Source organism: Mesocricetus auratus, unplaced genomic scaffold (assembly GCF_017639785.1).
Source record: "Mesocricetus auratus isolate SY011 unplaced genomic scaffold, BCM_Maur_2.0 Super-Scaffold_100015, whole genome shotgun sequence".
Classification (NCBI taxonomy): Eukaryota; Metazoa; Chordata; class Mammalia; order Rodentia; family Cricetidae; genus Mesocricetus; species Mesocricetus auratus.
This window is the reverse complement of record NW_024429198.1, coordinates 24,776,188-24,837,683: the sequence shown is the minus strand read 5'-3', so window position 1 is coordinate 24,837,683 and position 61,496 is coordinate 24,776,188. Positions and strand designations below refer to the sequence as shown.

Below are 61,496 nucleotides of genomic sequence, written 5' to 3'. Positions count from 1 at the left end.
ATATTGAGCTTTATCGAAATTTTTAAAACCCTTGCTCTGCAAAAGACATTGTTAAGTAATAAAAAGAAACACCACAGACTGGGAGAAATATTGGAAAAACACAAGCCTGATAAAGGATTTCTATTCTATGAGGACTGGAGAGATGGCTCAGAGGTTAAGAGCATTGAGGTCCCGAGTTCAATTCCCAGTAACCACAGGGTGGCTCACGTCAAGAATAATGAGATCTGATGGCCTCTTCTGAAGTGCAGACATGCATGCAGGCATGCACTGTATACATGATAAATAAAATAAACCTTTAAAAAAAGAATCTCAGGCTAGAAAGATGGCTCAGAGGTTAAGAACACTGACTGCTCTTCCAGAGGTCGTGAGTTCAATTCCCAGCAACCACATGGTGGCTCACAACCATCCATAATGAAATCTGGTGCCCTCTTCTGACATGCAGACATACATAGAGGCAGGATGCTGTATTCATAATGAATAAATAACTCTTTTAAAAAAATCTCGCCGGGCATTGGTGGCACACACCTTTAATCCCAGCAGTCGGGAGGCAGAGGCAGGCAGATCTCTGTGAGTTCCAGACCCAGCCTGGTCTACAGAGCAAGTTCCAGGACAGCCTCCAAAACAATAGAGAAACCCTGTCTTGAAAAACACAAAGCCCAGGCACAGAAAATGGACCGGTGATGGCCAGGCAGGAGTTGGGGAGAGCATTTAATCTGTGTCTTAATTGTGGTTTTAACCACAAGGCTCTGAATGTCATTGTGAACTGAAAGGTGAGGATTTTTCCACGCAAGTTATAGCTTAAATATTAAAGTGCACAGCATTTCTAATTTATCACATCATCAAGTTTGCCTTTGATGATGAAGTCACATTTCTGGAGTGTTTATATATGTTGCCATTATCAGCCTGTGCCCAGAAGACAATTCCAGTTCCTTAGGACAGACTATTAGTTTTCCTGAACAAAGCATTGAAGACTGACAGAAAGTGTCAAGCTTGCTTTGAATCCTGCTGTGGGAAAAAGAATGTTCTGAAATTGCAAATCGCTGTCCTTCGCTTCCCTTCACATACGAGCCGAACATAAAACCCTCCTTTTTGTTCGCAATAGTTCATTTGCTTTGGGGAGAGGCTTCTTCATAACTCATCTGAATTATTTCATGCTTGCTAGTAGTTTGCAGGATCGGACAGCACTCTTAGAATGATCTGAAATTTTTGTTTATTGATGTCAGTCTAAATATAGTTTACTGTGTTTGGTAGCAAAGAGATTCCTTCTACTTGAAATAAAAGAACGGTCTGATTTCCAGAAATTCTCCCTGTACAGGGTCAAATTTCAAGTCTTGAGTGGCACCAAATTTAAAAAAAGAACTGAAGAAATCATCACCAAACAATTGAAAATACAAAACCCGAGCATGTGAGTCTGTTGACCAAGCTGAGTGAACTATAAATCTTCTGCACACTTATCTCATCAGAGATGTGCTGAGCACCCGAGCGGCTCCTCTTCTTCTAAGCACTAATGGGTGGAAATGTTTGCCTTTCATTTACTGAGAACAACAGAGTTGCTGCGTCAGCAGATAGACCACAGCACAACACACACTGAAAACAAGATGCCACCTAGTAAACGGTGAGCAAAACACAGAGGTTTTGTTGGGGTCTGAATTTTACAATCTAAAGTTTCATTTTGAAAAATGAAATTGTGGAAGGAAAAAGCCTCCAATGAGGGCAGAAACGGCGCAGGGCACAAACCAGGGCACAGAGGACCCGAGGTCTAAGACATACACAGCAAAGCAACACCAGGCAGCAAGCCGAATGTCAGAGAGAGGAAGTTAACGGCGGCTTGACTCTCTACCGGATGCAAAACTGTTAAGCACTAAAGGGTTAGCTACAAGCAATGAAGGCAGGAACATGGCAAACTTCTCCTGGAATCTACTACCTCAAAGTACATGTTTTAATTAACATGGCAAAGGGAAAATGGTTAATAGAAAAAATATTCTCCTGGTTAATCATTTGTTAAGTGGAAAAATTTAATAAAAATTGCAAATTTGAGGCCAGCAGGATTAGGTGGTTGCTGCCAAACCTGCCAGCCTGAGCCTGACCTCAGGATCCATACAATGGAAGGAAAGAACCAACTCCCATAAGTCCTCTGACCTCCACATCTTGCAATGTGCATTAGACACACAATGAATAAATTAATGTAATCTAAAAATTATAAACTCCTAATTTGGATCCATTAACCCAGGAAGAAGCTAAAAACAAAAACATTTTAAAAAGCCTAACGGGGAGCAAAGTGTCTTCCAACTAGGGATTTTTAACCCATAGAGGGACAGTGCTGCCGTTACCTGCTATGAAGGAACCAAGCCCCAAGCATGTACGCATATGCAGTATTATCAGCCAAGCATCCAAGCATACCAGCATATCATTCAGACGTCCGGGCAATCCTGTAAAGGAAGCAGATTAACTCTTGCTGGGGATGCTGGAGAAAACTGTGTGAAACAAGAGGTGGCAGAGGTGTGATGTGTACTGTGAGAGTGAACAGTGGGTAAAGTCAGTTCTGAAACCCAGACCAAAGGGAGCCTGGTGTTGACTGTGCTGGCAGTGTGACTTGGAACTGTTCTGCAGACTGCAACAGGAAGCTGGGGTATATGATAAGGAATGCGTTACTAGGAGCCAATCATCATTAGCATGACGACTTTGTGTTTGAAACGGCAGAGACAAAACCATTAGGGTCTGGGATAAAAAGGAAATAGTGGATCTGGGAGATGTAACTCTCTCCATGGTAGTACCTTTACCTAACATGCACTAGCACAAAAGAAAAAAAAAACAGTCTAGTAAGAGTATGGGTGGAGTGCAGTAAGATTGGGGGTCAGCCCAAACAAGTGGGAGCTCATGGATCCCAGACTGACAGCTGGGAAACCAGCATAGAACCGACCCAGACCCCTGAATATGGGTGTCAGTTAGGAGGCCTGGGCAATCTATGGGGCCTCTGGTAGTGGATCCGTATTTATCCCTAGTATACGAATGAACTTTGGGAGCCCATTCCACCTAGAGGGATGCTCTCTCAGCCTAGACACATGGGGGAGAGCCTAGGCCCTGCTCCAAATGATATGACAGACTTTGAAGATCCCCATGGAAGGCCTCACCCTCCCTGGGGAGCTGAAAAGGGATGTGATAGGGGGTTTGGTAGGGGCAGGGGAAGAAGGGAGGGAGAGGGAACTGGGGTTAACATGTAAAACAATTTCAATTTTCTTTTAAAAATTGTATATACAAAAAAAGATTGGGGGTCAGCTCCCCCTGACAGCCTCCTCCCAGGTATTTATCCAAGGACATCTACAGACTAAGGAGGTGCAGGCAGGTGTGGTGCTCCAAGCTGACTGTATGGGGCTCCCATCCTGTGACACAGTCACCTGCATGGCCTTTAGAGTTGGACCCCTGCAAGGAGCACCCAGAGTAGATCATTCACTAGAAGAACAATCTCCTACAGTGCTGTCAGCAGAGTCAAGCAGACACGGTGCAGCAGAAGGTCCCAGAATCTGATGACAACTCTGTCTCATTCATTCTCAGACCGTTTCTCTCCCACACAGACCAGAACACCTGCACAGGTTAATAATGTCCCAGTGGCATGATGTACACAGGGACGACCAAATGACTGAGTGATTAAATTAGGCTCTGCAAAAAAGCTGTGAAAATCCACAGTAGTGGGCAGATCTAATATGATTTTTTTAATTAAGAAAATATATATTAAAAGTCCTTGACTTGCTTCAGAAACATAAAATATACTTGGGTCAGAAAATAGCTCCATTTATATGGTTTTATTTAAAAAACAAACAAATAGCATGTGGGAAATGTAGCCTATAGGAAGCATGGCTGGAAGTCGTGAGTGGACAGCATGGCCTTACTTGAAGACAAACTGAAGATAATGGGAGACTCTATTCTTTGCATTTGGGGCCACACCTGGGGACTAGAGACACCTTCAGAAGCCACTTGAGCAGATGGCATAAAACCAAAGGTCAAGGATAGCAGCCTAAAGAACTGGGGACGGGAGAAAGATTCACTAGGGAGGAGGGTGTCCTGTGACCTCAGTCTCATGAAGCAGGCATTCAGTATGTTCTGGGTTGCTCTGAAGATGAAATCAGGGCAGTGGGGGAGGGGAAGTGACAGAGAAGCAGGTTTCAACCAGGTATAAGACGTTAAACCTACGTTAACAAGGGCCGCCTTAAAAATTGGTAGGAGTCAGGTGTAGTGGCGCACTCAGGAGACAGAGGCAGGCAAATCTCTGTGAGTTCAAGACCAGACCGTTCTACACAGGGGTTTCAGTCCAACTCAGGCTTCACAGTGAGACTTGGTCTCAAAAAGAAAAGACTCAGAATGAACTGCCCAGACACTTTCACAGCCTCTGAAGTTACAAAAGATGCGCTTCAGACAGGTGCCGACGGTTGTTTACAGTCGATAGGCTAAGGTTTGTATATGACACTTTCTCTCCTGCCCAGTAGATCCTTTGTTACACAACACAAAGTGCAGAGAAGCGTCTTGGCTTTTATCTTGCTGTCAGAATTTGGTACTGGTCATAGTCAGCTCTAAAAACACTGAAGTTTCTGAGAAGGCAGCAAAGTCTCCAGGAGGGTGACATAAGCACTAGGGGGCTCGAACATGAGTCAGGGAAGGCAGGAAGGTGTCACCCTGGAAGAGGTAGGTGACCTACCAACAGTTGCTCCTGCTGAGAGTCTCTGGCTGATGTCTAACTCCGACATGTTTCTTTAAGCTGCTGATTAAATCTCAAAAATTGTGTCTCTTTTTATTATAATTTTCACTTATTTAAAAAAAAAGCAGGTCAAAGGGGAAGAAAGAAGTCTAACATGTAAAAATATATCAGGTACATGGCTCAGCAAGCAAAGGCACTTCACCGCACAGGGTGACTGACTGGGTTTCATTTCTGAAACCCAGATAAATGTGGAGAGAGCTAACTCCACAAAGGTATATTCTGACTTTCACATGCATGCCGTGGGATGCATGCATATACATGCATGTGCACAGACATGTGAGAATGCACACATACACACACACACATCACACATACACACACATAAAATTGTTTTATTTTGGCTTTTTCAAGACAGGGTTTCTCTGTGTAGCCCTGGTTGGCCTGGAATTTTCTCTGTAGACCAGCCTTGTCTGAAACTCAAGAGATCTGCCTGACTCTGCCTTCCAAGTACTGGGATTAAAGGTGAGTGCCACTAGAAGAAACCATCCTGAGTGAGGTAACCCAGTCACAAAAAGAGAAACATGGTATGTACTCACTCATATATGGATTTTAGACATGAATCAGGGAGTGGCAGTCTACAATCCCACTGCCAGAGAGGCAGGAAAATAGGAAGGACCCTAAGAGAGATATTCATGGTACCCCAGAGAAGGTGGAATGAGACAAGATCTCCTAAGAAGATTGGGAGCACAGGGTGGGGGAGGAGAAAGGGAGACAGGAAAAAGAAAGGGAGACAAGAGGAAGGGAGAGGAGGACATGGGGGAGCAGGAAAGTTGAGTTGAGGGAAGAATAGAGGAGAGCAGGATGAGAGATACCATAATAGAGGGAGTCATTTTAGGTTTGAGGGGAGATCTGGCACTAATGAGAACTCTAGAGATATACAAGGATGACACCAACTGGCAAACTAAGCAGTAGTGGAGAGACTACTTTAAATGTCCCTTCCTAATAATGATTTTGATGACTATCTTGCATACCATCATAGAACCTCCATCCAGTGACAGAGGGAAGCAGAGGCAGACACCCACAGCTAAACACTGAACTGAACTCCTGGAACCCAGTGACAGAGAGGGAGGAGTGATGAGCAAAGGTGTCAAGACTGGACTGGTGAATCCCAGAAAAACAGCTGACCTGAACAAGGGGGGAGATCTTGGACCCCAGCCTGATGGCTGAGAGGCCAGCAAGGGTCTGATCCAGACCCCCTGAGTGTGGGTGTCAGTGAGGAGACTCAGGCAATCTATGGGTTTTTTGGGTAATAGATCAGTATTTATCTCTGGCACACAAATGGACTTTGGGGACCCATCCCACAATGAGGGATGCTTTCTCAATTTCGACACTTTGGGGAGGGCCTGGGCCCTCCCCAGAACGAAAGGACAGACTCTAGAGATCCTCCATGGAGGGCCTTACCCTCCCTGGGGAATGGAGTGGGGATTGGGGGTCTGGGGGGGAGGGGCTGGGTGTGGAGGGGAGGGAGAGGGAGCTGGGACTGACATAGGAAGCAAGCTTGTTCCTAATTTAAATATATAATAAAAAAGTGTAAAAAAAAAAAAAGGTGTATGCCACCACCACCCAGCAAATTATTTTTAATGGTGAGTGGACACTATTTACCCTTTGTTCTTCATAGACACCCAGAGCTCCATCTTCTTGAAAGCCTGCATGCTGATGGATCTGCCATGCTGAACTCCAGCTGTCTAATTCCCAGAATACTACTGACCAATCCAGCAGTCAATCAGCTTAGATTGCAGCCCATGCCATCACTATTTGTAAATGAAGTTCTTAATTGGTCTAAGTAATAAATACCCCGAGTCAAATATAGAGGAAATGCTGAGAGATCAGAGAGAAGTAACAAACTACAGCCACACTTACCTTCTTAGAGTCTCCACAGATAAGACAGCAAGTTCCTGTTTCTCCCTGCTTATATCCTATTTCTGCCCAACTACCTCACTTCCTGTGAGGCTGTACAGACCTCCAGATCTCTATGGTTAGCTAGTGGCAAGCTCCATTCTCTGACCTTCAGACAGGCTTTGTTTGTACAAGCAAGATATCACCACAACTATTTTCCCTGGATTTTTTAAGGTTCCATTTTGTCTTAGATAAGGTTTCCATTGCTGTGAAGACACCATGGCCATGGCAACTCTTCTAAGGAAAACATTTAGATGAGGTGGCAGCTTAGAGTTTCAGAGGGTCAGCTCATTGTCATCGTGGCGGGGAGCATGGCTGTATGCAGGCAGTCATGGTGCTGGAGCTGAGTCCTACGTCTTGTAGACAACAGGAAGTCAACTGAGACACTGGGCAGTATCCTGAGCATAGGAAACATCAAAGCCCGCCCCCACAGTGGCACACTTCCTCCAACAAAGCCCTACCTCTTAATAGTGCTACTCCCTATGAGATTGTGAGGGCCAATTATATTCAGACTACCACACATATCTTTTGTAAATCAAAGCTAATCTTCCATTTGGGTGTGTAAACTTAAATTTTCATCCTTTAACAAAAAGTCAATTTGCTAGGCAGCTTTATATTGCTATAATGTCTGATTCATAAGGAGAAAGTATTTGTTTGGGATCATGGTTTTGCAGACTTCTAGTCTATGGTAGCTTAGACCCATAGTTCTCAGCCTGCAGTGAAGTGTGTAAATCAAATAGGGAAGAGGAGGGACACATGGCAGAAGAATCCACTCACCGCAGGGTGGCCAGGAAGCCAAAGAGAGAAAGGAAGAGCCTGACTCTCCCAAATTCCATTGAGGGAATGTCACCAATGATCTAACTTCCTTCAGCTAGACCACACGTCCCAGAGGTTACACCAGTGCCCAGCAGGCAAATACCTCCAACTCTACTTGTGTAGCATATGGGGCTCATAATAAAATTATCTGGGAGCCGAGCAGTGGTGGCACACGCCTTTAATCCCAGCACTCGGGAGGCAGAGGCAGGCGGATCTCTGTGAGTTCGAGGCCGGGCTGGACCAACAGCTTCCAAAACAATACAGAGAAACCCTGTCTCATAAAAAACCAAAAATAAAAATAAAAAATAAGGGGGGGATGGGGGGAGGGCACAGGAGGAGGGGAGGGAAAGGGAGAGGGACCTCGTACTGACTTGTGAAGCAACCTTGTTTCTTATCTAAATTTAAAATGGAAAATAAAAAAAATATTAATATAATAAAAAAAAAAAATAAAATAAAAAATAAAAAATAAAATAAAATTATCTGGGTTCCAATAGCCTTAGGCAGACTCACTCCTCCAGTTCTGCAAATCACAGCAAATGTTACGTCTCTTTGACCAACTCCACTCTATGCCTGCAGTTTTTCTTAGTAGATAGCCCATGATCCAGGCATCTCCAACATCCTGTAGTCTCCAATGTAACAGGCTTCACCTTCGCCAGTTTTTTAATGGCCTATCAGATAACTGTACCTTGTGACACATCACCTGGCCTCAGAAGTAAAACCTTAGTGCAAGTCTCCACGAACCCCTCAATCTTGCCTCTATCACACCTGACAGAAAAAGCTACTCAGACGTTGCTAATATCTGAGCTCTTGCAGCCAAAGGGATTGACTTGTGGTAGCAGTGCCTTCCCCATGCGCTGGCCAAGAAGGGCGAATAAGGGAAATACATGTGAGTCTTTACTGTCAGTCAGGAGTAGGAGATTTAAACACTGCATGAGCCTTATCAAATGTGTCACAATCTACATGGCATGTCTACACTGCGGAGTTCACATAATTTTATTTTTTCCCCCTTTTTCTGAAACGAGGTTCCATGTAATCTAGCTTGCCCTTGAATCTACTATGTAGCTGAGTCTGACCTTGAACTCCTGACCCTGCTTCCATCTCCCAAGTGTGGAATGACAGCCGTGTACCACACACCCATGACGTTCTCTGATGCATGTAAGGCCTATGGTAGACAAGTTAACACACGACAACACCATCACGGTTTCTCAGCTGGACTTTTCAGCAGTAACATGTTCAGGAAGAAAAAACTCACGGCGGGCCAGCTTTGTCTTTCTGAGCTGCCAAGGGTGTGCAGTGTGGTGAGCAGGAACAGCAGAAGACCCTGACATTAACTTTTTTCAGTCTTACCAAAATGAAACTTATGTTAAAGAGAATCTTTGACAAAATGCTAATACTTTTGGAGATAGCAGTAAGTAAGTAATCAAGGTTTAAGTTGAACACCAGTGGCTAGGTGAACAAAGGGCCACATGCTAAAATGATCTGCAATGCACCTGGGACCAACCAGCCACGGGGGAAGCACAGAGGGAAGATCACAATCGAGCTGGAAGCCTCGCCTGTCTTGTACGTTCGCCAACTGATACTTACACTTCTAGGGATTTAGTCCAATGGGTTCTGCCACACTGTCATTCTGTACACACACACACACACACACAGAGAGAGAGAGAGAGAGAGAGAGAGAGAGAGAGAGAGAGAGATGAATTTGCAGCAAGCCCTGTAAGACCCCACTACCTGAATGCACCCACCAAACTCTGGAGCTTGTGTTCTCATAAAGAGTTGGACTTGATGCTTATTTCCCATCGCAATGTGACAGCGAAGAAAACTAACTCAATGTCTCCCTTCCACCCTTGGATTAAGCCCCGAGATCAATGAGCCAGTGTTTGATCAATCCTTCCTGGATAATGTTCACACCATAATATTAAATTAGAAAAATAAGACATCGAATGTCCCCCACCTATAAAAGTTATATGGTCCTTTTGCTCATGTTCAATTTGCATCAGTTCATTGAGTCACAAGTGTGCCGCTTCCAAGAGAATCATGTGTCGTTATTACAGAGCACCTCAATCTAAAGGAAGGCACTCTGCCTAGGACTCTCAAACCACCAGCAGTTTCCAAGCTGAGAGACATTACTGTGTTATTTAGATGCAGCTACCCTTTTGCTTATACAAATATCCGCCTTCCTGTTGAAGAATATGGTCCACACTGTCTTTAGGGATAATAAGTTCCCTGTGCTTAATACCTGTTTTGGCAAGTGGTATTTTCATTGGTTCTAAAAATGACCTATTTTATAAATGAACTCCTTCACGGAACAGTTCGCTCCGTCTGAGCAAAATAAGGGCAGACTGGACTCTGTTCCCAAGGGTCTCTGGTCCCGTAGGCTGGCTCCTCCCACTTAGGACCACGACACGCATGCTCAGAAGTCTGTTAACTTGCGGATCCAATGAGCACTACAGTTCCTCTGGTCTCAGCCCTCTAGCCCTTAACTCTGATGTCTGGGCCCCATCTTCATGTTCACTAGTGTAACAAAGTCCAACTAGTTCCTCACTTCTCTCTGCCAGCACAGTCCACCCGCCAAGACTGTGTCCGGACTCAACCGAGATACTCAAACCTGTTTCAAATGATTGAGGAAGAATTGGAAGGCTGTTTGGGCCCCCAACTGGCTGCTCTCTTGACAAGATTGAGAGTGGACGGTCTCCCTTACGGGAAGATGAAGAACCATCAGTGACCTATGCAGACAATTGGCTTCAGGAACTGTGTCCATGGGCCAGGAAAAGGCTCAGTGAGCAAAGACCCATGCCACCATACCTGATGGCCTGAGTTTGACCCCTAGGATCTACATGGTAAGACAGAACTGATTCACACACGTTGTCCTCTGACCTGCACATGCAGTGGTACCCCACACACACACACACAAAAGTAATGTAAAAAGGTGTTTCTTAAATGAGCTACTACGTACATTCCAGCTAACCCCCAGTCCTGAAATTTTAGAGCCCAGCTTTACTAAGGCCTCACACATCATAGCTGTTTCGTTATAATTTGGATTCATCAGCATTCCAGTACCCTGACCACTTGTTCTGCAAACCTACAGGGAAAAAACAACTAGGAGCAACTTATACCTGTGTAGTGGGAAATCCTGCGAGAATCACACCCACATTATTATCCTGGCCTTAGAGGTCTGTACAAATGATTCAGGAAGCCTGGGAAGAGTGGAGAACCCCCATCACTTTGGATCATCCTGTGACCCGGGTACGCTGCAAACATTGCTTCTGCAACATCCCCACCAAGTGGCTGTCCAGCTTCTGCTTTCCATCCACAGGAAGGAACTTCATGATCCAAGGCAAGCCTAGCTTCAGGTGACTTCACAGAGTGCGTTTCTACTGGGCATGGTCTTCTTGTCTACATCTTCCCAAGGATCCTCAAGGCTTTCCAATGTTGATCAGCACAGTCTCACACCAGGGTATATGAGCAATAAGGAGCTCATGCTGATGAGCAAGGACCCCTTGGAACAAAACATGTGTGAGCAAGGAGTGATGCTGGGCTTGCACATACTTGTCAACAGCTCCCTCCAGGCTGCCACGCTGTCTTCTTTAGCTTTGAATATTATCAAGTTGGCACTGCACTCTGATTCATCTGTTCAGACATGAACCTACTTTTGACATTCAAATAACTGTTGTAAGCAAACTTGATCAGTGTCCTTAACCTAGTAACTGAAAAAAATTCAAACAGAGGAGCCCTATCTTCCACTAGAAAAGTCTTCATTGCACTGTTTATTTAACAAAGTGCCATGTCAAAGTCTAATTCATAACCTCACAGAAATTGGCCAAAACACTTCTAAGACACTCTGAGATGGCAGAACCTAGCATCAGCTAATGCTTACCACGTTAAAGGGGGAAATGGTAAGCTATACATGACTGTAGTTTGATACCTTTACAAACCCATCAGAAACATACAGAAAACTATGGAATACACCCAAGGTACAAAAGACCCCACATCTACTGGCAAGGAGCTGTGGTGGTCCCTCTCAGTATGTGTCCAGAATATCACAGCAGTAGATAGAGCAGGAGGTGAGAGCAAGAGATGGACAGCAATGCCTGTGCTCCCACCAAAACCACCCACCCATGCAGCAGAACTCACTCTTCACAGGAAAATCAGAGACCTGGAAAGTGAAAGACAGCAGCAAGCAACAAATGATGTAATGCCTACACCCTCCGTGGGCTCCCCATAAACACACAAAGCTTCCATTTCTTCAGAGAACCTCACACACACTCAAGTTTACTATCTGCTTCAGTCTTGTACACATGAAATCCTGGAGGTCATGAGTCAGGCGTGTATTCTCATGAATCAGCGCATCTTCGCCAGACATCAAGCATGTGATGAATGAGTGACAGAATGCATGTGTCTCCAGTTGGTCCTCACTTACAAGAGAAGAATCAAATGCTATTCTTATGTTTATCTAAATATTCAGTCATCTTTTCAATTCATAGGGTCCCAGTGTAGGAGCAGAGCTCATTCTTTTCTGTTACAGACAGATGAGTTGCTGCCATGCCATCATTCAACATTCAGTTTTCAGATCTATGAAGCCCGTCTACCCACAATCAAAGGTTTTCCCTAACTTGTCTTCTACCTAAATCAGTCAAGTCTATTCTTGTGAGAAATGTTAAATAAATGACTGTTCTCATAAAATAAGTGACTAGTAGAAATAATCTGTAACTTCCCTGTATAAACTTTACTTTTATCATTTACAGACCAAAGACTGCAGAGAATTTTAAAAACTGTCCCTCAGACCCATGCTCAATGTGTCACTGTCCTGGCAGCAGACACCAAGGCTCAGAGATACTAAGTCACTGCCCAAGGCCTCCTGCTAAGAACCGGAACTCAACTCATGTTCCAGAGCTCGATCACTAATGTTAAGCCCTTACTAACTTCTCCCTGGGCCTCATTAAAACTAAGATGCTACTCATGGTAACGCCAAATGTATAACAATGCTAAAGCCAAGCACAATTTGTCACAATTTTCCCAATTTTAAAGCATGTGATTGTTACATAGACTGTTGACACACAGTTGAACATGCACATATACATATTCAATCAATAAAGTACAGCAAGCTACCAGTATTAGGGCAATATATTCTTTATAAACATTACAAAATATAAATGCCACTATCTGAATCTTTTATAAAATTAATTTAGCTACAAACTACAGAAAGGAGATACATCTCACTCATGAACAAAACTGTAGGAAACTGCAGACGTTGCCCCCTCCCTCTTCATCTGTGGCATTAAACCATGCTGCTTCGAGATGATAACCTTCTGTCCCATAAACATGACTCAATTATTTATATCTTCAAGCATCCGAGTGTAGGAACAGGTAGTAAACCCATTCAAAATATTCCATGAAGAGCAATTTTACTGGGAAGCTAGAGGAGGAAGGATCACTCAGGTCATCCTAAGCTACACAGAAAATTCAAGGCCAAACCAGACTACGTGAAACTGTCTTCACACCTAGATGTTTTTCTGAGCTCCTGACCCTTTTCTCCAAAGGGTAAGAACAGCAACGGTGACTTCCCATTCCATGTCAAGGAATGTTTGCTCTGTGACCTACCTGAAGGTCTACTAGATGACCCACCCACTTGATGCTCACATTCAGGCCCTCTTTTCCCGCCCTCTAAACGTGCTCATGTCATACGCCCACACGGTGTCAATCCCCTCTCCAGTAGTGTGGTCTGGAGTCCAGTGTGGGAAAGGGAACCGGCAGGCAATAACTCTAGCGTCATCCTCAAGTTCCAGCTCAAGTTTCTTCTCCAGCTGCGGCATCTGTGGAGAACAGCAGCCATTAGGTTTCCCAAACAACAAAGGAGAGGACTTCAACATGCCTTTCCACACCTCAAAGTCCCGGAGATACCTATAATCACTCATCAAGCAATCCATTAACACAAGAAGACACATTCACAGCAGTGCAAGGACATCTTCTAGTACCAATTATAAAATAACCTATTTTAGAAGATACATATCATAAATTCTTGATTTTCTGACAAAAATCATGATATGGCAATAATTAAAATACTAATTATGTTGAATGATGTACCTACTTAAGCACTTCAATATAGCATGTATTTCATGTATTTAAGACCTATTTTTCTATACTTTTACCATCTCTGAATTGGAACACATCAAACAACTGACATTATCCTAGAATTACAATCTCTGGGTTTTTTTGGGTTTTTTTCTCAATTATAACAGTATACTGTAGCATTAACGTCTAGAGTCGGTGACATATTGTTTAATTGCATCCTGAAAAAGTATACATTCTACCACTTAGAAATAATTTTAATCCCAGGATCTCTGTGATGGGCCAGCCTGGTCTACAGAGTGAGTTCCAGGACAGTCAGGGCTACACAGAAAAACCCTGTCTTGAAAACCCAAAAGGGGAAAGAAGAAATAATTTTTCGCCATGTGTATAATATACTGGTGATGCACATCTTCCCTTAGCAGTGTTTAGTTCTACAAGGTGTGGCCAGGACCTGACACACTAGGCACCCCTCCCCCACCAAGCTGCATCTGCAGCATTGAATTTCTAAATAACATAGATTATATCAATCTCGTATAATTTTATTAGCCTCTCTACCAATAATGTTTTTAATATTACTGAAAGTATTGACATTTTAATTACATCAACAATATTCAAAATTATCTGCAGTTTGTAAAAATGTATTAACACCCTCATATTCTAAAAATGTTTCACTTTCTACTTTTAACTGATCTTGAGATGGTGTCAACTTGCAGCCAAGCTGCAAGAACTGAACAAAGGAGCCATCTGCAGTCCACCCCGGCAGAGTCCTAGCACTGCCTTGTTGCTCATTACAGTCCTCTGCCCCCATGAGCTGTCTCTAAACCTTTGAGAAGAGGCTACATCCAACACTGCTCTTTCTTACACACCTATCTGAGGCACACATCAGGAAAACTTATTCTGCCCCTAGTAACGCCAGAACAATTCAGTCTTTTTCTCCCAGTGGTGCCCTGTACCGCCCAGGAAGGAGCTCTGTGATCAGCCAGATGTGGTTTCTTTGGTCTCCTAGTTTGGGGTTAGTGTTCTTTGTTTTTGTTTGGTTTGTTTGTGGTACTAAGGGATGGTCTGCCTTGCGTATGTCAACCCAAGGCTCTACCCCAGCTATACACACTTCAGCCTCTTCTGACCTGGGACAGTTCCCATCTTTCTCGTCTTTCATGACAGTGGACCAAAGATCCTCAACTCAGGTTCCACTGCTACTTGCTCTTGATGGCTCAGTGGGTCTCTGGCAAAAGCCCTGCTATCAGCCTGTGAACTCACCAGGGCTCCAGAAGCCCAGAAGGCCCTCCTGCTCCCGATGGTGCCATAACCACTTGCTCAGGCGAATCTGGTATCTCTGTGATGTGTTGCCATCTTCCCTTTACCCTTAGTGGCCATCTCTGCCCTAGACACAGCATACACTGAGCGTTCTGAATCCAGTCAACTTTTACTAGGAAGGCCACAGAGTGACAACGGGCTACTCCATCCTTCCTCTAGATCAACAGATCTCAACCCAGGGGTTGAGATCCCTTTGGGGGTGGAACAACCCCCTTCACAGGAATCCCCAAAAACCATCAGAAAACACAGATATTTACACTATGATTCACAACAGTAGCAAAATGACAGTTTTATGAAGTGTGGAGGTCCTAGCAGGTGTCACTGCAGACAGTAATCAGCAAAAGGACAAGAATGAAAACCCAGTGAAGATTGATTTCATCAACCTGGATCAGACTTCGGGGAGCCTAATACCAGGTGGTTCATTGTCAGCATATTTAAAACACAGTTCACTTTGGGAAGAGGTTTGCAAGCAACAAATCAGTCCAATTCCAGGTGAACAATAAAGCTTAAAATGTGTCTACATAGAATCTTCTACACAGAACATGTAACCATGAGGATGGGTTCTATAGGTAAAAGGCCTAGAATCTAGTGTGGTCTCGGATTGATAGCAGAGGTCAGCAGGCCACAGAGTATTGGTGACATCTACTCTAAAGATATATATAGCATAGGGTAGGTGAGGTCTGCCCCTATAGCAGAAGGTGGGTGAGGTCTGCTTCCACAGTTGACAAAAAAGTCACCATGTCCTTAACAAAATCTACTCTGAACTTTATGGATGGAATGTAGGTATTGAATGAATTTTTATCTCCTCCAGTGAGGAGACACCACTGCACGACTAACATTCCTGGTTCTCTTAGTACTTCTCTGTAAGTACAAGGACCTCTTTGCTTGTGCCCCCAACAAGGAAGTAGCAACAAAAGTGATTTCATGGTTGGGGGTCACCACACATGAGGAACTGTATTAAAGAGTCACAGCATTAAGAAGGTTGCAAACCATTGCTCTAGAAGAACAGTTAGTATTATGTTGCAAGGGCAAGCTTTCCCTTCCTGTGTCACTCTGCCTCACTGCCTGTAGCATGTATCTATTGAATATATATATATGTATATATATATATATTATATACACACACACATATATATATATCCATATTCTAATTCCATTCAATGGCTCATAATTCATTGTTGACTTTGCTTATGCTAATGTTCAAGCTGTCCCAATCTTGACCATGGTGCACCTCCTGCATCTGGTTGCTCTGTCCTTTGGACATACACCCAGTAAATATCTTTGAATACTTCTTTGTGTTTTGGCTCAATAAAATTTTCCAAGCTTCCCTCCTGCAACCCTAGATCAGCTATTCTCAAGGATTCCTAGTTCCCTGTAGTGAAAAATGATACTTAGAAATGAAGAGCTAAGCAGAAACTACTCCCTCTAAAAGTAACTACAGCAAGACAAAGAAACCAGCAGGGCTCTTGTGAAGGTTTTATTCTTGCCCAGCGTCTTACAAAAAATGACTTGAAAAAAAAAAACCCAAGATATGGAGCGAATAAGCCAAAATTCTAATGCATCATTAGAATTGATAATGGAGAATAAATTCCATTAAAGAGAAAAGATTTCTAGTCTTCTAACGGCCAGCAAAGAACTAAAAAAAAAAAAAAAAAAAAAAAAAAGAAGAAGAAAAAGAAAAAAGAAATTATTCCTTAAGGGAAAAATTAAATAAGAAAAAATGAGACAACATGCATTTTTCAAAATATCAGGTTTCTTATGGTAATTTTGCTCATAAAAAGATAATTATAAATGTATTCACTTTTATGGTTTCTTTTATTTGAGAGTGACTGTCATATGCTAAATCAAGATAAACCTAAAAAATGAAAGAAGCTATTTCAATCATAAGAAATTAACTGACTAAATTACACATAAATATGCATCAAATCTGTCCTGATATCACACACGAGGAGAAGTAGTGCTGTGTCATGCCTGTCTAATAGAATTCAAAATTATTCACATAATTATGGGTTTCAAAGTACCACAAACTATCATATTCTAATCATAGCTTCAAAATTTGAAGCACGAGTTGAATCAGTTACAGGCATAAGACATACCTATGGCTGACGGTACTGACCCATGACCTGGCAGCCTCCTTCGTCCTCCATTTGGCTCCAGAGATAGGGACATCCTCACCCAGAATCTCCTGAAGCTGTGGCTACTTATGCCTCACTTCCCAGACAAAGCTCAGGCCTTGGGCAGGTCCTCCCTGAGATCTGCCTGCCTCCTGGACTTGCCCCATGGTCATGTAGTCAGGTGTGTGCACAGTCAGACCCTTCTATACCCAAGACATCATGTGACTCCAGACCCTTCCTTACCCAAGACTGCGAGTGACTTCACTCTTCCTTACCCAACACTGTCACCCACACAGAGCCTCTACAGCTGGCTCTGCCTATACCTCTCCCGGCTCAGCTCCTAGCGAACCAAACATCCAGGATGCAGAAGACAAGAAGTGGCTGGCCTAGACTCCTGTGTCTTTGACCAGTGCTGGAGATGCTCACGACCTCTGCTGAGGTTCTCTTTGCAGTGCAGATGGAATTTGACATCTTCTCACCAGCTAACCCACCCCTGAGGGAGCCTCAGTCTATCACCTGGACACCACAAAGAGCACATAACTGTCTCCCAATCTCTAATGTCTTAGATCTGACCTCCATGCAGTGGTGGTGGTCTTTTCCTATCCTAACCAGTCTCTATGCCTTCTGCTCATCCTCACCAGTTCCTTACTTTAGAAGAACCAGCATCCTTCCTTGATTCACCTCAAATTCACATCACCTCATTACCTGCACTTGCTTATTGCTCTCCAGACAACAGGCGTACACACCATGCAGGTCCTCAACCTGAATGACTCTTCATGGACAGCATCCTTTCAGGAATGCTGACCTAGCCCTGCTCCTTCCCTGTTCTCAATAGCCCCCCAGAGTGTATTCTCTTCTAGTATATGGCATATTCTATGTAGATTTTTCATTTAACATATACTCTTTCCACTAGTATAGAGGTACTGTCAGAACACACTCCAAGAATGGAGTCATATGAGAGGAACTTAGAGTGCTTTTGCAAGAACACTCCAAGAAAACAAGACAAGGGTCTTGTGACCTTGGTTTCTTTAAAACATGGAATTATTTTCAGACTGTTTCCATGCTCTTCCCAGGTGTAGTGGTTGGGGGGGAGTTTACTTCAGATTGCTCATTATTGCTTGCTGTTAAGAGAAGCTTTTTCCTTTGCTAGCCGCTTTGGTTTATCCCCCCGCCAGTCGCCTGGGCTCTGCCGCGCCAGCCTGGTTCTAGATCCACATGAGTCCCAAATAAACACACAGGAGGCTATATTAATTATGAAGCTGTTGGCCTTGCTTGTCTCTTACTGGCTAGCTCTGCTTTAAGTAATTACCCCATAATTGTTAATCTAAGTATGTTTCTTACCGGAGAATAGTTCCCGGCTTCCTACCCCAATGGCGTCACATGTCGAACTCTCTTGTGTTTCTCCTACCCAGAATCCTCCTGGATTCCTAGTCCCTCCTATCTAGGTTTTCTATAGGCTCAACAGTACTTTATTGACAAATAACAGGCAAATAACAGGACTTCCCCAACAGCTTGCTGTTGTTATTGAATTAAATGTTTAAACTATCCTTTATGACTCTATGGAAAACACGGTTTTGACACGTGTAGCTTGTCCTTGTGATTGTGTACAGCTTGTACTCATGAGGACTTTACTGCTGTGATGCCTGTCTGAGGCTCTGAATGAATCTGGCTATTGCCTGAGACGTTAGTCTGCCTCGTTCGTCGGCTCCACTCTCCCAGGTCCTACCACCTCCTGAACGGTGACCAGGTACCTCGGTGTTCATGTTTTGTCCCTCACGCCCGTAGTCAAGTGATAAGGAGACCCTGTCTCTGTTGCAGCAGCCACACCTGCTCATGAAGAAAGCCTATAGGCACAGAAGTGCACAGCGCACAATATCCACTGAATGCAACATGGGACCACGGAGGACAGTTTCAGAGAGAGAAAGGTGGGTGTTCACTAAGTCCAGTGCAGAGTGGGCCTGAGGCAGGCTCTGGGGAGCAGCACAGTAAAGTCCAAACACTGACAAGATAAAGAACTGTGCAGAGAACTAATTTAAAAAATGACTAAGGCCGGGCGGTGGTGGCACACGCCTTTAATCCCAGCACGCAGGAGGCAGAGGCAGGCAGATCTCTGTGAGTTCGAGGCTGGGCTGGACCGACAGCCTCCAAAACAATACAGAGAAACCTTGTCTTGTAAAAAACCAAAAAAAAAAAAAAATGACTAAGACAAGGTCACAAGTGGGCAAGGGCCGCCCCATGCCAGTCTGAGTCCCATGGCATGTTTGGACCTTTCCCTAAGTTAGCAAGACATCACAGAGGGTTTATGGGTTAGTGTTTTGGTTTTGGGGGGAGGTGTTTGTTTGAGACAAGGTCTCATGTAATCCAGGCTGACTTCAAACAGGCTATGTAGCCAAGGATGGCCTTGAACTCCTGATACTGTGCCTCTACCTCCCAGTGCTGGGACTACAGGCAAGCACCAGCACATCTGGTTTATGCAGTGCTAGGGATTGAACCCAGGGCTTCATGCACAACAGACAAACACTCTTACCACTAAGCTATATCTCTAACCTCACAACGGACAAACACTCTTACCACTGAGCTATATCTCCAGCCTCACAACAGAAAAACACTCTTACCACTGAGCTATATCTCTAGCTTCACAGAGGGTTTTAAAACAAAGACTCAATTAACCTGTTCCACGTTTTGGAAAGAGCCTCTTGGTGCATAAATTCATGCTAAATATGAGTATCTGCAACCCTGTAGAATGTTCATCAGGCCCAAAGGGGACTCCTCATCATTTGATACATACTTTACATTGAAGCGTTAACTCTAATTTCTACCTGCAACTGCACTGTGTCATCAGGAATAATCCCGTTGGTATCAAAAGCGAGGGCTGAGGAATTAAAAGCTGGCTGTCCTCCTCCATACTTGTCTAAGGCTTCCCCTGGCTCTTCCAAGTGCCGGTCAGTGCACCAGCTACCCTGAGACACTTGCCATGACACGCTGGTTTTGGAGGACCATCAGCTCATGTGAGGGGTACTGGGAGAATGGGATGCAACAGCATCCTTACACAGACAGGTAAAGGACTTCCCCAGGCCACCCAGCTATAAGAGGACAAAGCTGGTCTCCAACTTCCCAGGCAGTATTCTCTGAGGCCCCTCGCTACTTCCACTTGACCAAAGTTTGACGTGGGCTGAAAGTGGTGATTCCACTCATGACACTCTAGCTCAAAAGATGCCAAATGAGCTCCTGGCCAACCCACTGTGTGCAGAACAAGACTGGATCTTTTTTAAGGAACACCAATGCGCTGTGGATTACCACCACTCCTCTTTCTCCCCAGAAACAGTGAAATGCTGAGATTTCTTGGTTAAGATTTGTCTGTGGCCGGACGGTGGTGGCCCATGCCTTTAATCCCAGCACTCGGGAGGCAGAGGCAGGCGGATCTTTGAGTTCCAGGCTGGGCTGGACCGACAGCCTCCAAAACAATACAGAGAAACCCTGTCTCGTAAAAACCAAAAAAAAAAAAAAAAAAAAAAGATTTGTCTGTGTACAGGAGAGTTAGCAATAATTGCAAATATATTTTTTAAAATAACAAGACTCACTGAGGAAACAGCACCCTACTGTGCAACCAACCCCTACTGTGCAACCAACCCTGCTGCACAGCAGAGTTGTCTCCACTTAGCATTACAAAGGTCACTGCTGCCCCCAGCTGGGACACTGCAGGAGGGCAACAGAACCCACATCTCAGCTTAACTTCCTCTCTCCAGACAGCACAGAATTGCCAGGAAATCACTTTTCTACTTTCTACATTGAAGTTACTTGTCTCCAATATGCTCGCTCATTCTTACATCTGAGAAGGAAAAGCCCAAACATCGTAAGTAGTTAGCCACCATCAAAACTCAGTATCTAGTCTATGATCCCAAATTACTTTTACTTGTGGGGTGGGGAGAGTTGAGATGGGGGTGGGGCTTACTCTGAAACCCAAGCTTGCCTCAAACTTACAGTAAGCCTCCTCCCTTGGCCTCCGGAGTGCTGTGAATGCAGGTGTGAGCCCAGGCCTGACCCAAGCAAGTTTAAAATGATCAGGGACCAAGACCTCACACCTGCCTTCACTTTTAGAAGAAAAGCAGAGTTACTCACGGCATAGCAGACACAGTATACAGTCAGTCACTTTTGTAACACCATCTTTTTGGTTTGTAAAAAGCAAGAATGCTCCAATGTGGGGATCAATTTCTCAAGCAGTTAGACACTGCCTATGAAAGTCCCAAGCGTTGCTGGGCATGGTGGCACATGCCCATAACTTCTACCATAGGAAATTGGAGGCTGCATGTTGAAAGCCAGCCTGAGTTACATAGCCATTTCCAGAACAGCCAGTGATACTCTAGCTCAAAAAGCAACAACAAAAATCTAAGGAATAAATAAGAAAACAAAACAAAAGAAATGTAATTTCCTTTTTATTTTAGATTAAAAACCCTATCAGTTATATAGTGTCATTTCAGCAAACATCCAATTCTGCCACGATCATTATGGTTACAATTACAGACTGAGAAGTAAAAAGGGATTGATTTCTCTGGTCTCTAAACCAGCAATGGCAGTGAAGCATTCTACCCTGACCACCTCTGCATAGGCTAGAAAAACCCATTTTCAGTAAAATAGTGTGGCATTTTCACTTTGAAAGTACAAAATCAAAGTTCAATACTCAGCTCTTTGGCAAATCTGTGAATTGGAGGAAATTGAAACCAGTCGATGCTCATCCACCCTTAAAATTATCTTCCGGCAAAACTGAAGAATGATCAATTCAAAGGGAACGTCCCATTAACTTCCCCAAGTGACTGCAGCACGTGTGAGTGAGCAGCCGTGGAAACCACCAACTGCACTCAACACTGGGACTCCATAAAGAGGTTTTCAAACTGGGATTGTTAAGACTTCCCTGGGTCACTGAGATTTTTTTCTCTCTGAAGCCAAAATTTTAAAATGTGGCTGAATCTTTGTTTGTTTTGTTTTGTTTTTCGAGACAGGGTTTCTCTGTATTGTTTTGGAGGCTGTTCTGAAACTCACTCTGTAGACCACGCTGGCCACGAACTCACAGAGATCCGCCTGCCTCTGTGTCCCGAGTGCTGGGAATAAAGGCGTGCACCACCAACGCCCCACATGGCTGAATCCTTAATGATTAAATTTTTAAAGTTCATAGTATTTTATTAAACCAACAGACTAAAATCCAATCTTCCCTCAAAGTCACTGGGAAGCCATCACTACATGTGGTGACACATACTCACCATCTGAGGCACACCAAAAATGACAACATTGGAGTACTGTGCAAAGGTGACCTAAACGAGATGGAGAGCAAATGGTGGATTAATCCTAAGAAGTCAAGAATCACAGTAACCCTGTCACACCGGAGCCCACGTGGCCGGGCAGCAGGTCCTCACACACACACCCCAAGCAGAGCCTCCTTAAGAGGCACAGCAGAAAGAACTCCTTGCCCACACTGTGATGCACACCAGTCAAACACATCAGCTTCTCAGATGTATCCTGGGCCTCATCTCCCCGTCCTCACAATGACTCCATCAAGGCTGCCAGTCAAATCACCTAAAGCTACCTGTTTCACACTGCGGCATCTTCAGACTCCTACTCTTCCTCTTCCTAGAACAGTGCATTGAAAGTTCAATAAAATGGCTTTTGGAGCAGTTGAAAAATGGGGTAAAAGTGCTTTGCCAGTCAAAATTCTTATTGCCCAATAAAAGTTGTATTTACTCTGTGGAGACCATTTAGTTACATACAGTTTGAAAACAATGCAAGCAAAATCCAAGTGCATTTTTATAAGCTACTGAGGACAGTGTTACAGTGGGAAATTCTTATTTAAGAAAAAGCACTTTGTGAAGCTTTCTAACACAAAACACAGGCACTTTTTTTTTAAACAATAGCACAGGCACTAAGATCAACAATTAATATTGGAACCTCATGAAACTGAGAAGCTTCTGTAAGGCAAAGGACAGTTGTAATTTAAGAAAAGCAGCTCTCATGAGAATGACACCATGCGACAGGGTCCAAGCAGAGGGGTTTTTCATTAGGGGTAAGGAAGCATAAAAAGGAGAAAGGGTTCCGGCACGAAGATCATGGGCAAGATGGCACCCCCAGTTGGGTCTCTCCGCTCATCAAGCTCAGCCGATACTCAGCACTGGTCCTCCGCATGGCCTACAGCGTCAAACACTATAGTTACCTAAAACCCCGGGCAAAGGAGGAGAGGAGGAAAAGAAGAAACAGACTGAGAGGGAACTGGCAGAAGGTGACACCATACTCAAGTGAAGAGCCTGTGAGTTTGCCTTTCTTTAGCCACTAAGGATGAATAAAGCTTTGTCATGTGATAGAGAAAAAGGGGGGGGGGGAGAAGGGTGGGGGAGATCAGCCTCTGGAGACAGGAGCAGCAGGAGAGAGGAAAGAGGGGCACAGAGAGAGAGGGAGAGGGAGAAAGAGAGAAGGATGGGAGGTAGGCACGAAGAGAACGTAGTGCATATTGCACAGGTGGTGCTCTCAGTGGCTGCAGCTGAGGGTGTATCCTGTCAGAACCCCAAGGACAGGCTGCTACAGATGCCTCAATACTTACAGACATCATCAACAGCACAAAAAGGCAGCCCACAGAATGGGAAAAGATCTTCACCAACCCCACATCTGGCAGAGAGCTAATATTCAAAATATACAAAGAGCTCAAGAAGCTAGACATCAACAAACTAAATAATCCAGTTTTTAAAACGGGGTATAAATCTAAACAGAGAATTCTCAAAAGAGGAAACTCAAATGGCCAAGAAACAGAGGTTAAACATCCTTAGCCATCAGGGAAATGCAAATCAAATCAATTTCGAGACTCCATCTTACACCTATCAGAATGGCTAAGATCAAAAACACAATTGACAGCTCCTGCTGACCAGGATGTGGAGCAAGGGGAACAGTCCTCCACTGCTGGTTTGGATGATGTCCCTGGGAGGCCAGCTCTTTTCTGAGGGGAGGAGAAAGGGAGGATCCGGGAAAGAGAAGGTAGGGGGTGAAAGGTCAGGGGAAGGGGAAGGAGGGGAAACTGTAGTGGGATATAATATATAAGAGAATAAACATAAATAAAAAGTACAAAAATAAAGAGTACAAATATACTTAGAAAATCCTTACTTGTATGATTACAAGGAGCCACCATAGCATGGTTCATAACCTCTTCCTTCTATCATCCATTTTTATCTCTCTTAACATGCAAGCACACACAGAGAAAAGCCAAATATTTATCAAGAATAACCTATGATTTCCAAGTGAAATGAAATGCATCATTATTTCACAAAAAAAAAGAAAATGCTTTAATTTAGTCAATAAATTCTTAGCATTCACATGACTTTTATCCGAACTTGAAGCCTCTGCACGAAAGCACAGCATACTACAAATCTACCAGGTCACAACGCACTTACACTTTGTTACACCAAAACGCTCAACTGGACTTTATTTTTCTTGTCAGTCACACTAACTATGACTAAAGAAGGTCCTTTCGCTTAGCTAGTGCCATCCTCTGCGTCACATACCTTCCACAGGTCTGAAACATAAAACTTGGTGGAACCATGCACACCTTCTCTCCAGGCACGGTATCTCGAATACCAAACCAGCCAGGGATTCAGTTCATAGCCCACAGCCGGGAATCCTTCCTTTGCAGCTGCAATCACCTTGGGAGCAGGGGGTAAACAAAAGAAAAATGTCATCTTGCATGAGAGTTCCCTTTCTAGGATTTATAACCCCAAAAGAGTCCATTAAAAGGCACTTCTTGAGAGCTACTGGGAAAGAGGAAGGGATCAGGGAGAGGGGATATGGTAGTTTTGATGAGAATGGCCCCCATAAGAGCATATAATTGAATACTTGGCTCCCAGTTGGTGAAACTGTTTGGGAAGGATTAGTAAGAGTAGCCTTGCTGGTGGTTCATACCAGTACTCAGGAGGCAGATCTCTTGAGTTCAAGGCCACCCTGATCTACAGAGAGGGTCCCAAGCCAGCCAAGGCTATAAAGAGAAAGCCTGTCTCAAAAAAAAAAAAAACCCAACAACAACAACAAAAAACAAAAGAAGTGGCTTTATTCAAGGAGACATGTCGCTGGCTTTGAGGCTTCAAAAGCCCATGCCATTCCCAGCTAGCTGTCTGCCTTTTGCATGTAGATCAGACGTGAGCTCTCAGCTATTGTGCAGAACCCTGCCTGCTGCCAAGATCCCCACCCACCATGATGGTGATGAACCCTAACCCTCTGTAAGTCCCAAACACTCTTCTATGAGTTGTCTTGGTCATGGTGTCTCATCACAACAATAGAAAAGTAACTAAAACAGGAGCTAAGAGATGGTAGGTGGAGTGAGCAGGATCGAAGTGCACTATCTACATGGCCAAAATTTCACAACGGAGCCCACTGTTTCATATAATTGATATCAGCTTTAAAAAAAACTACTACTCCTTTTGATGAAGACCTCGTCTAAAAATGTTACATCTAGCCAGGTAGTGGCGAATGCCTTTAATCCCAGCACTCGGGAGGCAGAGGCAGGTGAATCTCTGTGAGTTTGAGGCCAGCCTCTAGCTCCAGGGCAGCCAGAGCTGTTACACAGAGAAACCCTGTCTCGAAAAGTTATATCTAAATTCTATAGTTCATGGACAAGACATGACTAACCCAAAATTTTCTGTATTTTGTCAAAGATTTTGTCTTGAGTTGGACAAATGCATCCTCGATGCTTGTTCAGCTAACCCTAGGTGGTAAAAAAAAAAAAAAAACACCACCATGGCTAGAAATCTGCACATCTCTCCATCAGTTGGGGGGGGGGATGAAAGTTAATAGTGAATAATGTGCAATAATAATAACCAGTTCAAGACCACAGTCCTCAGAAACTCACAACAGCTATGGTCACCTGCACACGATAAAGTCAGTCAACCTTCACAAGGCCCGGCCCCAGCCAGATGGAAGCATTCAGTGGTGGGTAGTGATGACAAGTGAATAATGGGAATTACTTAATATCCCAGAAATAAAAATAGTTAAGATGGCAAATATTACGTTTCACGATACTTTGTCGCAGTACGAGAAATGTTTAAAGCAGCTGAGTCACTTTCGGTGTCTCTTTCATGACTTTAGGTCTCAGACACAAAGCCAGTGTCCACAGGACTAGAAATATGGTGGAGTCCTGCTGGTCTGCACACCAACCACAGGCTGCCAGAACACAAGCCTTTCCCCATGCTGTCCCGACTCCTGCTCGTTGCCAGGATGCGGCCCAAGGATGAAGACACTGAGGCTCCATGCCAGTCAATGACCTCATCTTTACTCAGAGATTCAGGCTGGGAGCACAACATGTTAAAGTCACTAAAATTCTGATGATTTTTTTTAAAGACAAGGCCTCATGTAGCTGGCCTTGAAGTTATAATCCTCCTGCCTCCACCTCCCAAGCACTGGGATTTCAGTTATATGTAATTATCTATGCCCATCCTGAATTCCTATCTTTAGTCAAGTAGGACTTCACCAATAGCCTTTCTTATTTTAACTTTCTATCAGCTCCAAGGAATCATTATTACTCATGTATCAACACAGAGAAATATACAGCAAACATCTAAACTGCGAAAAAGTAAAGGTAATTTAACTCCACAAGTTCACGTTTCTTGTAATCATGCCATATTTACTGGACCAAAAATTCTAATAGACTATTTGGTAATTAGCAATTAACTGCTCCTTTCTATCTGGCATGTTTACAGAGTACTTTTCCTCCACGAGAAGAAAAAAATCAATCAGAGAAAAATGAATGTTAAACACATGCTGGTGGTCCAACGGTTTAGTCAAACACAAAATGAAACACACACTTTTCAAACTGTCACATTTGGCAAATCTTTGCAGAAGCCTCATCAGAAACATAAAGCAGAAATTTTAACAATTCTGGTTCCAAGCCTTAAAATGCTTTGACACAACTCACAATGCGTCCATCGCCACTGCCAATGTCCACCAGGGATCCTCTTCTGTGTCGCAACATCTTCACAACATTTTCAGTCTGCTTCGAAGTTGCAGGCACAAACGGCAAACACACTTTCCGGAGGGCTGGTGTGATAAATGGTGTAGCCACAGCATACAGTGTCACCAGTGCCCCACCAAGGATCCCAGGAAACAAGAGCCCCCAGTTGTTCTTCTTCAAACTGGCAGATTCCAAACTGGCAGGCAGAACATGGCCTGACTGCCTTTCTTCCTCAGGTATTTCTAGGTATGAACCATCGTTGAAAGAAAGCAGAAACACATAGAGCACACATTAGAAAGCCAAGGCCACATCTTCTTGACAACTCTTCTGACACGTTTTCATTTATTCAGGTTTATCTGTGTACATGTGTGTGTGTGCATGGGCGTGTGAGTGTGCGTGTACACACATGTGCAGATGCCCACAGAGGTCAGCAGAGATAACACATTCCCTGATATTGTAATTTAAGAAAAGCAGCACTTGAGAGAAAGACACCATGTGACAGGGTTCAAGCAGAGTTTTTAATTAGGGAAAGGGATCATAAAAAGGGGAAAGGAAAGGGGGAGACTGGCCTCTGAGGAGAGGAGCAGCAGGAGAGAAGAGGGAGGGGCAGAGAGCAGTGGGAGGTAAGATGAGGGAGGGAGAAGGGAACAGACAGAGAGAGGGAGAAACAGAGAGAGAGGAGGGGAGGTGGGCAGGGCCCTTTTAAAAGGGAATTTAGTGAATGTGCACAGGCGGTGCTCTTGGCTGCAGCTGAGGGCATATCCTGTCAGAACCCCAAGGACAGGTCAGTACAGATGCCAGAATACTATCAGATATTACAGGTGGTTGTGGCTGCCTGCCATAGGTGATGGGTACCAAATCTGAAAGAGCAGCAAGTGCTCTTAACCACTGAGCAAGCTCTCCAGCCCAACTCATCTTTTAAAGGATATGTTCACTGGATACAATCTAATTTACAAGTATAAAATTCTACAACAACTTCAAAACTCCACTGACAAAATTAAAGTGATTTGGAGGAAATTCTTCAATACTAATGAAAAAATCAAAATCTTTTTTTTTTCTCAATGTACTGGTTTAGAACGTGTCTAGGACTCCAGTAATTAATATGTTATCTCACTATCCACTATTACAAGTTTTAATCATAAACTTCACATTTTTATAGTATGAACACAGTTTTAAGAAAAAACAAACATGAAAATGTCCAGTTATTGCCCATTTAAAATGGGAGAGATGCAGTGCCCACCAAAACCACCCTAGCATCTATAATCTGGTTGTACAGCTACAATCTTGAGGCAACCAGAGATGAAAATCAGATTTTGCTGACGTTTTTAATACGTATGGTAATAAGAAATTGTTAAAGCTCGTGGAGGGGGGGGTCATCTCAATTCTCCCAGCACAGAAGAAAGCAAACAAACTCTAATCTGTGACCGCAAGGAAATCAATGGCACCTTAATACTCCTCCTCTTGAGTTGCCCTTTAAAATGCATCCTTAGAGGGATGCAAACTGAAGGGAAGCAGGTTGATGACAAGGGAAGCACAGTAAGAGCCAGACAAGGTGCCAGCTCTGTCTGTGTCAACAACCTGACCTCACAGCCCTCCTGATGAACTCCACCTCCCGCAGCTGTGGGCCCCAGAGCGGCTGGGAGAGTGGCTGAGTGGGTGCCGGCAGGGCACGCATAAGGCTGGGGCACACGGGAAGCAGAGGCACCCGCTGTCGACTATTTACACACTACTGGACAGTGTGAAACCCCACCGCAAACAGACCGGTGCTGCGGGAAGACTGAAAACACAGAGGCCCACAGGAAGCAGGAAGCGACACAGCAACAGGTCACAATCCAGGACATTTCTCAACACCCAGTTTCCTCAGCTCAGCATAGCTTTACTCTTCTTCTGACACCCACTACGGTGAGTTTTAAAGCTGTTTTTGTAGCAGAGAGACAGGGTGAGGAAAGGAAGTGAGTCTACTGAGGGTGCTGTGACCATGGGGGATGGGTTGTTCTGCTGAGGTTGCTATGATCATGAGGAAGGGAAGTTAAGTCTGCTTCTGGTGCTGTGGTGGGGTGTCTGCTGCTGCTATAACTGTGAGGAGGGAAAGTAAGACTCTACTGATGCTGTGATGGAGGGGTCTGGTGCTGATGCTGCTATGATCCTGAGGAAAGGAAGTTAAGTTGGCTGCTGATGCTGTGATGGGGGTTTGCTGCTGCTGCTGCCATCGAGCTGTATAAAGTTTCCTTTAGGTGTTTGATAACAGAAACCTTCAGTAATTTCAGCTATAAGTTTGACACTGTATGGAAGAAAATGCTACGGTCACTACACATTTGAGAGAAGTCAAGGCTCATTTTTACCCTGCCTTCATGCAGTGTCCTCCTAGGAGCATCCCATGGAACACGGCACAGACTATAAACACATTTAAGACTCAGTTCTGGTGTCTCAGAACCTAAGCTGTCTGTCCAGCATCTGATGAGCTGCTACTGTAGCATGGCTTGCTAACCAGGAGATTCTTCCTTTTTTGTACATAACTCAAAACCCAAGGAAAAGGGTTTAATGATACCACTGTCCTTGTCTAACTATCAAGTTTAAATTAACATGTACAAGGTATAAACTGAAAAGACTGTACAACAACTGTTACAAGCCATACTTGAAGACTACCAATGGGAGGAGTGGAGGCTCCAGTTTTTTTCTTTTTGAGACAGTCCTGCTATGAAGGCCATGCTGGTCTTGAACATAATTGATCCTCGTGCCTCAGCCTCCTAAATTCTAGGATTACAGGCATCCACCTCCATACTTAGCTTAGAAACACCATGTTTTAGGCTTTACTGGGACAGAATTAATACAATGTGTCCACTGGATGTGTACAATTCAATGGGTTTCAGTGTATACAACCCTCATCAGTTTTAGAACATTTTCATTGCCCACAAACCCCTGAATCCTTTAGCTGTCACCTCCCCACTCACCCTCTGCTAACCCCCTAAGTAACCATCACTGTTAGTCTCTATGTCCTCTACTCTGGACTTATATCAGATAGCTGCAAAGGGAGATGGCTCAGTGGTGCAGTGCTTGTTGTTCAAATGAAATGACCTAAGTTCAGATTTCCAGCACCCATGCAAAAGACAGACACAACCACAGAACTAGAAGGTGCAGACAGAAGGATCCCAGGGATTGGCTCACCAGCCAGCCTAGCCAAACAGGCAAGTTCCAGGTTCAGTGGGCAAGCAATAGAAATACCTTATGTCAAGCTTTCGCCTACACCAGTACACATATGGAACTTATGCATACACACATACGACCATACAGTATGTGGTCTTCTAACCAACTTCTGGCATTTAACACGGTGTACTCTAGAGTCACCCATGGGATTCCTTATCACTACTTGATTCCTTTTTACAACTGAACATAATTCCATCATATAGACCACACTGTTTATCAGTTTGGGTAATAGTTAAACACGTATCAGACAGCCCAAATTCTGCCTCACCTGCACCCTTCCATAAAACTAGAAGTGTATACAATAACAAGGTCCTGGTCTCCAGGGTCTCCCAGTTGGCCTGTGTTAAGTAGTGGGGACCAAATGAGGTAGACAAAGGATGCAAGAAATGTTATGCTGAATATGGGGAGAAATGGTAGGGAACTATAAGTAGAAAATCTGAACTGAGGGCAAAAGCAGCAAGCTTAGTACCAGGGCAGGATAGAGTGGGAATCTTTAAATACAATTGGTCACCTGCTCTCTCCTTCACCATGCAGGATGGAGATCCAGCACTTGGCAGCAAGTGTGTTTCCTTGCTGAGCCACCCTTGAAATCTTTCGTTAAACCAGCCTTGATGCCCACCAACAGATGAATGGCTACAGTTTGTTATATACACACAATGGCATTTTATTCAGTTGCAAAGTAAGAATGACTCAGAAAGGCAAATATGTTTTCTCTCAGATGTAAAATCTTGACTGATTGATCTGGTGGTGGCAGCCCACAATCCCAGCACTTGGGAAGCAGAAGCAGGTGGATCTCTGTGAGCTCAAGGCCAACCTGGTCTACAGAACTAGACTCAGGATAGCAAAGAAATCCTGTCTCAAAAAAAAAATCTTGATTAACTAATTGATAATCAAGTGCATGTCTGAGGAAGGAGGAAGAGGTCTAAAGGGAGAAGGGGGAAGGAAATAAGAGGCAACAAGAGAGACAAAATACTGCATGTTTTCTCCTATGTGGGACCTGGTTTAATGGTATATAGCACATGCATGTATGAAATAGCTATTTGGGGAGTGAAGACCAGCAAGTGGAAGAGTGGAAGACAGGAAATAGTGAGGGCGCTTAAAGCAAGGAGCAATGACGTAATTACATATATGAAAATGCTAAGAAACCTCATTTTGTATTGTTTTAAAACCCTTTCTTGTTGTACTGACCTAATGTCATCTGTGTCTTTTTGCTATATATCTCCTACTGATCCTACAAGTCATTCCTGACAGCGTTCTGACAAGAAATAGGGTGCAGACACCATTAAATATTTTGTATCCTCAAATCAACAGGAAAATGGGTTGCAGAATCTACCATTTGATTTTTTTATAAGCACCAGTTCATCAAAATTGAAGGGAAATAAGACTACTGTAAAACCCCAAGGACACCAGCAGCATCACTGAATTTAGGGCTAGGCATTAGGCAAGATTAACAAATCAGCAACTGTGTGACAGCAGGCTGGCTTTCAGGTCTATGCTGTTACATGCATTCCAATTTGGAGTACCTAATTAAAACTATGTAATACAGCAGGGACAGACAGTACTGGTAGAAGAGTGGAAATTCGTAAAAAAAAAAAATCCAAGCATATAAAATGGATGGCGATTTCGGGCCGACAGACAGCGCAATTAGCGTCACGGTATTCAAAAAAACGCTGGGGTTAAGAGCCAGAAACCAAGGCCGTGTTACATTGTCTCCACCTAGCAGTATACCCGTGGGCAAGCCGCTGCACCCGTGCATCGTGGGGAGTTAAGAACAAACACTGCAGGACCTGAGAGATGGCTCGGCGGGTTAAGAGAACTGGCTGCTCATTCAGAGAGCCAGAGTTTAATTCCCAGCAACCTCACGGTGGCTCCCAACCATCCACAAGGAGATCCGGTGCCCTCTTCTGGCCTGCAGGCATACGTGCAGACAGAGCATAATAAATGTCTAAGTCTTTACATAATTAAACATATAAGTCTTTAAAAAAAAGAACACTGCGTGCTGACGACCAGGCACTGAGCTCCCTCAACGACCACGGGTATACTGCTAGGTGGAGACAACGTAACACTAAGCAGCGGCTAGGCCACCACGGCGCCGAGTCCAGCAGCCCCGGGCTTAAGATCCGGCTGAGCACTAATCGGCATGCAACCGTCAGGGGCGTGCAGGACGGCGCAGGCGCAGAGCGCGACATCCACGCGCGCCCGCGACCACGCCGGCTGCCGGCCGTGCACCCGCGCCCCACGCTCGCCCGCTCCACAGCTAACAGAGGAGCCGGCCGCCATGCCGCCCAAGTCTCACCTCCTCTCTCCATCGCGAAACTTCCGGGGAGACCGGAAGTGGAATCTACCATGTTCCCGGAGCCGGGGTGGGAATCAAGGAAAAAATATCTTAGGGACATTAACTCCCTGCTACGACTCCGTTATTCAGAAACTCTCAGAAATCAAAACACTGAATAAATGGCTGAATTAGGGCTAGTAGTAGCTAGTAGTAGCGTTTGGGTTCTAGGCATCGCCTTCCGAGTTTTGGAATATCCCCTACTGGATGATAGAAGTTTCCAAGAGCGGCGGATTCCAGAAGGTACTCTGTGGCGTTAAAAGAGTCACAGTCGAAAAGAAAAAAAATCTCGGGCGGTCCGTAATGCGCACGCGCGCGAGACTTTGCGTCGTCTCGCGAGAGGAAGGTGCCTTCTCTATTCCGGAGTGGTCCCTGCCGGTTGTTGGAAAGCGTCTCTTGTAGCTCGCCCAGCATGGCGTCCGTGGGGACCCTCGCCTTCGATGAGTATGGGCGCCCCTTCCTCATCATCAAGGATCAAGACCGCAAGTCCCGTCTCATGGGGCTTGAGGCCCTCAAGGTAACGGCCCGGAACGCGAGGCAGCGGGATGAAGGGAGGCGGCCCGAGCGCTCTTCTGCGCCTGCGTGAGAGCGGTTCGGCCATGTGCTGGCCCAAAAGGTCGAGAATCTGCGGTTCCGAGGAGCCCGCGTGGGCTCCGTGTACACACCCGTCCCCTGTGCGCGCGCGAGAGAGGTCGTGGAGGCCTAAGCCCGGAGGTGATGGGGGAGAGCGGCCGGCTCTCCCGCCCTGGGTGGGGCTCACCCCTCCCGCTCGCCTGGGGATCGGGCCTGCGGCTCCCCCAAGCTGAAAGTGGACTCGCCGGCAGGCCGCTTGTAAGAGGGATGACAAGTGACAGCGGAGGGAGCTCTTCCAACTTTGATGGAAGGAACTGTGTGATGCACACACACTCACATGCACACACGTGTTTGCAAGGGCCAGAGCATTGTGTTCAGAGGAGACCGTACATCCTCTTGGGTCAGAAAACACGTATTTTTGGAATGGAAGGAGACAGTTTCAGGAGCGCACACCTGGCTGCAAATTGTGATGCCTCCCCAAAGTTGGAACTCTTGGAACCCCATCACAGGGAAACAAAGAACTTATCCTGGAGGAAGGCAGAGCCGAACTGATGAGTAGGAAGGAAAGTCCTATAGAAGGAAAGGGATAAAAAGGGCCCGGACCCCGAGCTAGAACTCAGATTAAGAAAGGAATATCAGCCGGAGAGTGGTGGCACTCACCTTTAGTCTCAGCACTTGGGAGGCAGAGGAAGAGATTCTCTCTGAGTTCGAGACCAGCCTGGTCTACTACAAGAGCTAGTTCCAGGACAGGCTCCAAAGCTACACAGGGAAACCAAAAAAGAAAAGTAATCTCGTTGACAGGTGTTGCCACAGAAAACGCTCAAGGAGGGAGCTGCATCTTGGGTGTTAGGTGTGCCTTTTATGCCTCTGCCTTGTTCTCCTAATGTTAGGGTCTTATTTAAAAACAGACTTAGAAGTAATACACCTGCTCACTGACTCCAGTTACTGGTTTCCCAATGGGAACTTTACTGGTTTCCCAATGGGAACTGTCTGTCATGCCGGCGGCTTGACAGGTGTATTGGAGTGACAAAAGAGGACAGAGCAATTGTAGATGCTTGGCTCTGTTTCCTTCCTAGGGGGAATTTTTTTTCTCAAGTCATATGCATTGTATTCGGTTCCAACCCCCCCCCCCCCCCACACACACCCCTAAGGTACTTCCAAATTAAGAAACATTCCAACAGGCAGAAATTTTACCAGTGTAATTAATGCTAACAGTTGTGCTGGGTCTGCCATTTGTGCTAACTACATGGACTATTGCATGTGACCCTCACTCAAGATAGGTCTGCTTCTAGAATTAGGCCCTTAGGGCAGGGCCATAGAGAAGTTGACAGATTTCACAGCAGCTGAGAGAGACGGGCCATGACGTCAGTCTGCCTCCAGCTGCATCACAGCTAGTGGTCTAGAGCCGTGAGCTCACCCTTGCTGTTCTGTGTACTACGGTGTTCAGCTGTTGGCCTCAGCTCAATACATACGTGTTTGAGCAACAAAGCTCAGGTGTCCGGTATCCTTGGGCACAGAGAGACGTTTCCCTGTGGTGCTTTTCAAAGAGCCCATTGTGAATACATACCTCAAAGTGCATTTTAAGAGTCACCAGGGTTTGCAAAGGAAAAATGGAACTTGGTGTTATGTAGTCAGCCATTAGGGATGACAAGAAAAGTTAATGAGCATGTGTCCTTGCACAGTTCTGAAAACTCAAGGTCTCTGTGGTTAGAGAAGTTTGCATTCCTCTGCACCTTGCGGGTGAGAACATTGAGTTGGAGCACCAGGGAGAGCCAGGGGTGCTCTCAAGTGCTTTGCTTTTGAGCTCCAGTATTAAGGCACTGCGAGTCCTTTTAAACCTTTGGAATTGTTAAAGGACTCTAGAAAATCAGTTAATTAGCAATTAGGAAGTGCATGGGATGTGGTTTTAGAATTCTGTAGGGTGGTTTTGACCTGAGTTAAGCTAGTGGTGACAAGAATAAAAGAACATGACATTGAAGGAAATGAGAGCCGGGTGTATCTGGGACCAGAGGAGGGGTCTTTCAGGCTTGCACTGTTAATACTTTAGTAACAGTAATGTTAATTTTGGTGTGGGAAGATGGTTGTTATTAACACCCGAGTTAGAAGAGAAGAGTTTCAATGAAAACTAATGGCCCAGACCAGATTCTGCAGTGAAGCTGTGGGTTGCATTCCTGGAGGGTAGAGGTCAAGGCCTGCCGGGGTGGTGGCATACAAATCAAACCTTTACTGAAAATAAATCATAAAGAACATTACTTTTAAACAAGGATGTTATACATGTAACATTGCTGTTTAGTGAAGACAGGGTAGCTTTGTGAAATAATGGGATGTGTGTGTTGGTTTGGGTTTTTACTTTAGATTTGTTTTATGTGTATGGATGAGTACTTTCACGTATGTATGTGCACTCTGGTGCCTGTGGAGGCCAGAAGAGGGCATCAGATCACCTGAAACTCAAGTACAGGCCATTGGGAGCTGCCATGTGGTGCTGGAAACTGAACATGGGTCTTCTGTAAGAGCAAGTGACCTTGACCACTGAGCCATCTCAGTCACTCTCCCAGTGACGTGCACTTCCAACCCTTGTTCGCTCTAGTGTCTCTCGAGGCTAAGTTTGGTCTGCCATTGTTACAGACCAAATTTCGGGGGAAAGATGAGTTCTAGAGCAGTTTAAAACAGCAGTCTGAGTTCTGAGCCCCATGGGGTCACTGGTACTAAATTCCTAGACACCATTCAGAGCTTTCCTTTTGAAAATAGTGCTTGCTAAGAATGTTAGCAAGGGTGGTGCTCCCTTGTGGGATTGACGTGGTATTTCTAACAGTGGGCTTTGGTGAAAACTGAAGGTGTTGTGTTTGTGTTCTCAAGTCAGTAATGGAGGCAGCCTGCCTCCTTCCCGTGCTGAGTATGCCAAACACAAAGCACTTGACGCTAAAGCTTCTAGTTGTGAGTGTTACTGCTCAAGTCAGACCTCTATTGGTATAGAAATTTCTAGATTTTAAAGATTACATCCCAAGGTCCGTCCCCGTCCCCCCCCCCCCCCCCGTAAACATCAACTATATGCCTTTAATTGTTGAAATGATATGTAACTGGGTATTTGCTTTTTTGTTTCATTTAGTCTCACATCATGGCTGCAAAAGCTGTAGCAAACACAATGAGAACATCACTGGGACCAAACGGTGAGAGCCATTGATATTTTAAATAAAGGATTAAGTTCATAGTACAGTCAATAACACCTTCAGAAATGCAGTGGAGCAGTCCTCCAGTTTAGGTCAGCCAAGACGCTGTGGGGGCTCCTTACAGTTAACAGTGTGCTCACAACTTTACATAGGCCTTTCTTCACTCATTAGCGTGTTCCAGAGCACACCTGTGTCGTGAGTTAGTGCTCTATTTAGTGGTGTTCTGTATATGGTGGGTGGTCTGCATTTCTTTGGTTTAAAGCCCTTAGACTGTTTGGATTGTCTGGTGGAAGGATATCTGGTGGATGTTTTATGAGTGTTGGATTATTTGTTTCTAATGAATTTCAGGTAAGAATTGCTTGAGATTTGAGATGTTACCTCTAGTTCCTGGTTACACGTTCTTTTGCCAACGTCCTTCTGAACTTTTGTCCTTTAGGGCTGGATAAGATGATGGTAGATAAGGATGGCGATGTCACTGTAACGAATGACGGTGCCACCATTCTCAGCATGATGGATGTGGATCATCAGATTGCCAAACTGATGGTTGAACTGTCCAAATCCCAGGATGATGAAATTGGAGATGGAACCACGGGAGTGGTTGGTAAGAAAAGAAGCAGCTTTACTAACATAAGGTGTTTGAAAAGCATCACAAGAGCTGATGTTTCTACATCTTACTCATATGTACAATAGGACAGACTGAAATTGGGGAGCACATTGTGGCACAAGTGGGCCAGACTTTGAAGAGTGGTGTTGGGAAGAACACAGAGGAGGCGGGGAGCATTGGCAGTGAGATAGGACAGCTTGTAGTGTATGCTTTTGATCCATTGTTTTTAAGCTGCAGAAGTTAGTGAGATGAATGTGGAGGAGGCACAATTTTGGGTTGTAGGTTGTATTGTATTGTGTCAGTGTTCATTGTCCTTGAGCTGACAGCTACATGATGGTTACACAAAGAATGCCTTGGTACTCCTGCCCTCCTGCAACTACTTAAAGAGTTAACTAGAAAAGGTGTACACATGTGAAGAGAAAACATGGGTTACTGTTCTTAGCATTTTTTCCTGAGATTTGAAATCTTCTAATGGATCCAGAGTTTGAGGACTGGCAAGGTGGCTCAGCTAGCCAGTGAAGGTGCTTACCAGCAAAGCCTAAATAATAAATAAACCCCTGCATTTAACCCTGGGGTTCCATGGGAGAGAGCTGACTCCAGCTCATCATCCCTCCCTCTACACCCATGCATGCCTCTGCATACATACAAAGCTAAATCTAATTTGTAATTGCTTTACAGATCAGAGGAGATGAAAACACATTAATATGTACAGGGTTGCCTTTGCTGCAGCTCATTTAAAATCATTTACTTAACACTCTTGGAATTGCCATAATTTCCCAAGCACTATTGTAGGTGTGTTTGGAGTGCAGCAGGTTTTAAATTAGCAGAACCAAATTCATTTCTGTCACCAACAGGGGAAGGAGACGGGTTGATGCATGTACTCAGTGGCCCTCCACAAGCTAAGATACCCTCACTGAGCATAAGTCCCTGACCACAGTTCACTGCCTTCCATTTAAAATGTTGTCCTTGCATTGTGGCCTACATCTTTCTGTTTGTTCATGTACTGTGGGGAGGGGCATATGAAGAACAGAAGATAACTTTTAGGAGTCAGTTCTACTGTGTGAATTCCAGTGCCATCTATATTGGCAGTATGTACTACAGGCCCATCTCACTGCCCGCCCTCTTGCCTAAGTTTTTATTACCAAATTCATCTTTAAGGGGCAGCCTATTATATCTTGACTATGATCAAAACTAAGAGAGATGGCCTTCTCCCTTCCGTTCATAGCCCTGGCTTCTAAAATTACATCCAGCCCAATTCTAGAACTTCGTTAGTTTCGGGTCGCATGTAAGGCTGTACTAAAAGTTGTAATGTAAACTGGTTGTCTACTGTCTTGCTTACAGTCTTGGCTGGTGCCTTGTTGGAAGAAGCTGAGCAGCTGCTGGACAGAGGCATCCACCCAATCAGAATTGCCGATGGCTATGAACAGGCTGCCCGAATTGCTATAGATCACCTGGACAAGATCAGTGATAGTGTGCTTGTTGACATAAACAACCCCGAACCCCTGATTCAGACTGCAAAGACCACGCTGGGCTCCAAAGTGTATGTGTCCTATCAGATCAATGTGGTTTGCAAGCCTGCCCTTTGGAGGAATGTTCACATGTTGTATGATTTGCTAAAGTTTCTGTTGGATTTGCTTGTTTTCCTGTATTTATATTGGAGACTAGATTTGTCACTTAAGTTAGTAAATCTCCCTGACTAGAAAATTCTATTTTTTCCTGTCACCTCAGTAGAAAGTCATTTTGAGGAAGCATTTGTGTTTTAATCAGTAAACAAATGTACTGCTCTAAAGTTTTAATGTAATTAGGAGGATGGTCTTAAAATTGGCCTTCCTGTCTTAAAATCTCTGTCAGTATTTCCTAACGTCTGCTCTTGCCCCTAAACACTAAGTGGTCTCGGCCTAGGGATGCTCCTGTCTGCAGTGGCAGACACTCTAGTCTGCTGCTGTACAGTGCCATGAAAACTTCATGTGAACCCTTTAATCACACGTGGAAGCTTTGTTGTGCATCTCATACGTGTTTCCTTGTACTTTGCTCTTGTTTGTCTTCCTGCTTGATACCGGTGTGGGGGTGGGTGGGTATGTAAGCCACGTGTTAGAGAAAATGGGGTCCTTATTGCCCTCTCACTCCCCCCCCATTACTCTTGTTAACATTTATTCTGTGTGTGCATGTACAACTTGTAGGAATCTGCTGTCTCCTACCAGGTGGGTCACCAGGCTTGGCAGCAGCTGCTTTGACCCATTGAGCCTTCTCACCAGCCTTTTATCTCTCTGTTATATCACTTAACAGTGTGAGCAGTATTTAAATGTGGAGCTGTTATAGATGTCTGGTGCTTTTAGCAGAAGGAATGGTCTCAATATGAAGGCGAGTGCAATAAATAACTGGGCTGAGAAGCACCTGAGGACTGCTCGTTCATGTCTGAGAAGACACAGGAAAGCTGAGTGTCTGCAGTAAAGGGCCAGATGTCCAGAACAGAACTGAGCTTAAGATGTAGTTGTATCAAAGTAGATAACTGCGATCCTGCTTTCAGGTGGACCTGGCATTTTTAGAGGAAAATGAATGTATGCGCAGTTTCAAGGCTCAAAGGTACAATTGGTTCAAATCATAAAGGGTTCATGCAGCTCAGGCGTACTGCTTTGCCTGGGCCGTTAATGCCCTTGGTCGGCTTTAACTTGGAAAGCAGGACTAGTTTTCCTAGAGTGTTGATGAGTTGCATGATGTGATGGTTTGGTTACTGCTGTCATATAAGGAATGTGAAAACTGTGTTTTCATCAGTGTTAACAGCTGTCATCGGCAAATGGCTGAGATCGCTGTGAATGCCGTCCTCACCGTGGCAGATATGGAGCGGAGAGATGTTGACTTTGAGCTCATCAAAGTGGAAGGCAAAGTAGGTGGGAGGCTGGAGGACACCAAACTTATAAAGGGTGTGATCGTCGATAAGGACTTCAGTCACCCACAGATGCCAAAAGTAAGTTGGTGCTCTTACACCTCTACACTGCTTCTAACCAGGCCCCGCCACTTCAGGTGTTCATTCTTTCCCCATAGAAAGTGGAAAATGCTAAGATTGCGATTCTCACGTGTCCATTTGAGCCACCTAAACCAAAGACGAAGCACAAGCTGGATGTGACCTCTGTGGAGGACTACAAAGCCCTGCAGAAATATGAAAAGGAGAAGTTTGAAGAGATGATTCAGCAGGTAAGTCCTTCGGTGCTCCCTGAACCAGCTCCACAGGCACTAACAGAATTACCACCTGCAAACTTTGTCACCTGGCTACAAATAACGTGCAGTGTCACTTGTGTTCAGTGTCAGGCACAAAAATAAGTACAGTAAGGAAAACCGGATGGCATATTAGGAAAGAGGTTGACTTGTCCTGGGCTGCCTTGCGAGTTTGGCATCTTAGGTGTGCCTTTCATTTCCAGCTCTCCTGGGCTTGAATGGAGCAAACGAGAGTTAAGAAGTAGCAGGAATTAAGCCCAGTTTAGAAAGCAAAGTGGTTTCCGCTGGCACATGTGTTAGTGTGGGGAGGAGCAATTTCCTTCTCTCGGTGCACTGACTCCACACACTGCTGTGTGTCTCCTTTTTTTCAGATCATGTGGCAAGGAACAAATACCAACTTGTTACTAATAAGAGTTGTGGCATTTCTTTTCCCAGATTAAAGAAACTGGTGCTAACCTGGCTATTTGCCAGTGGGGCTTTGATGATGAAGCCAATCATTTACTTCTTCAGAATGCTCTCCCTGCAGTTCGCTGGGTAGGAGGACCTGAGATTGAGGTAGGAGGCCAAAACTCAGAGCCCTTGCTGGGTGTGGGGTAAGCCTGCAATGTATGCTTGTATTTGGTGCCACTTTGACAGCATTTGCTTTAAACAACCACCACATGCCAAAAAGCAACAGCTTAGAGGAAGAGTAACTGGTAGAACATTCTGGAATCTTTATTTGAATGACAATGCTTTGTATTTCTGGTATTGTGTAGTCAACTCTCTGGGCTTCTCTATTGGCTTTTGGGGACAAGAAAGTCTGGTACTGTGACAGCAGAGTAGGAACAGCTCTCCCAAACCCTGATCTGGACAAGCCTTGCTTCCCTTTTTTTTCTGTGTTGTGGGGATATGTGAGCTGGGTTCACAGACAGGGCACCCAGACTGTGAGATAGGATAGGAATTGACTGCAGTAGAGCTGGGTAGCTCTAACTTCAAGTGAACAACATGGTCCTGGGTTAAGTGTTGTTCACTGTGGTCCAGTTTTGGAAGTTCACTAGCATTGACCACATCTGTCTGTCCTCTCAGCTGATCGCCATTGCAACAGGAGGACGGATAGTCCCGAGATTCTCAGAGCTTACCTCTGAGAAGCTGGGCTTTGCCGGTGTGGTGCGAGAGATCTCATTCGGCACTACAAAAGACAAAATGCTGGTCATTGAGCAGTGTAAGAACTCTAGAGCTGTGACCATTTTCATCAGAGGAGGAAACAAGATGGTAAGGATCTGTTCTTGAGCTGGAAGGTGACTCAGTGGGTTCAGGGTCTTCTTGCTCTGCCAGCTTGAGGTGCTGAGACATAACCTTCTCCCCAGATCATTGAAGAAGCAAAACGATCTCTCCATGATGCCTTGTGTGTCATTCGGAACCTCATCCGAGACAATAGAGTTGTGTATGGAGGAGGAGCTGCTGAAATCTCCTGCGCCCTGGCTGTCAGTAAAGAGGCAGATAAGGTAACGGGCAGAATCGAAGTGAAAACTGCTATGTCTGGTTCCAGGCACATTATGTCCCATCACTTTCATTCTATAGATGAAGTAACCATGGTTTATTAAGCTTGCCCTGAGGAAGTATGCCAGTGTATTCTTAGGAACTGCTGTTGGCTCAGGTTGACTCTTGCCAAGTGCACTCACTGCCCCTGTGCCCTTCCAGTGCCCAACTTTGGAGCAGTATGCCATGAGAGCTTTTGCAGATGCCTTGGAGGTCATCCCCATGGCACTTTCAGAAAACAGTGGCATGAATCCCATCCAGACCATGACTGAAGTTCGAGCCAAGCAAGTGAAGGAGTCCAACCCTGCCCTTGGGATTGACTGTTTGCACAAGGGCACAAATGGTGAGTTGCTTGTTGGCATTCTGTGAGTGAACCAGGTTTCCACTAGGAAGATGGTGCAATCTTGCCACAATGAACTGCTCCCTTCTGGGTTCTTGAATACAGTTCTTGGTTTTAGTTGTTTGAGTTGATTGCTGTAGGACCTAGTCTTAGTGGCACACTCATTTTACTACAGTACAGCACTGTCTTCCTTCACACAGATGTCTGTCTGGCTGTGTACAGAGTGGTTCCACTCTGCCACCTGGCTGACCTGTGGCCACTGTGAGGCATTTGGTAGACTTGTAACTCTGTAGCAGCTTGGCAGTTCAGCTGTTGAAAAAGTGGCAGACATTTAGCTTGTTGAAACTTTACTGCATTTATTTACTAAACAACCATGCCTGCGTTCCTGCAGTGAATTCAACCACAGAACAAATATTTTGACAATAGCGACTCCAGCATCCGGTGGGAGGTGAGGGGTCAGTCTACACCAGCATCCAAAACAAAAGTAACTGGTATTGGTGTTCTATGAAGTGTCTGCTGACTCAGCATTGCAGACATGATTTCCCTGCTGTCCATATGCGTGCTATAAGATGTCATGTCACTGATGAACAAAACTTCTGCTACCGTTTTCCAACATAGGCATGTCCTCAGTACTAAGGAAATCCATCTGAAAATGACATAGGAAAAACTGTAGCCGGTTGACTATTACAGCTTTAGAATTTTTTTGGTTTGAGATTTTATTTATCTGTTAAAATTTATTAGCCAGCCATCGTGGTGCATACCTTTAGTCCCAGCAGTTGGGAGGCAGATCTCTTGAATCTGAGGCCAGCCTGATCTACAGAGCAAGTTCCAAGACAGCCAGAGCTATTCAGGAAACCCCTGTTTTCAAAATTTTTTCTGTTATGTGCATGAGTGTTTTGCCTGCATGCATTTAAGTGTACTCCATGTGTGTGTGGTACTTATGGGGACCAGAAAGAGGACACTGAATCTTCTGGCCCTGGAGTTAACTGAATGGGTGTAGGCTGCCATGTGGTTGCTGGAAACTGAGGTCCTCTATAAGAGCACTTGATGTTCTTAATCACTGAGCCACCTCCAGCCCTTTTTACATTCATGGTTTTTATTTACTTCCTTGTTTGACACTCCGATATTGCTATAGATAGGTGGATATAGGTGTAGATATGATGTATTCTCTGTACTCTTGCCCCCACATCCTGTTTCCTGTTCCCACATTCCTGCCTTCTGTTCTATTTGAGTTTAACCAGGACTAGCTCTGTGACCAGAGGTTTGTAACTGTCCAGTGGAGCCTGTTGGGCTTACCTGTGGGTACAACTGAAGACAAAGATCACCCAGAGTCCACCAGGGGCCAGTAGTTTAGCAGGGAGAGGTAGGGCTCCATTAGCCTGTCTCTGTCTGTGACTGACAAACATGGCACCGTCTTAGACCATTTTTGGTTTTGAAATGGAATTTGGCTTTTGCCAGGCTGACCTTGAACCTCCGTCTCCCCGGTAACTAGGAACTCAGAGATGCATACTGCATCCTGCTACTTTTCCTAAGCTTTGTTGCCTGCATACATTGAAGCTGATTGTTGATCGTGAATTTGTATGATCTAAGGACCACTGATGGCTGTTTTTATTTTTCAGATATGCAGCATCAGCACGTCATAGAAACCTTGATTGGCAAAAAGCAGCAGATCTCTCTTGCGACACAGATGGTGAGAATGATTCTGAAGATTGATGACATCCGTAAGCCTGGAGAATCTGAAGAATAAAATGTACCATCCGTCACTGTGACTAAATAAAGGGTGTGTCGTGCTGCATCTGCAGTGACGATTGGTCCTCTCTCGGCCTGTAGATGCTGGAATAAAAGCAGCCGTTTGGTAACTGTTGCCCTCGTTCCATGCTCAGTGCAGGATACAGTCTCGAAGTCTCTCTGTTCCTTGGATGTCTCTAAGCATCCTTCATCTGCAGTGTTAACTGTGTGAAAGGAAGCAAAAATGCACTACAGATACTGTTTGAGCAGCTTAGCTGTCCTGTTGGTCAGGGTTTTGTTTCACAGTTGACAGGAACATATGAGGGTTGCACAAACACTGCAGGACTGGTGAAGTCAGTGCTGGAGACTGACTAACTGAACAGTGGCCACTGTTAGCTCAGGTGCAAGTCAGAACTGACATAGGCATCAGTCTAGCACATGCTTAGAGGGCAGCTGAGGGACAGACCCTTTTTGACTGGTATGGCATAATGTGTAAACCTGGGAGGTCAAGGTCAGCCCAGGCAGCCTGGCATTCCTGTTTTCAGTGGATCCCATGAAAAGCAGAACACTGTTGATGACATCTGGAGCCTCATTCTTGCAGATGTAGACTATTGGCTCTGCCCTCCGCCTCCACCAATTTAATCCAATTTAATGGGCACTTACAGCCCAGTCTTGAGCACACAATGCCAGTGCACATACAGACACAGTTGTTTCTTTAAAAGTGAAGCTACAAGTTCATTAACTTTTTTAAAAATCAGTTTATTAGATTGAATAATTGGATCTGTGTAACTGAATTCCAGAACTGCTCACAGTGGATATGGGTGGCATTGAGCCAATAGCATCTGGGCAGATTTAACGTACCTGGTTGACTACTATGATCTTCTGTCTTTACTCATGAATTGTCGTAACTGTTGAGTTGGCAATGTAAGGCCACACCTGAGAACCTAGCTGGTCCCTGAATGGCTCCAGATTCCCCTAATAATTACAGTTACACTATCATTTGAATTCTTTAGGTACCTAGCATTTATTAAAATTTTCTATTGCATTGAGTATTTTTTAGCTTAGTTTATGCTGTATTTGTTTCAGAACAATTTTAAGATTTCCTGTAATTTATGTAAATAAGAAATCAAGTGGTCAATTGTTTCCAAGCAGACTTGAATGGCAGCTGTCCTGTGCCTGAGTGCTGTTAAATGAATCTGTTCAGCCACTCAATGAGGTTCCTCCTGGCCTCCTCGATGTAGGGCTTGTCTGCCGGAGAACAGTCTTCTCTCTTACGATGCACAAAGCCATGAGTTTGCCCAGAAAATGTTTTAACTTGGTAATTAACTATGCAGTGTTTTTTCAGTTTCTGGGTCAGCACAGAGACCTAGCGCACAAAAAAAAAAAAGTGAGGTGGTGTGACTTAATCCTGAGCTGATACATTTTGCATAGTGAACAGGCTCCGAGCTGCTGGGTTGACTTCCAGTTCCTAGCCCCTGTCAGAGGAATTGCACAGCAGCATAAAGGTGATGCCACACCAATTATAGAAGCTATGTTTACCCTGGGGCTGAGATACAGCAAATCTACTGTGAGCTAAAGACTGTAGATCAGAATTATACTGGGCATGGTGGTGGAAGTTTTTACCCCTAGCAGAGAGGCAGTGACAGACAGGTCTCTGAGATCAGCCTGGTCTGTGTAATGAGACCTTAATCTACAAAGGATACTCGGTGGTGGGACACATACTTAGCAGGTGTGAGGCCTGCTGAGTTGTCCCGTACAGCACCAGACAGGGTGGCCACTGACAGTCCTAGCATAGCAAGCACAATGACACAGACCATTGCTGGTGTTCCCTAGTGACCTTGGGACTGATGGGGAGATGTGCTTTATCCCAGATACCAACATCATGAGACCATATAGAAGGCTGGCTAGGCCAGGAAAAGAGCCAAATTCGAAGTTGGTCTACTATGCGTTACTTTCCCAGTAGTAAAATTAAACCAAGTGATCTTAAGCTGAGAACTGTTGAAGACTAATTTGCAAATTACTGCTTATCAACTTCTGGGCTTAATAAATCTTATCTCCAACCTATGGTAACTAGTGAGCTACTGTGGAGACCATTCCTTCTCAAGAGAATAAATAGGCTGTGTTGGGAACATTTCCCTGGCTCTCATTCTAAAAAGATCGTACTGGGCTTAAGTTCCATTCTTAGGAAATTTTCATCATTGGAAACAGTTTCAGTGATAAATGAGTTCTTTGGAGTTCCAAAAATGTAAAGATAATGCTATCAAGGCTGCCCACTCACCTGCTCAAGAGGGATCACAGTATCATTTTCTGCAAAAATGAACAGTGTTGGGTTCTTCAGGTTGTAAATTTCTTCAGTGTCTCTGATGATGCCTGGGAAGAATTGAGGGAGATGATACCTGAATTTCATGTAGTTTTACAAAGTAAAGCATGTGTTGTTTCCGAGGGTGAGGGAGGTGGGTATATGCATATGTTCACATGTGTGTCCATATGTGTGGAGGCCCTACATCCCTGTCTATCTTTGCTACAGGGTCTCATTGAACCTAGAGCTCAAAGGTTTAAGTTCAACTTACTTAGCCAAATCTTTATACTCTGCACCTTGTTCAACAGGAATCAAGAGTGAACTTGATACTATAGGTTGCTTGGACAGCAATCTGAGGAGCTCCCTCTTGATCGTTGCACATCTGGTCATAATTTTCAAATCACTGCTCTAGAAGTTTATACAGGCCTAACTTGTTCTGGTTTCAATGAACTAGACAGTTATTAATCCAAGAAGATCCCAGTGCACTGCAGGTCATATGTCCACCCATGTCTCCAACTTCTAGAGGTTGGTTAGTGCAAAGATTGCTCTGCCAAGTCTAGACAACCCCCAGGTATGTTTACTTGTGGGGGAAGGCAAGTCCATGTACTGTTGGAAGACTGGGCAGGAAATGGCTAGTCAGAGGGCTCACTTGTCACACAAGCCTAAGAACCCAAGTTTGATCCCAAAACCCACATAAAGTTGATCTCTGGGTTCCACATAGGCATTGTTGCATATAGGTCCACACGAGCTCTATGCACACAAGCACATGATTTAAGAAGATGAGAGAAAAACTTTTTCCCCGTTTCCTGCCCGTGTGATAGCAAAGCTAAGAAGCCCACAGTGTCTGTTCCCCAACAACCTCCCCAGAAGACAGCAAGCCAGGAAGGATGGCAGTGCTCTCTGCAAAGCTCTGGCAAAGTCACATAATGGGTGTGGACATAAATGGATGTCTCGTAGCCGTCCACTCAGATGCTGCACAACAGTCAGCAGGTGGCGCCAGAGAGACAGGCACCCAGGACATTTAATGCCATAGACACCCTTGGCCTGACAATTGACTGGCCTCGTGTCTGAGGTCAGTGGTTAATTTATTGCATTTGTTTTGTCGTTTTGAGACTGGCTTTCACTGTGTAGCTAATGCTGGACAGAAATTCCCAATCCTGCTTCAGCCTCCCAGTACTGGGATTACAAGTGTGGTGCCATGCCTAACTATATTTCCTTTTGTGTAAGGAAATATTTTAGTGTTTTTTGTTAGTGCTAATAGTAGATGAAGTGCCATGTCGTGGAGCTTGTGCATATGTAACTTGAAATAGCAGTCAATTTTCTTATATTATTTTGACATTTAATCTGGATGCTTTTAAATTGTACATCCACTGTGCTCCATATGCTAACAGATAGTTTTTTTTTGTGTGTGTGTGTTTTTTTTTGTTTTTTTGTTGTTGTTGTTTGTTTTTTTTTTGTTTTGGTTTTTCGAGACAGGGTTTCTCTGTGGCTTTGGAGGCTGTCCTGGAACTCACTTGGTAGTCCAGGCTGGTCTCGAACTCACAGAGATCCGCCTGCCTCTGCCTCCCGAGTGCTGGGATTAAAGGCGTGCGCCACCAACGCCCGGCTTAACAGATAGTTTTTAACTCACGGTTAGAATAACTGTTTTCTTTTGGCTAAAATGTAAAAAGATAGGGCTGGAGAGATGGCTCAGTCATTACTGACTACTCTTCAGAAGACCCAGCATCCCCATAGTGGCTCACAACCATCTATAACTATAGAGGGTATCTGAAAACCTCTTCTGGTCTCCATGGGTACCAGGCACACACATGGTACACAGACATACATGTAGGTAACATGCCCATACAATTGTTTCAAATCTGCTAATTTTTTAAAGGGAAAGTTGCTGTTTGTACTTTAAAGTGAACTTTGCTTTTTCTTTGTGTGCAGAGACACACAATTGCATTCCCTAGTGTATAGGTGACCATGTGTGTAGAAGTCAGGATAGCCTTGGATGTGTTCCTGGGGTGCCTTCCCACCTAGATTTTTGAGACAGGACCTAGCCTAGGACTTACCAAGTAGGGTAGGCAAAGTGCCCAGTAAGCAAAATGCCTACCTGTCTCTGCCTCCCTTAACATAGGTTCTAGGGGCCAAATTCAGGAACTCATACTTAAATCCCTATACTGAGAAGACCTATCTGAACCATTTCCACGGTCTGTTCTCAGATTCAGAAGACCATGCAAAGCTGGTTTATCTCACATCGGGTTTTGTACTGCAGCATGTGAGAGGCCTGTCACTCAGCCACCCCTCTTTGACTCTGTGACAAGCACAGGGAGGGCACTTACCATAAAGAGACACCCCTGCCCTGACTTCTGGGTACGTCAGCATTACATGGTGTACAACAGCACCCCCCCAGCAGAAGCCTACAATGCCAATCTTCTGGGCGTGGCACTGTTGTTTCAGATACCTCAGGACAGCCTCGACCTCTCTAGAACAGAAAGAAGGGGTTGATTGGTTGACATTCAAGGTTAGGGTGACTGGCATGTCTCAGTTTTGTTTTGTTTGTTTGTTTGTTTGGCGATGAGAACCAGAATTCCTAGAAAGAAGCTGTGACTGCAAAGTTGACGCTTACAATGAAAACCTATCAGCATCTGGGTCCTTTGGCTGAGATTTCTCTGTTCTGCTGTAACCACACAATGTTTCCACCAATGTATTTGAAAAGTGTCTTGATTTAGAATTTGTGTTCTGTTACCACTATAAAACCTTCATGACACTGCTTCCATAGTGAAATGTGGAATCTGGGTAAACTAAATCTTTGTGGTTGCAGTAGTCTGAGGCTCATACCTGGCCAATCTGAGGAGGGCAATCTCCTGATCAGAATGATAGGTTTCCAGGATGGGCTGCAGAGCCCATCATAACTGGTGGAGCGGGGGAGGGGTGTTGTATATATGCGCTCTCCAAGTTGCTAGGAGAGAGACGATGGGAGAAGGCGCTGACTCTGAGCTGAGAGCTTTTTTATTATTTAAATAACAATTTTTCATTTATTTATTTTACATACCAGCTAGCTTCCCCTCCCTCCTCCTAGACTCCCAACTACCCCCCTCCCCATCTTCTCCTCCAACTCCATTCAGAAAGGGGCAGGCCTCCCATGGGCTTAAACAAAGCATGGCACGTCAAGTTGAAGGTAAGGCAAGACTGAACTCCTTCCCTTATGTTGAGGCGGGGCCAGGTAATCCAGCATGGGGAACAGGTTACCAAAAGCCAGAACTAAGTGCCAGGGAGAGGGCCTGCTCTCACTGTTAGAAGCCTTACTAAGAGACCAAGCTACCCTATTATCACAAACATGCAGAAGGCCTAAGTCCGTCTCATGCAAGCTCCCTAACTGTTGGTCCAGCATCCGTGAGCTCCCTCAAGCTTGGGGCAGCTGTCTTGACTGGTACAACTAGGAGTCTTAGTTGGGATCGTCCTTGTGGGTTCCTGGGGGTTTCCCTGGCTCCAGGTTTCTCCCTGACTCCAGAGATGAGAGCTTCTTGAGGATGAAGCCAGCACATAAGACATGAGCAGCAATGGAAGAATGAGGATTGAGGATACCTTTAAGCTATGGACCAATTTCTGCTTGATCCTGAGCTAATTTCCTTGGTTCTATAAACCAAAGCTCTTTGAATTCCTGATCTACTTCGGATAGGTGTCCTAACTCTTGCAAACAAGCACCTATGTGGACGCAGGACTCCGAATTCATCGCTGCTAAGGGAGGTTAGCAACTATGCTTGCTGGGGCAGTGGAGCAAGGATTGCATGTCAGTCTCCATCCACAGCTCATATAGTGTGCCTGGAGCAAAACTCATTTCCACCATGCTATTGGAAGGACTTTGTCAAGTGCCAAACAAAGCCCTACCCCCAAAGGAAGGGAGGGAGAGAGAGAAGAAACCTGTGGTGAAGCCCAGCTCCTCTTTGGGCTGTATCACATACAAAACCAAGCCTGTTGATAACTTACCGATTGACGTCTCTGGGATTTCTTGATTTTATCCACTCGGGGAAGGTGGACCTGTCTGCAGCTGGGTCCCACGGCTCTCGCCCCACAAAGAAATCTGGGACAATCGTTCTGTAAAATATGGACATGAATACACCTTTGACCACTTCCACTCAGTGTTTGTCCAGGCTCATTAACTGCCTTGTTAGATTGCCAATTCTAGGCAGAGGGAAGGAAAGGCCATTGCATCTAAGGTCATCTGGTGCCAGGCCAAATTGCCTCAGCTTCTACAACTGCAGGTACACAGTTTCCAGCAGCTTGGGTGTGGCCCTGCCACCAGTGCAGGAGAAAAGCCTGTACTGGTGGGCAAGGATATGTACCCTCAACTGTCCTCCCTTCCTCCATGGAGTTAGTTGTTCTCAGCCAGCCCAGGACTTTCCTGGCCTTGAACATTGGCTTTGGCCAAAGGTCACCCCTGAGGAACATGACTAGTCATTGTAATCAAGTAATGCCTTCCTCACCCCAGCCTCTGCACAGGTTACCAACAGTTTCCTGCCCCAAGATTAAGGTCCACAGCAGGTTCTAGAACAGGCCACAGAAAGAGTAAACAAGCAAAGTGAAGACTAACAGAGTTTGTCCTCTGCCCTCTATGTAGTCACTATGATAAGCATGAACCCTCACTCATATACACGTGTATCCATTGTGCACATGCACAAATCATATGGGGGATCAAATGATGGAGGTCCCAACACAGACCACTGGCACAGTTTGGAAATCATGGTCATAACCAATCCTAGTACATGGAAGGGCAGAGGCAGGGATTGCACATTGGGGTCCATGCCATTCTCCTAGAAGCCAATTAACTGACATAAGGAAATAGACAATGTAAATGAGAATACAGCTCAGGCTGTGTTAGGTTTTTGGTTCTGTCTTTTGAAGGGAACAAAATGGACCACAGAAGTTCACATGAATTTCAGCAAAGAACAGAACTTCATACGTACGTGTATCCGTTTCCAGCAATCATGTCAGCCATATACCTGGTGTTGGGCAGCTGCCAACCAAATATATCCTGGATGACAATCACAGCTTTGCCTTCATCCACAGGGGGCCGGGTGATATATGCCTTGATATGCTCAACCTGAACTTCCTGGCCCATGCCACCATACTCTAGCTTATGACCAATGTCACATGGGCAGGGGTTAGCTTCATTAGCCATTAGGGTCTTGACGTCAGGCTGTGGAGGAAATGAAATAGTCATTACAGATAGATCATGGCACTAGGACCTTTTCAACAGATTAGTCCCATGAGGCAAAGCATATCACTGTTCCTATGCACAGAGAAGTAAACTGAAGCTGTGCAGTAGTGGAACTGAGATTCAAATCTACATCTTTTAGCTCCAAATCCTAGGCTTTTGATTCAGACACACTGTTCAATTCCTAGCTTGCTCGTTTAATAGCTGTTTAACTTTGGGCAGGCTGCTTAACCTCTCTGTGTCTCAGTCACTTCATCTGAAAATAGAGATAATTATTGCAAGTACTTACAAAAGATTAAATGAAAGCTTGACAGGTAGTAACACTAGACAAACACTAGGAACTATTATTATTATTTCTCCATAGTAGAAAAAAACACAATGATATAGAAAAACGATAGCAATTGCTGCATCATTTATTAGCAATTTTTCACAAACTGAGGATGTGTGTGTGAATGTGTATATTTTAAAAAATAGATTAGTGCCTTGATGGTTTTGTATCGGGATATGCAGGTAATGCCTTCATTAATCATTGGCTAGGACAGTCTTTTCAAACAGATACAAACAAACTTCCCATATAGTAACCTTGGTGTAAATCTCAGCAAATATTTTACATAAATGTTATAAGTGTGATAATAAATCAAACTGGAAGTGTAGCTCAGTTGCTAGAGCACTGGCCTAGTGTGCATGAAGCCCACAGTTAGATCCCTAGCACTGTATAAGCCAGGTGTGGCGGAGCACACCTGTAAAACCCGTGAAGTCAGACCAGCACGGGAAGAGCAACTTAGGGCTCCACATAGTCATGTGCACGCCTCTCTTCCAATAACACACCTCACAGAGCCCAGAAACCTTACCTGCACAGACAGCGCACACATACCCACTCTGAACAATGCCCGTGGCAACCTAGGACTCCCACTGGCATCAAGCTGTGTGCACAGCTCTCAGAACAATGGAACTAGTTTCTCCTCGCCTCAACAACCTTCAAACTTGGTTTCTATTCAGTCATGCTTCAGTTGTGTTTCAGGGGCTGATCTGGTTTCAACTGGTTTGGTGGGAGGGTTGGCAAGTACGATAAGGCAAAATCTATCCTCTAACTGAACTTTTAGGAACAACTTGTCATCTTGTGCCTATTCATAATTGAGTATACATAGGACTAACCAGGTGCATTATGGGAAGGGATGTGCACAATAAACAAAAGATTATATAGCTTAAAAACTGAAGTAGAGAATCACACAAAAAAAAATCCAGCCGGGTGTTGGTGGCTTATGCCTTTAATCCCAGCACTCGGGAGGCAGAGGCAGGCAGATCTCCGTAAGTTAGAGCCAACCTGGTCTACAGAGTGAGTACCAGGACAGCCTCCAAAACAATACAGAGAAACCCTGTCTTGAAACACAAAAAATAAAATAAAAAAATTAAAATCCAGGCATGGTGGCACACACCTTTAATCCCAGCACTTGGGACATAGATGCAGGAGGATCTCATCCAGTTCCATGACAGCCTGAACAAGTAACATAGTAAGACCATCTCTTAAAACAAACACAAAATATAAAACCACCCAAATCATCCCCCTAGTGACTAAACTCTCCCTCCTCTCAAACTCTACAAAAAGAAGGCTGACTGGTGCCAGGATCAGGCCATTAGGTACTTTTCTATCCCTGGACTCTGACCTGTTCTATTGCTTTTTTTTTTTTCTGGGTTTTTGAAACAGGGTGTCTCTGTGTAACTTTGGAGCCTGTCCTGGAACTCGCTTTGTAGAACAGGCTGCTCTCGAACTCATAGAGATCCGTCTGCCTCTGCCTCCCAATCTCTGGAATTCAAGGCATGCGCCACCTCCGCCCGGCTTGCTTTGTTTTAAATAACACTGCCTGATAGTTGGAGATTTGTGCAAATCTTTACTTCAATTCCTTGAATAAGAGACACCAAGCCTGAAAATGCCTGACCCAGACCCTGAGCAATTACTCTGGTTGGAAACTCAACCAGCATTTTAGGAGGTAGAAGCAGGGGGATGAGAAGTTTACTGTTATCCTTAGCTACACAGCAGACAGTGTGAGAGAGACCATGTCTCAACACTAACTAAATATGACAAGATAGTAATAAAAACTCAAAAGGTTTAGAAATCAAATACATTTTAAGTCAGTAAGCCAGTCCAGTGCACTGCCGAGAACTCTCCAGTCTACACTGCAAGCATTCAGGGGGACAGAGGGAAAATGGGTTCAGCCTCAAGGATACACTAGAAGTGAGTCAACTTGGGCTGCAGTAACATCTCAAAAGCAATGGCATGGTCCTGAAGACTGAGGGGCCAAGAAGCCCACGATCCAAGCGACAGTCACTCTGCTGGCTGTAGCAGGCACTCTTTCTGACCCACAGACGTCACCTCCTCCCTGTGTCCTCACAGGATAGCAGCGGACAGACCATTCTCTGGCGTCTCTTATAAGGGTACTCATAAAATCCTAAGAGGAGCTGAAAGCTTGTGACCTTTTTGTCTCTCACTGGCCCCACCTCCTGACCCTGACAGCATCGTCTTCAGGATTACATGTCTGTGTAATTACTTTGAAAATACGTGTGCATTCAGATCTAACAAATCCTTCAAAGAGAGGAACAATAGAAGAAACTGAAGGCATTAAATTCTGACTCTTTGAAGAGCTAAACCAGGCTCATACACAGCCAAGATGCAACTGATAAGAGAGAGAGAGAGATGAGAGAGAGAGAGAGAAAGAGAGAGAGAGACAGAGAGAGAGAGATTTGGGTGGTGCCAAGGAAACGGGAAGGAAGACAAAAATAAATCTAAAAAATAAAATGTAAAAGGTGTTCAGCGGGTACTGGAGAGATGGCTCAGTGGTTAAGAGCACTTACTGCTCTTTCAGAGGACCTGGGTTCAATTCCCAGCACCCACATGGCAGCTCACAACTGTCTGTAACTCCAGTTCCAGAGTACCTGACATTCATGGCAAAAGCACCAATGCATATGGAATAAAAATTAGTAAATTAAAAAAAAGTATTCAGCACCAGAAGAATGTTACCTAAGGTTATCTCCTGGTGTCTCCATGCATATACACACGTGTACACATGTACACCTGAACACAGACACACACATGCACAAAGAAACAAAGCAAAACATAAACCATCTGCAATTATGGGGGAAATTACATGGAACCAAGGAGGGGTGAAAAGCACAGGAGGGAGCTGTGCCCCAAGGTCGACTGTGGGGGGCAGAGTCGCTTCATTTCCTCACAGAACTGAAGCCTAAGATTCAAGGGGGGGGCTAGAGAAATGACTCAGTGCTTAAGAGCACTGACTGCTCTTCCAGAGGTCCTGAATTCAACTCCCAGAAAGCACACGGTGACGCACAATCATCTGCAATGAGATCTGGTGCCATCTTAAGGGCCTGCAGGGACACATGCAGGCAAAACACTGTCTAAATAATAAATGAATAAATCTTTAAGAAAGAAAGAAAGAAAGAAAGAAAGAAAGAAAGAAAGAAAGAAAGAAAGAAAGAAAGAAAGAAAGAAAAAGAGAAACGCAGATCTTGGGAAAGAAAAGAATCAGAGAGGTGGGGATCTAAAATGGGGGCTATCCAAGATAGCCCAGGTCTTGTTGGTGTCAGGTGCAAAGAAAGGCAGGGTTCTGTGCAGCCATCCCACAGACGCGGGCGAGCCACGGGGGAAGGACAGACCGGCCAGGGAAGGAATAACAGAAGCCACAAGGCGTGGCCCAGCTGAGAAAACAAGTTGCAAGGGTCCCCACCCAGCACAGCAGAGATCACAAATCCAATGCAGAGAACACAGAATTAGCCTGTTTTATGTACATGCAGGGGGACACTTTCCTTTAACGAGGGACTAAGGCCTGATTTCTTAAATAAGACCCCCAAATCATACCATCATCAAGGAAAGATTAGTAAATTTCAGTTTAACTAACTTATGAAAAAAAATGTTAGGACTGGAGAGATGATTCGGTGGTTAAAAACACTTACTGCTCTCTCAGAGGACCTGAGTTCAGCTCCCAGCATGAACATTCAGTGACCTCTAACTTCAGTTCCAGGGAATCTAAAGTCCTCTGACCCTCGGGATACCAACATGCACGCAGGGCACATAAACTTATTTGGGCGCACACACACACACACACACACACACACACACACACACACAGATATAATGAACACTTTTTTTAAGAAAAAGAAAAAAAACAAGCTTGGTGGTCATGGTGCACATGTTTAATCCCAGCACTCAGGAGGCAGAGCAGGCATATCCGTGAGTGTGAGGCCAACCTGGTCTACAGTGTGAGTTCCAGAACAGCCAGAGCTGTTGTACAGGGAAACCTTGTCTCAAAAGAAAAAGAAAGAAAGCTATAGAAAACTCAATATTGAGTGGATGAAGCTATGATGGGTGAGGAGGGTACTGCTGCATATGGCAGAGGGTTGCCTTTCATAGACAAATGACATCTGGACAGATAAAGACGTGTGGGACTTGTTTCCCTGTATAGTGGGTGAGAAGGTGAGATGGCCCATGTTCCATCAGAGTCTTCGGTGAGTTGTGAGTTCAAGGCTGTCCTAGTCTCTCCGCTTGAGATGTTCACAAGTTTTCAAATGTTCACCACATTGAAGACAATTAAGTTACTAAGAAATAATTAGGATGGAAAAACAAGATTAAGCCGGGCGGTGGTGGCGCATGCCTTTAATCCCAGCACTTGGAAGACAGAGACAGGTGGAGCTCTGTGAGTTTGAAGCCGGCCTGATCTACAGAGCCAGTTCCAGGACAGGCTCCAAAGCTACAGAGAAATGCTGTTTTGAAGAAAAAAAAAAAGATTAAAAGGCAAAAGGGTGTGGTGGTGCACACCTTTACACCTTTAATCCCAGCACCCAGGAGACATAAGCAAGCAGATCTCTTGAGTATGAGACCAGCCTGGTCTACATAGCAACTTCTAGGCCAGACTGGGCTATCTACTAAGATGCTGTCAAAAGGAAAAAAAATATTAAGAGCCAGGCAATAGTGGTGCACACCTTTATCCTAGCATTCGGGAGGCAGAGGCAGGTGGATCTCTGTGAGTTTGAGACCAGCCTGGTCTATAAGAGCTAATTCCAGGACAGGCTCCAAAGCTACACAGGGAAATCCTGTCTCAAAAAACCATAAAAAAATCAATATATATATTAAAAGGCTCCATAAAAACTCAGATATTTCATACAAAGCAAAGAAACAACACAGACTAGATAGGTGTTCTGGAGAAAGTCACAGGGAAGTGTGCACACTACCACACTCTAGTGATGAAGTCACAGGGAGGTGTAAACATACTACCACACATTAGTGAGCTGTCATGTGGTCGCTGGGAATTGAACTCAGGACCGCTGGAAGAACAGCCAGTGCTCTTAACCTATGAACCATCTCTCCAGTCCACTACCACACATTAGTGAAGAAGCAACATTCTTTTTTTTTTTTTTTTTTTTTTTTTTTTTTTTTGGTTTTTCGAGACAGGGTTTCTCTGTGTGACAGCTCTGGCTGTCCTGGAACTTGCTTTGTAGATCAGGGATCTCTGTGAGTTTGGTCAGGGGGTAATAATATTGGGTTATATCAGTGGTTCTCAACCTTCCTAATGAGTCAGGAAAAGTCCACCCTCCACACTGCTCTGGGCAGAAGAGGAAAGTGAATCTTCAAAGAAGAAAAAAGTAAGCAAGCAAGCCAGTAAACAGCATCCCTCCATGACTTCTGCTTCAGTTTCCGCTTCCAGGTTCCTACACTGAGCGCATGCCTTGACTTCCTTCAACAACGGATTGTGATGTGAAGGTATAAGCCAAATGAATCCTTTTCTCTCCTACTATCTTTTGGCAGTAGTGCTTTACCATAGCAACAGAAAGCAAAAGAAGAAAAAGAAGTGGTTTCTTCTGTGAGGACCCAGGGGAGTCTAGCTTCTCCAAGGCCACTGTAACAGGCTCTATTGACTTGAACTCCAATTACAAAAGGAATTTTTACATTCAGGAGTGCCAAGTTTTTTCTCCCACAGAATGGGGTAGAGCCAACATAGCCCCAAGAATGCCACATGTGGAAGGCTGGAGTCCTGCCAACCTCTTTCACATGGACTCAAGTGCTGAGCCCATCCTGTGAAGCAGGAGCCAAGTGTACTCTGGACAGGGCAGGCAGTTTCTACCCATGGGCTGGCCTGTTGGGTCCAGGCTAAGAATCGGGAACACACGCTTGACCCTTGGCAGCCCATGTTTTCTGGGTCTGTCTCCAGGATCTTTGCTTTTCCCCAGGACACATTTTCTAAGAGACAAATTCCAAGAGAAAGCAAAGACCTCACTCCATACAGATACAGAACAACAGCTACCTCATGGCAGGTGAGGCTAAGTCTTAAGAATCAAAGGATCTGGGAGGAGACAACTCACAGGACTCCAGACCTCCAAGCCCAAGAGTAGCACAAAGCTAGCTCGTGCACCAGGGTTAGATCCTGGCCCTGCAGTCAAAGGAGGGGTGGGCTGGGGGTGGGGAGTCAGGGAAGAACTGTGGTTAGAACGCAGAAAAAAGAAAATATTATTTAAAGATAAAAAGAGAAGCACAAAGCACTTCTCACTTTATTACTAAAGCAAGCAAAACATGAGATGGTATTTACAGTGAGCTTAAACAAACATAAGAACAGGGAGGGTATGTACCTGGTGCTATGCCTTATCATCTTTGGTCACGTGAAAAGAGCCAGGAATATTTCCCCCAGGCCTTTGCCGTTCCCACAGAGATACTGTGGACATGCCAGGGCATTCCTTCATGCCCTTGCTTCCCGATGCCGTCACTTACGAGAGTTTATGCAGTTCTTTCTAGAAGGCCACCTTGTGAGAACATTCTGCGCTCTGCCCCATGCATAGTTCACAGTAAGTTCACAACTGAGGTGACGGGAGAGAAAGGGGGAGATTCTCTTATATTTTTGGTTGTGAGCCTAGCCTTTAACGGCTGAGCCATCTCTCCAGCCCAAGGGGGAGATTCTCTAACTAGCTGAAGTATACACCCTCAAGAAGGTGGCATGAAGTTCACATGGGTACAAGCTCTCTTCCCAAGGAAGGGAGGAAGGAGATTAGTTATGTAACGGGCAGGATGTAATTTAGAAATCTATCAGTCTACTAGTCACCCATGGCCTACAAAGAATTGCAAAATGACTCAGATAAATGGAACAGGGAGGGACTCCAAGAGCCAGAATGAACCAAAGAAGGACACTTTGCACCAAAGCTCATTAACTGCGTGTTTGAGGACACACCCTTAGATCAGGCCCATAGTCTCCACCAGCAGAGAGTCCAGAACTCCAGAGCTCTTTGTGGCACTAGGGCATTCCCCTATGGAGGGCATCCTGATGATTTCATCTCTGGCCTGAGTCACAGTAGCTAGCAGCAGAAAGTGCTGGATTCCCTATAAACATTCATGGAAGACATTGCAAATGTATAACTCTCTTGCAGTAGGACACTGTTGCCCCTACAAGCCTGTCTCCCACAGGCAAATTCCTCTGTAAATTACAAGCCAAAAGACAAGGTGGACTGGGTGATTCACTCAGCTGGTGGAGTGCTTGTCTGCCGTGCATGAGGCTCTGGATCCAATCAGCAGATCTCCCAAAATACTGCATAGATCTATAATCTGAGTACTGCTAAGATGGAAAGTGACAAGTTCAGGGTTGTCCTTAGCTACATAGGGAAACTCGAGGCCAGCCTAAACTAGTGACCCTGTCTTTAGAAATAAAAACAAGTTGGCAGTGGCACACACCTTTAATCTCAGCACTCTGAAGTCAGGGGCAGACAGATCTCTGTGAGTCCAAGGCCAGCCTGGTCTACAGAGTTGAGTTCCAGGACAGCCTGGGTTACACAGAGAAACCCTGTCTTGAAAAACAGGAAAGACAGACAAATAGATAGATAGATAGATAGATAGATAGATAGATAGATAGAGCAAGCTATGATAAAGCGCGTGGGGAACCTTAGCAGATCCCATGGCAAGAGTGACCTAGGCAGGGGACAAACATGCCAGGCAGACAGAGCTTAAGTGAGAATTTTTATTAGAAGGGGGGGGACACAGAGATAGAGAGAGGACAGGAGAGAAGAGGGAGACAGGAAAAGTCCTGTCTGCCCCCCAGGAACAGCAGGACAGAGAGAAAGAAAGTGTAAGTGGGCAGGGGTCTTTCTTTTAAAGGGGTTCTTTGCACATGTGTGCTGACCAGGGTACTGCCTGAGTGTATTCTGCCAGGTGACGGGAGCATAATGCCTGAATCCTTATAGATAGATAGCTGATATATGGATGGATACATAGATAGATAGATAGATAGATAGATAGATAGATAGATAGATAGACAGACAGACAGACAGACAGACACATACAGAGATTAAAAACTCCAAGAGGATTCCTGTTGTAGGTGTGATGTGCAAATTTTAAGGGCCCCCTCATTCCCTCCCAGGGCTCCCTCCAAGGGCTTCCCCTTACTAAATATAAGTCTGCACTTTGTGACTTCTTTGGAGAGTCAGCTAGGATTCCTGTCTCTGTCACGACAAACACAAAACATGGTTACACATGCCTAGAGGAACTTTTTGTGGAAAAGTCTTTTTTTCTTTTCTTTTCTTTTCTTTTCTTTTCTTTTTTTTTTTTTTTTTGGTGTTTGGTTTCTCTGTTTAACTCTGACTGTCCTGAAACTCACTCTATAGGCCAGGGCTCCTCCCCGCCCCCCCAATCAGACAGGCCAGTAAAGTAAGGCCGAGTATGAGTTTCCAGATTTCTAGCTGTAAGGATTTGTGTAGCTCAGAAGTCAGACCCCACAATGAAGTTGTCCAAAAGCAATGGAGAAAAAACATTCATGGAGCTCAAGGCACAAGCAGGATTGCATTAGGAGTGTCTGCAAATAGGAGCCATAGTCAGGGCACATTTGATTCTGTAGAAAGCTGGCATTCAGCAGGGAGGGGCTGGCAGTTTGCCTGGTCGAAGGTTGCAGAAACTTCACTGCTCCTCCTTTTGAGTCGGGGGTGGGGGGTGGGGTGGGGTGGGTAGAACTGACTCTTAGCCTTAGGTGATTCTGCTGTCCCTCCTCCAAGTACTTGGCTTTCTTGACCATGCCTGCAGTTTGCATAGGATCTACTGTCTGGATAGTTTCAGATAGAAAGTTAAGCTGTAAGAGGCACATAGTGACCTCTTTAAACATGCCAATCACCGCTCTGCCATTGGCCAGTTCTCAGCAGGCCTTCTGAGTGTACACAGGACTCCTTCCTGACTATCTTGTTTGAAATGGGCTCTGAAAACAACAGGTGGCCTTTTCTGTCAGCAAGTGGATATAAACTGCATCGGCCAGTCTCTGCAGAGCTTGGGCCAGACCCAGTGGCCGTGGAGTGTAAAACCACACTGTCTGTCTTGGCAAGACTGACCTGCCATCTAGGATGTCATAGTCTTATATGACAGCCCCTCTTCGCAGCACAGAAGCTCTGCCTGACATGGGTAATGATTCAATGCAAATATGTTCAGTTTATTCATGGTTCCATGTTCACAAAAACCATACACTCAAAAGGCCCAGCCTAAAAACAGTATTTAAGGGCAAGGGAGGAAGGTTTCTTGGGAACACGACTTGGCCTACAAGCTTTCGGCTGTTTTAAAAGCTAACATCTGAACACCTACAAGAAAATATACTCAGAAGTAAAGGCTGCCTGAGTCTGGATCGGAGTGTGGTCCTTGCCTTTTGGCGAGGACGATATATAAACTGTCATGAAAGTTCATTCCGAAAAACGGACTTGGAAGAGTCTCACTCTACAGCAGCAAAAGCCCTTTGCTTTAATGCAAAGCCACGCACAAGGTCCAGCAGGCTTGTCCGTCCCCAGAAACCTGTACCTACCTTGTCTGGTGGTGAAGAACGAGGCACGCAAAGCGAAGCTGGAGCCCTGGAGCTTAGTGCAAGGGGAGGGACGTCCAGAGGGAGGGAGGAGCCTCGTCCCGCACGGGAAGTGGGCGCGGTGACGGTGGCCGGGTGACCTGTATTCCCGGGTAAAGCCAGAGCCAAGGGAGGAGGAGATCTGAAATCAGTGAGTCTGCAGGACAGTGAAGGGGCTCGCTCTGAGACAGGAGGAAAGCAGGTGCCCGAGAAGGCCAGAAGGGATCCTGCAACACTGCCCGCTTCCTGCCTGCTGGGACCTGTGCTTTTCGTTTGTCAATCACAATCAGGCGATTTCAAGGAATAAGCTACCACAGTTGTGTACTTATCTCCCACGTCCATGTTCTTTTCACGTGACTCGGGCCGTTGTCTACCGAGGAAGGAAAATAGTGAAAGAAAACCTTGAAAAAAAAGAAGATGGAGGGGCTGGAGAGACCGCTCAGTGATTAAGAGCACTGGCTGCTTTTCCAAAGGACCTGGGTTCAATTCCTAGCACCCACATGGCAGCTCACAACTGTCTGTAACTCCTGTTCCA

At 44.9% G+C, this 61,496-nt stretch overlaps 3 protein-coding genes across 6 annotated transcripts; 1 reads left to right on the top strand and 2 right to left on the bottom strand.

Annotated features, from left to right (window-relative positions):
* Positions 1-12,460: 12,460 nt before the first annotated feature.
* Atpsckmt (ATP synthase c subunit lysine N-methyltransferase) lies at positions 12,461-32,706 on the bottom strand. Of its 4 annotated transcripts, none has more exons than XM_005065467.4 (5): positions 32,427-32,706; positions 26,891-27,168; positions 24,492-24,629; positions 22,212-22,262; positions 12,461-13,272 (listed from the first exon to the last, which is right to left on the bottom strand). In XM_005065467.4, exons 1-5 carry the CDS (start codon positions 32,524-32,526, stop codon positions 13,102-13,104), a joined length of 738 nt encoding a protein of 245 aa, XP_005065524.2. In that variant the 5' UTR covers positions 32,527-32,706; the 3' UTR covers positions 12,461-13,101. The 4 variants fall into 4 exon arrangements, with proteins under 4 accessions (XP_005065524.2, XP_040613629.1, XP_040613628.1 ...); XM_040757695.1 differs by lacking the exon at positions 32,427-32,706 and adding an exon at positions 31,319-31,989; XM_040757696.1 differs by having other exon boundaries at positions 13,106-13,272; positions 24,536-24,629.
* Positions 32,707-32,790: 84 nt separating this feature from the next.
* Positions 32,791-43,736, top strand: Cct5 (chaperonin containing TCP1 subunit 5). The gene is made up of 11 exons (XM_005065468.4): positions 32,791-32,979; positions 36,142-36,202; positions 36,639-36,803; positions 38,148-38,346; positions 39,579-39,771; positions 39,849-39,998; positions 40,455-40,574; positions 41,085-41,270; positions 41,366-41,503; positions 41,700-41,880; positions 43,497-43,736. Exons 1-11 carry the CDS (start codon positions 32,875-32,877, stop codon positions 43,622-43,624), a joined length of 1,626 nt encoding a protein of 541 aa, XP_005065525.1. The 5' UTR covers positions 32,791-32,874; the 3' UTR covers positions 43,625-43,736.
* A 607-nt stretch (positions 43,737-44,343) lies between these two features.
* Cmbl (carboxymethylenebutenolidase homolog) lies at positions 44,344-61,082 on the bottom strand. The gene is made up of 6 exons (XM_005065469.4): positions 60,926-61,082; positions 50,854-51,086; positions 49,877-49,984; positions 48,229-48,371; positions 45,884-45,975; positions 44,344-44,971 (listed from the first exon to the last, which is right to left on the bottom strand). The coding sequence occupies exons 2-6, from the start codon at positions 51,066-51,068 to the stop codon at positions 44,792-44,794; spliced, it is 738 nt and encodes a 245-aa protein (XP_005065526.1). The 5' UTR covers positions 51,069-51,086; positions 60,926-61,082; the 3' UTR covers positions 44,344-44,791.
* Positions 61,083-61,496: the final 414 nt, after the last annotated feature.

Bases quoted from the DNA above. Each gene is read 5' to 3' on its own strand.
- Atpsckmt (XM_005065467.4), bottom strand. From the start codon at position 32,526: ATGTCCCTAAGATATTTTTTCCTTGATTCCCACCCCGGCTCCGGGAAC. The intron at 24,630-26,890 runs GTGAGTTGTGTC...CCTGCTCCCAAG, and splicing joins GCAGTGGCGATGGACGCATT to GTGATTGCAGCTGCAAAGGA. The intron at 22,263-24,491 runs GTATGTGACGCA...CATCTCGTTTAG, and splicing joins ATGTTTCAGACCTGTGGAAG to GTCACCTTTGCACAGTACTC.
- Cct5 (XM_005065468.4), top strand. From the start codon at position 32,875: ATGGCGTCCGTGGGGACCCTCGCCTTCGATGAGTATGGGCGCCCCTTC. The intron at 38,347-39,578 runs GTATGTGTCCTA...TGTTTTCATCAG, and splicing joins ACCACGCTGGGCTCCAAAGT to TGTTAACAGCTGTCATCGGC. The intron at 41,271-41,365 runs GTAAGGATCTGT...CCTTCTCCCCAG, and splicing joins TCAGAGGAGGAAACAAGATG to ATCATTGAAGAAGCAAAACG.
- Cmbl (XM_005065469.4), bottom strand. From the start codon at position 51,068: ATGGCTAATGAAGCTAACCCCTGCCCATGTGACATTGGTCATAAGCTA. The intron at 49,985-50,853 runs GTACGTATGAAG...CATATTTTACAG, and splicing joins ATTGCTGGAAACGGATACAC to AACGATTGTCCCAGATTTCT. The intron at 44,972-45,883 runs GTGAGTGGGCAG...TTTGTGCGCTAG, and splicing joins CTGTGATCCCTCTTGAGCAG to GTCTCTGTGCTGACCCAGAA.